Genomic DNA, 71,868 nt, shown 5'->3' on the forward strand with positions numbered 1-71,868 from the left:
TGCGTGTGTAACTAGGGGCGGAGGAAAGTGCTCCGCGGAAAGGTTGGGTGTGGGTCGCCTGCCAGGTCTGGCGCCCGGCCACCTCCGCCCCTCCCCCGGCGTCCCCGGGCTCGGCTCCCCCCCGGCGCGCTAGCCCCGCTCGCCGGACCGCGCGGGCCGCGGCGCTCACACCCGCGGGCTGCGCCGAGCCCAGTCCGCCCGCGGCGCGCTCCCCTCCCCCCGCCTCCCGCCGTCCCCTCCCCACCTCTGGTTTCTCCTCCCCTCGCCGCCGCCTCCTCCTCCTCCTTCTCTTCACCTCCAGCGCCCAGCTGCTCGCAGAGCGCAGTTCCGACCCGCAGCCTGGCACCCTTCGGCGAGCGCTGTTTGTTTAGGGCTCGGTGAGTCCAATCAGGAGCGCAGGCTGCAGTTTTCCGGCGGAGCAGTAAGAGGCGCCTCCTCTCTCCTTTTTATTCTCCGGCGGCGCCGCGCAGACCCGGGACTCGCGCTCGCCTGCCCGCGCCCTCGGCGTCTCTCCGCGCTCCGCAGCACCCTGCGCCCGGCCGTTCTCCATGCGCAGCTCCCACCCGAGGTTCGGCTGCTCCCTCTCTCGCTCGCGCTCCGCTCTTTCCTTCCCTCCACCCCCTGCTGGTCGCGGGCCCCACCTTCGGCTCCGCGGGCCCCGGCTCTCCGGGCCGCGGGCCGCCCCGAGGGTGTCTCCCTTCTCCACTCCCGACTGGCCGTAGCGGCTCCCGGGTCCGCGGGACACCGCGTACCAACTTCTGGTGTCTTTTCCTTTTCCCGAAGCGCTTATCTGCGCGCAGCCTTATCTCTGAGTTATCTCCGCGCCAAGGGGCGGGAGCGCAGTCCGGCGGGCTGACTTCTTGCTCGCTCTCCAGCCCGGGTCTGCGTGAGCGCTCAGTTTCGTACGGTTACCGCCGAAGAGCCCAGGCCATTCGGACAGGCAGCCCGGAGGAGGCCTGCCGGGCTGCTTTTGCCTCCCCCCTCCACCCCCTCCGCGTCTCCCTGTCACTCTTCCTTTCTCCTTTGGGGTGGCTTTGTCTCCGGGGCGGTCTCACGTCCCCCCTCCTTTTCTCTGCGCTCCGCTCCACCCCGATACGTCCGACTCCGGAACGCTCTGGCCTCTCCGCTCTGGGGATGACCGCGGGATGGGCCGGCTGGCGCGGCCGGCGAGAGCGCGCGCGCCGGGGCCTCCGGTGGTTACACCGCGAGCCGCGTCGAAGGTGTGCGGTGCCCCCGGGGGCAGGCGGGCCGGGCGTGAGACTCAGCCCCGGGGACACCCCGCGCCGCCGGTGCCCGGAAGGCCCGAGGCTGCCATCCCCGCCCCAGGCCCCACCTTCCCGGGGCTGAGCTGCGTTGCTCTGGGGCTCGCGTTCGGTCTCGTCAGCGCAGTCCCGGGAGCTCTGGGCGAGCCGGTGTGAGAGAAAACGGCGGTTTCGTTTTCGGAACAGGTTGCCACCCTCGCGCGGAGGGTTTTCACCGGGGCAGCCTTCGTGCTGAGGCGTTCGGGGCGAGCGGCACCCGCGGGGAAGCGGGATAGGGCCGCGGCTTAGAAAGTTCTTTTGTGTGTGTGAGTGGCCGGGAGGGAGGCACCGAGAGGAGGCAGGAAAACCTCGCCGTCACCCCGGGGACGAGGCGCGCGCGGATGCAGGATGCTGCGCAGGGGTGCGCGGGGCGGGGGAGGGGCCCGAGAGGTGCGGGGCAGGGAAGGCGGCCGGCCCCGGTCCTCGGAGGATCCCGCGGCGGCTGCTCGGCCACAGCCCCTTTCACTCGCCCATTCCCACGCCCAGGGCAGAAACGGGATCTTCGAACCATCTCGTTAGTTAGGAAGGGGAGTGGGAGCGCGACGCCGTGCTGCCCGCGCTTTCGGCGACCCCTTTTCACTTTCCCTCCCGCCCCTGTCTCCCCGCCTCAGGAGCCAGAAGTGAGCTCGCCGCGGCGCAGGACCGTGGATGGCCTTGACTGACGGCGGCTGGTGCCTGTCGAAGCGCTTGGGGGCCGCGGCTGCGGACGCCGGCGACTCCGGAGCCTTTCCCGCGCGCGAGCCCTCCACGCCGCCTTCCCCCATCTCCTCCTCTTCCTCCTCCTGCTGCTCCCGGGGTGGGGATCGCGGCCCCGGCGGCGCCGGCAGCTGCAGGACGCCGCAGCTCGACACGGAGGCGGCGGCGGGACCCCCGGCGCGGTCGCTGCTGCTCAGCCCCTACGCCTCGCATCCCTTCGGGGCTCCCCACGGACCTTCGGCGCCCGGGGTCGCTGGCCCCGGGGGCGCCCTGTCGAGCTGGGAGGACCTGCTGCTCTTCACTGACCTCGACCAGGCCGCGACCGCCAGTAAACTGCTGTGGTCCAGCCGCGGCGCCAAGCTGAGTCCCTTCGCGCCCGAGCAGCCCGAGGAGATGTACCAGACCCTCGCCGCCCTCTCCAGCCAGGGGCCGGCCGCGTACGACGGCTCCCCCGGAGGCTTCGTGCACTCGGCGGCGGCCGCGGCGGCCGCGGCGGCGGCGGCCAGCTCCCCGGTCTACGTGCCCACCACCCGCGTGGGGTCCATGCTGCCGGGCCTGCCGTACCTGCAGGGGGCGGGCAGCGGGCCCGCCAGCCACGCGGGCGGCGGGGGCGCGCACCCCGGCTGGCCGCAGACCTCGGCCGACAGCCCCCCGTACGGCGGCGGCGGCGGGGCGGGCGGCGGCGCCGTCGGGCCGGGCAGCGCCGGCGCGGCCGCGGCGCACGTCTCCGCGCGCTTCCCCTACTCGTCCAGCCCGCCCATGGCCAACGGCGCGGCGCGGGACCCCGGGGGCTACGCGGCGGCCGGCGGCGGGGGCGCGGGCGGCGTGAGCGGCGGCGGCGGCGGCCTGGCGGCCATGGGCGGCCGGGAGCATCAGTACAGCTCGCTGACGGCCGCGCGGCCGCTGAACGGGACGTACCACCACCACCACCACCACCCGAGCCCCTACTCGCCCTACGTGGGCGCGCCGCTGACGCCCGCCTGGCCCGCGGGGCCGTTCGAGACGCCGGTGCTGCACAGCCTGCAGAGCCGCGCCGGAGCCCCGCTCCCCGTGCCGCGGGGCCCCAGCGCAGGTAAGGGTCGCGCCGCAGCGCGGTGGGCCCGGGAGCGGGGAGGAGCGGCTCTTCGACTCGGGCCCGGTTGCCAGGGCTTTCCCGTCCTGGCCCGGAGGTCGGCCCGGCCCCAGGCGGCATGTGCCGACCTGTACCTGGGCGACCCCGAGTCCGGCGCGGTTGATGCGGTGCTTCTGTTTCGCGGACTGTCTCAGCTCCTTTCCACGAAGGAGACGTCAGTGCCTAGGAGAGCTCCGAGGAGCTGATGAGTAGTGAGTGGGACGGGCAGGGGGAAGAAGTTAGCCCGGGAGGGAGCCCACAGGGCCTGAGCCCCGTCGAAGATGAGTTTTGCGTGAGTAGAACAGTGAGACCCCTTTGGGGGGTAAGTTTAGGGGCGTGTTGGAGACTTGATTCACCCTGTCCTTAAATACACACACGGTCTCGCCCAGTTCACCTCTCCAAAGGCGAGCTGTGTTTTCCTCAAGGAGAGTATTTAAAAGGGCGCCACAGTGGAAAAGCACCTAAGGACCTAGTTGGCATCCCCACGGCCCATCAGTGAGAGGACCCCGGGACTGGTCAGCCTGTGACTCTCCTGAGGGAAAGCTGCTGGGGAGACCCTTTGACTTGACATAAGTTGGGCGGGGGCCTGGGGCTCCCACATCTACTCTTTCTCTAGAGTTCAGCCCACCAGCTTTTCAGTTTCCAGCCCCACTCATACTATCGTTCCTGTGTCTGGGGCAATTTGCCGATGAACTGGGAAAACACGATTGTCAGAATACCTGGAAAGAGCCCGTTTTGAAGTGTTTTGTTCACTGAAACGGGAGGGTGTGAACCGTGTTGTCTGGCCTGACAGAGGCACTTTGGATGCTTAGCTTTCTGGTGCTTTCACGGGTCCCTCTTACTTTATATTTAACCTGTTTGGTAACCTGACAGACTCCTAACATAACTTGATTTTTTGGGGGGAGAGGGGCTGTCATTTGTTTGAGGGGGTCTGTGGGAGTCACAGAGTCAGCTTAAATCATGTTACCTGGTGCTTTCACACCCTGAGTCTGAGAGCCTCAGCTTTCCATTTAGGGGCAAGAAGTTTTTCAGGGGTCCTGATTAGTTAGGATAAAGTGAGGCATTGCCAACCTTGTGTTCAAAAGACATGCTGGAAACTCTAGTGGCCTGAAAACGAAGGATCTGATCCGAAAGTACTAGTAACAGTGGGAGAAGGCAACAAGCTCTTCCTCTCTTCCTCCACCCACTCTAAGATTTTGGTCTCAAAATTCTCACTTCTTCCGCCTGCGAAGCTGGCTCTGGAGACCGTCATCACTGTGTGGGGGTGGAGGGCCCTGCTGGTTTGCTCTTTTGAGTAGAGGCTTGAGAGAGCACAGCACTGTCACCCTTCCAGCTGCATAGGGACCCACGTCTGGCTCCCAGGAGGAGAGAGAAGCGGGATGAAGGTTCTTCAAAGGATGGGAAGGGGGTGGCTGTTAGGGTGTGAGGCGTTTGTCAGTCAGGAGTCTAGCAGGGAATCTGAAAGGGTGTATGAGATGGGTAAGGGTGGGGCAGCTGCAGTTGGACCGAGGTCCTGTAGCTCTGCCTTGTTCCATGACACACCTTAACGTGATCTCCTTGTTGCTTTCCCCTAGTCTTCCAGTGTTTCACAGGACCGAGAAAGAGAAGTAGTCCCAAAGACATAACTGGAGTCTTTTTGGCTGTTTAAAGTAATTGGTTCTGTGAGGAAAATCCTTTTAGAGGCAATAGGGTGCAATTGCAGGCAAGTGATGTTTCTTTTCATTTTAAACAGCCTATCCTGCCCTGGCTGGGTGGGTAGCTCAGTTGGTCAGAGCGTTGTCCCAGTATCCCAAGTTTTTGGGTTCAGTCTCCGATCAAGGCACATACAGGAAAGTGATCAGTGAGTGCATCAATAAGTAGAACAACAAATCCATGTCCCTCTGTCTCCCTCTCTCCCCCTCCCTCCCTTCTCTCTTAAAAAAAAGGTAAACGTAACCTATCCTTTTAGTAATATTTTCACTTCCTGGATAGGACACTGAAAAATTAGAAAAATTTTCTGTAGATCCAGAGTATATTTTAAAAAACAACCAACCAAAAATGGGAAGGGGGTTGGGAACACCCAGGCTTTTGCATAGTCTTATTAAGAAGGTGGGAAACTACTGAGTGAGAGTAAGCCAGACTGGGAGTGGTGGAGGCAAATAACCCTAACTTTGCTTGTCCTCACAGGTGTTCTCTTGCTAGACAGACTTTGACCCCCCAGCCCCTCTCCTCCCAGCTTCCTAGCTAGATTCCCTGCTTCTCCAATTTGATTTTTTTTTTTTTTTTAAACAAACCATTTCTGGAGGCACTCTTGAATTGATTTGGGCAAACAGCAGGGCTAAAACCTGAGTGCTGAGCTTTCTCAACCTGCCTAGTGTGGAGGCTTCTGGGAACCTGCTCCACACATTTCTCCCTGGTTCTGGTAGTGGGTGAGTGGGTTGTGGGGAGTCCTGGGGTGAGCTCTGGGTCCTCACAGCTCTTCAGTCCTTCAGCCCAGCCCTTCTCCCCTGAGCCTGCGTTCCCCAGGGCACGCACCCAAGGCAGCCATGTTAGGAGAGAGATGATGGGTAGGGGGAAACTGATGAAGGGGATTCCAGTGCCATCTGATTTTATAATTTTTATTTACAAACACTTTTCTTATTTTAATCAGTTATTGGATTGTACCTGCTGGGTGAGGGATGGGGGGTGGTCTGGAAGAAATGGGAGCTATAGATTTTATTTAACTAAAAGTAAGCAAATGTACTAATTTTATTTTTATCCACGGTGGACTTTTAAGTTTTGTCAGTGGATTTTCAGATGACTAAGGAGAATTTACCTGGAGAGCTCACACTGTTGTCTCCTTATTGTTCTCACCTCAGGGGAAGGAGGCCAGTCACGGGGCTGGGTTCTCCAGGGAATGCCCCACTCCTCTATTGAGAGAGGCTCTGATAGGTAACATTTTAAAATCAACAACAAAGACAAATACCTTGTTTAACTTCAGTGTCCTTGAAGTCCTGAGCGTTTTACTGATTACCGCAGTCAATAGTGGCTTTTAGGGCGGAGAAGAATAAATCTTTGTGATGTGTTGTAAGTTGCAGTATCCCCTCGACAACTTTGAACTCAAGTTATGTAGGATGCTAGTTTCTCTTAAACTTACCTCTTGAGGAAGGAGACTTGTTTTGTACGGTAAATAGTATTAATGGAATTAAAGAGTATTTATGCCAAAGACACATTTAACTGTCTTTACAACAAGCAGTTAATGGTAGAAACAAGCGGTGAAGTGCACAGGAATGAGAAGGAATAGAAAGGCCCATAATCTTCAAATAAAACTCTAAAGGGTGATGTTTATTTACTTTAAAAAAATTGCTTCAGAAATGTTCGTTAAGGAAAGCCAAATTGGAACATTTAAACCCTCTATAATGTTAATAACCCTAAATAGGAGGTACTTAGGTTTTTAAAGAGTCTGTTTAAAAAGTACATATGTAATTAATAAGTACCTATTTCATTTTACATAATATTTATTCATTCATATTTAACCGATATAGGGTAAGTAGTAAATGCCACAACCATTTATCCGTAAGATTGTTTCAAATAACAGGGCCAGGGTAGTTGCGAACTCTGAAAACTAACCAAGTAGAAATGACCTAAACACAATTTAGAAAGATGGCACAGGTTGAAATATTAGGGTAGGAAAATAGGAAACAGCTTTATTTAGCACTGGGCTGGTCTTAGTGTTTTTTCTGAATCAAAATATCAACCGTTTGTAGAAATCTTGCAGGTAGAAACAATCAGACCCACTTTAAAATCAGAACATCTTAATGTTTGGTCCTTGTGGCATGAAAATCAAACTTAACATTTATCTCTGCTTATTGTTAGTGCATTTTCCCCCTGAGGAGATCTCAGCCATTTTCTAACTAATTGTTATAAATGCTCAAGTATTTCTAATTTCGCTTGTCAGTTTTTTGTTTTTTTTTTTTTTTTTTAATTGGGGAAAAGGCAGGGTGGCAGGTACAGTAAATGCTGCTTAAAAGAAAAAGGGAGATAAAAGAAATCAGGCGGCCCCCCGTGTCTGGGATCTTTGTGGGCTGGAGCCGGGGTCAGGGATCAGTGTTAACGTCCTGCGCTTTGCTCGGGCGCGGCAAGTGGCATACTGTAATTATGATGGATTTCAGTTCTGCAAAGCCTGTGAACAGCCGGAAAGGAGGGGTCAGGGGACCCAAATCGATCTCCCCACAGCTCATCTCAACCCCGAGGCCCTCGGTGGTAGAAGGCAGATGGCTCAGGCTCGGCTTCCAGCGCCGTCTCCTACTTTCCTAGGTTTCTGCTGGGCGCGCCCAGGGGCGCCGAGGATGGTCCAGTGGGTCGATAGGGGCGTCCCGGGCGGTTTCCCCGCTTGGCCAGGGAGCGGAAAGGGTCGGTGGGGAAGGGCGCGCGCAGGGACGCGGGCAGCGCCCGCACCCTGCGGTGCTGGGGGCCTTGGGGAGGGTGGGGGAGCCTCGGCTGGGGCGGGCGCGGCCTCACGGGGCCTCTCGTCCCCCCTCTCCCCGCAGACCTGCTGGAGGACCTGCCGGAGAGCCGCGAGTGCGTGAACTGCGGCTCCATCCAGACGCCGCTCTGGCGGAGGGACGGCACCGGCCACTACTTGTGCAACGCCTGCGGCCTCTACAGCAAGATGAACGGCCTCAGCCGGCCCCTCATCAAGCCGCAGAAGCGCGTGGTGAGTGCGAGCGCCCCGCGCCCCCGCGCCCCGCACAGGTGCCGCGCCGCCCGGGGCCTGGGGAGCCGCCCGAGCGCGGGCGCCGAGCCCCCGCCGTCCCGGTGACTGGCGCGCGGCTGGAGGTTGTCCCGAAGTCAGTGTCCGGGCAACGAAAACAGCCTTGCCCCCACGATGAACGTAGGGAATGACATCTTATAGGAAAGGGGAAAAAAAGGTGTAGGGTACTACCATTATTATTGTTTTTTAGGACAAAAGTCTATATTTGCAGACCTCTCTATGTAGTGGTAACTGCGCCAGCGCAGTTCTGGAAGGAGACGCAGGAGATCTGTAAGGATGGTGGTAACCCCGAGGAGGACTGAGTGTCCCGACCCAGGTCAGGTAGAGGGAGGAGATGTGTTCTCTCCGCACTCTGTGGTCGGGTTGGGATTTTATCCCTGAAAAACCATGCTCGGTTACAGCGCCCCTCACCCCCCAGCGGGACGGGACGGCAGACCCACACTCCGGTCCCCCTACAGCTTCATTCCGGGGTTCTGACTCTGCCCTTTGGGCCTCTGGGTCCCTTCTGCCTCTTCTCGGAGGGAGACAGGTTTTAGCCACAGATTCCTCTGGTCATTTGGGTTGCCCTTGAGTCTGGTGAAAATGTATTTGCTCTCACCTTTGTTATTTTGAAATTTGGCTGTTCAGAGAACTACATAGAACTTGAGAGAAAAAACTGCAGTCTGTGAGTTCTCAGGTTGAGGATTTTCACCAATGTGAACACGTTTTACTATGTTTTAAAGTACAGGAATTCAGATCCTTTCTTCCGGGATCGATCTCTTATGGTCATCACTGTGTGTGTGTTTTTAGGGGAGGGTATTTACTACTGTAGTGATTAGAGAAAATAGAGCTTTCGCAAACCCCACTGTAAGGCTAACATTTGTTTAGCCAAGCACCCATACTCTAATACCTTTTAAAGTAAAATATTTTACAGTTAGACGCCAGACATCTTAAGTATCCAAGTAATTTATTTAATTGTTATACTCTAATTAGCAGGGACAAACGCTACACGTGTTGTTTGTGTTAAACAGATTAGAGTGAAATTGCATCACAATGTAAGTCTGACACCTTAAGGAGAAGCAATTAGTTTTATGGTTGTTTTGTTTTTAATGCATTTAAAATAAAGTGGCCAAGGTTAATTTAATGAGTGCATGAGCCTTAAACTTGTTACAACCTCCCACAGCTTAAAAGTTTCTTCAAAGGCCATCCTTAACTTCAGCGCCTGACTCCCTATGGTTTTCATTTTTCTTACATGCATGATGTTAAAAAAAGGAAAAGTAGTAGCTGAAAAATATCCCTAGGAAATTCTTTGTTTTCATGTATTAGCCTATGTATTAACCAGGAAACTGATGATGATTTTGTTTTTGGAAAGGCACGTTGATCTGAGAAATAGCTGAGCTGGGAAAGGTAACATTTTCTCGAGATTGAGCAAAAAACTAATAGAATAGTAGCCCTTTTGGTTCTAGTTGCATTATAAATTTAATCTAGTAATGTCCATATTTAGGTAGTACCATTGTTTTTTGCTTTTACAAGTATAAATAACAGAACAGTTTTTAACATCTCCGAGTCAATTAGTTTCCCTTCTGTGTGGCAACTGTGTTGGCTGTAACCAAGGTCAGCCAATACGCTTTGTAAATGGGTTATAAATGATACCGATTGAAGGGCGTGTCTATCAATTACTTCTCCTTGTGGGCTTCTTATTTATGGCTTTGATGGACCTACCTTGGTTATCAGAAGCAGAATGTTGAACCCAAGTTTGTTTAGCCAGCAGTACAGAGCCAATCACTGTGAATTTGAACTTGTAATACATTGCAAAATGAGAGATTTATGGTTAACTTGAATTCCTTGTCAATGATGAACATAACTGAGATCACTTGTTACAAGGAACTTTTATAACCCACTCACCTTCATTTCACATGTTTATGAGGACTGGCTTCACTTATGATCTGCAGTTGACAGTCATAAAGTTCTTTGTTATAATGGCAAATTCTGATAACACAAGTTTGCTTCACATTGGCTCCAAATTCCACTGGAAACTGTCATAAATGACCTGTTTATAAAATGAACCTTCCTGTCCCTGGTTTTCCGATTTCACATTTATTAAGAGAAAGGAGTGTTCTCCTAAGAAATTTTCTCTTAAACAAAAAGAAAAAAAAGAAACCCTAATGCATAAGGTTTTATACATTTTCATCATTTTAGCAAAGCAATTCCTCAAATAGTTCTGCCAGCCAAGTGTATTAATTACAACCAAAAGTCAAATTGATTTTTTTACATCTTAAAGTGTTGTAGTACTAAGAGGCTTACCAGTATCTCTTTTTATAAATTGCCTGTAAAGAGCACTGCTAAAGTAATACAACAGGATGCAAACTGTACATGAGAAATTTAATTGTATCTTTTAAATTTGCCACCAAAGATTTGGAAATCTCTGTCCTTTAATCTGTGAATTTTCAGTATATGCTCGATTTTTATTTCTGTTGTGCATTCTTCTTAACAACTTCTTTTCTTGAATTAATTAGTGTAGCTCCAGTCCCAAATTCTGTAACTTTCAATTTACTTTGGTTCCTGGATTTTCCCTATAGCTTCTTTTACTGAAGTCATGGCACCGTTTTTTTAGTTGCCTATCTAGGTAATTTGAAAACAAATTTAGGTTTTTACCATTCTAATGAGAACCTTATACTAGGTTCATTCCTCATTCTTTATAACATAGAATTTAGGGGCAATAAATTCCCTTTAAGGATATTATGGGCATAACGGGAACATGGAAATCAGAATGACAGTAACCCTTTGTTAATAATGAACTTTAATAACAAAAGTGCATTATTATACTTTCAGGGTAAATAAAACATATTAATATCATTGTGTATAAGACGATGCTAGCATTAAAACAGCCATAAAATTTGCTTGTTTTCTGCAAAAATGAAAAATACAAAACTCCAGGCAGCATTTGATCATGATAATTATGGAATGTATAAAAATATTTCTTTGCAAACATTTTGTACAATCCATTTCTATTACTGTCTAGGTTCTTCTGAAGTTTCTGGTTTGTTACTCTGCACATATCTGAGAACTAGTCCTGATTGTCTTCAGTTCAGGTGAAGTGGAGACTGCCCAACACCACTTACCGTGTTGGCAGGCAGTTATGATTGCATTTCAATGCTATTTTACATCAGACCTCTGACAACAGTAGGTGCAGTTACTGGCCAACATTGTGACTGCTTCCCTGTAGATTATTCTATAATCTACGCTAATATGCTGGAGCACATCAAATGTATGTTTGGGATCAAGCACAAAGTATGTAAAACTTAAGTTTCTTGAGCCAGGAAGGTCAGTCTAACTACACCTAATTTTTTTTTCTTTTCAAGGAACCCCTTATTTATAATAACCAGGTGCATGCTTATTGATGACAGGGACATGATGCAATAATGTATGTAGCATATACACAAAAACCACTTATAAACTACACTTTCTTGTGCTGCTTTCTAGCCTTCCTCCCGGCGGCTTGGATTGTCCTGTGCCAACTGTCACACCACAACCACCACTTTGTGGCGTAGAAACGCTGAGGGCGAACCTGTGTGCAATGCTTGTGGACTCTACATGAAACTCCATGGGGTGCGCCACATATTCTGCTTATGTGTATACACATTTAGTATAGTTTTTACATGGTTTTGGTTAAGAAAAAGTCAGCATGGATGCAGGGTGGAGGGGATCGAGGAGGGAAAAAGGAGGTATCTGTAATACTTTCAACAATAAAGATAAAATAAATTCATTGGTGTGAGGAATGTTAGTTCAGATCTTAGGTTCTGCCCTATTACTGTCTGATATGATTAAATACTACAAGAGAATCATCTGATACCTCCACCTTTATCACCGACAGGTATGAGCTGCATTCACAAAAGCAGCTGCTAAAAAAAAAAACCAAAAGAGGAAAAAAAAAGTCAGCAAAGGAGAAGGGGATGAGAGTGAAAATCCGATTTTCTATATGCATGTTATTGAATCTCAGATGCTATTATATTAAACTGTTATCTCAATATTGGGAATATTAAAATGAAAAATAGATATTTTAGAATTGACAAAATGGTAGTAACCCTTTAAAAAAACTGCACAAAGAAGGAAAAATGCATGGAACCAACTAGAAATGCACAATAACTAGTTTATATCTTAATTTTGGAATGCAATAAAATATATTTACACTTCATTTTAAGGCTAGCACAAAATATTATATACACATCTACCTTAAAAAGGAAAATAACCTTGTATATGTAGGAGGATGGGACTACATGAGCTCTTGGAAATAAAAATATGCATTCAGTGGTTTTACTCTATAATTGAAGTTGTTTAAAACAATAAACATTAATTGGAGGAATAATATCTCTCTGGCAAATCATGTCATTTTCCCTGAAGGAATCTGCATTTGATGGGGTAAATATAGTCTTTGTGCAGTTGGAATCTATTGACTGTATATAAAAATTGGTTTGAAATTTATGCCAAATTCTTCTAAATGAGAGCTTTCAGTATTGATGTTGGGCCTTTAGCTAATGTTTGGGTTTTCTTCAATATATTTATTAACTGTATGGCCTGTGTGAAAAATTTTTTTAGGTGCCTCGACCGCTTGCTATGAAAAAAGAGGGAATTCAAACCAGGAAACGAAAACCTAAGAACATAAATAAGTCAAAAGCTTGCTCTGGTAAATATAATAAAATGTTATTAGATTGTAAAGTATTTGCCAACCTTAACAGTAGAGTATATGTGTATTTATGAGGTTAATTTTGACTGTTGTAGGCAATAGCAATAATTCCGTTCCTATGACTCCAACTTCCACTTCTTCTAACTCAGATGACTGCAGCAAAAATACTTCCCCTACAACACAACCGACAGCCTCAGGGGTAAGTGTTAAACAGCATAGACGCTAAACTAGTGAGTAGCTCTCTAGTTTACTATCTCAAATTTTATCTTATCTGGTAGTACCATAGTCTAAACCAACAGTTCAGTTCAGTTAGCTGATACCTAAGAATAGTTTTTAGAGGAAATTACATTTAAATGTCAACAAAATGGCAAACTTAAGTACTTTACAAACCTCTTAATTAAGATCTATATCATATTTTTTATGGTTAAATTAACCCAAGTAAAAGCTAGAAGTTTTGGTTTAAGTGCTTTAAATTGTTTTATTTCCAGGTTTTTATTTGAGTTGCTATATATATGTATTTCTAATGTAGATTAAAAAAACCCAGCAGCTCAATGGTTTCATATACCCCAGAGCCCATGTAATTTAAATTGCTTTTGCTTATCATATCAACTTTTGCTTTCAATTTTCTTTTCCCTCTCCCTACCCTTCACTTCCCTCCCTCCCTCCCTCCCTCCCTCCCTCCCTCCCTCCCTCCCTCCCTCCCTCCCTCCCTCCCTCCCTCCCTCCCTTCCTTCCTTCCTTCCTTCCTTCCTTCCTTCCTTCCTTCCTTCCTTCCTTCCTTCCTTCCACCCAAAACACAGTTCATCATGATGTGTCAGTTGCTGCTGTCTTCACCCAACTGTCCTCTTGCTGGAAGGCCTTGCCTTCTTTAAATGCACCTTAGTTGCACCCAGGCTTCTTTCAGCCTTGCTACATACAAACCTGTGAACAATTTGGTTTGAAAGTGAGAGCCTTTGTGAAGATCACACACAGAGTTTGTTTCTGTAAAGCTGTGATTGGAACTCAGTGTTTGTTGAGTGAAGAGCATTTTCCCACTGTAATATTTCCTAAATTTATCTGGAATGCTCTTTAAAAATGACCGGGTCTCACCCTAGATCTCACTGAAACCCAGGTGGGCCTGGGCAGCACGTCCCAGGTGATGGTAGGATTATACTGAGACTAGCTTAGGGTGAAACACAGGCATTAAAATCTCAGTTGATTTAGTAATTGTTTTCTGCATTTAGTTTTGTCCTATTTGGGGCACTTTGAAAAAGGAGAGGTTCCTGGGCTCCACTCCGGACTTTCTGAGTCAAAGTCTCTGGGGTGGGGCTTGGAAATATAAGGTTTTGAACAAGTGCCCCAGGTGAAATTAAAACCCTCACCTCGAAGTGTCTTCCAATCAGGGCTTGGGAACCTCAGAGCTGGTTTCTTTCATCGTATTTTTACAGGCTTGACAAATGAAAATTAAACATTTAAAACAATTTTAAACTGTGCTTAAAACTATATTTATTCCTCTTTGTCCTCTGACCCAAATTCTTTCGGGCTTTTTCTTTAATGAAACAAGAAGTTCGATTCAAGTTTCACAAGGGAAAAAGCCTTTCATTCATGTAGGCTGTGTGTGTTGCTGACGGGTTAAAGGATGTTTCTAGCCTTTATAAAAGTGGATGCTGCTGTATGATGCTTTTACAGGAAGGTTACATGTAATTTTAAAGATCTAAAGTGGTAAATAGAACAGTTCCTTGTAGGGAAATGAAAAGATCAAAATTATTTATAAGTATTTTTTATTATGCCCTAAGTCCTCAGAAGCAATTATGTGGCTAAATGAGGCAAAACAATGTTCTGGTTTTCCAAAGCGTTTAGGGAGCAGCCAGGTTTTTGGCCTCAGTGTCTGTCTTTTTTAGCAGAAATGAGGACTGCTGCCAGCTCCAAGTCACTTTTGTTGGTGATACAGTCCAGCTTAAGCATGGCAAAAGCCAAATTTGAATGATAAATGGCAAAGAAATAGATATTTGCCCAACAATGGGCTTTGGGGACTTGGAACCCTTGTGGGTGGAGTCCATTTTGCTCTTGTGATATAAAATTTCAAATTTGGCTATGTGCAAGTCCAATCAGTTGCCCTCCCAGGGGAGGAACAGTGAAAAGGCAGTGACTGGCCCCGGCCTGTCTGGAAGAGGAATCTTGGGAGTTCTACTTTGGTGTCCCAGCATCTCTCACCTGGGACCCAGCTCACCAGAAGTGGCTTGCCAGACAGTGCCCTTTGGAGAATGCTCAGTTCCCTCCTAGAGGCCAGGAAGCAAAGCAGTAGGATTTTAGAAATTGGGGGATTTGAGAGCTGTAAGCTCCCATCCTTTTTGTAGTCTGGTCAGCCTTGAGGAATGGGCTGTGTGAGCTGCATTACAGATGGCCTGAGAAATGCTTTCTGACAGCTTTTCTGGTGTGTGGGGTGGATTGCCCGCGCTCCTCCCCTCACCCCAGGGACCCGCTCCTGGCCTGGCTCCACAGGCACTCCACTGGCACCTGGGTTGTGGGTTTTCATCAGATGGTGAGCCCATCACGAATGCCCCCATCAGCTCCTACCTGCTGTGCCTGTTGTGAGGAACTAGGCCTGCTTAGCAGAGTCCAATCTACTGGCTGTCTTTGGAAACTGTGCCCCTCCAAGAATAATTGTAGACTCCAGGGGCCTCCCCAGGTCACTACCAAGGAGTGCCAGTGTGTGCCTGTTGGTTCCCTGGCACTTTTGGAGCCTTCTCTGGGTGTGTATGGCCAGTGTGGTGGCTGAGGAGCTGTAAAGAGCATGCTAGTGGAGTTATCTGTGAGCCACTGGCAAAAGTATTTGTGAAAGGGGGCTGCGTTGACAAAGATGTGTTATTTTCCCATTTGGTCATGGTTATGATGTTGGAGGGCAGTTGGTATTGGTACTGTTGGTGTGAAGGTCTGTAAGGGGTGGGGAATGTTATAGCCACATAGCAAGGTCGTATCTGGCACATAGTACATGGCACCTTCATTGGCTCAGTGTTTAAGCCTCCTGTGGTGATGGGTACATCCCATTGATCTCCAGTCGCCCCTTTGGTGGAAATTAGGGTTATCCTCGCTTAATAGGGACAACTGAACTACAAAACAAAGGGCGATCTCAGGCATACTCCCAGTGGAACACAGGAACTGGGGCCACACGTTCTTCCTTTGAGAGATGTAAATGGCAACGTAACTGCTCCGGCTTTCCTTAATGATTGTGAGGTACAGCAACGATGTCAGACCACTGTAGTGGTCTTAATCAAAATTGCTGATTATTTTCATTCCCCCTGAGAAATCAGACCACCAGTAGGTATTCCCTGCAGGTTTCTGTTCAGTCCTGATGTTCCTGCCCTGCCCTGCATGTGGGCATGTTCAGGTGGTGGCTCGAGGTCAGCAGCGTGGCCTGGTTCCTGAGCTCACCTGGCAGGGGCTGAGTGTTCTGGAGGGAGGCACTCCTAGTTGTCTGCTGCTATGAGAGGGAGCTCTAGGGCTCCCTCCCCGGCAGGATGACAGTGTGGGCAGGATTCCTAGCACACAGCATTCGGCATTCTTCCAGGACAAGTGCCATGAAAATAATTTTTGTGCTGCTCTGAAGCCTCATTTCTTTGACTTAATTGTGTGTCTTAGCTTTATGTACTTGTTTTAGTACTTTGTGTTTTCATTAGACCTTTGCTTGGGAAAAAGGAGACAATGACCTGGCTACCTTATGACTCAGTTTCTCTTTGTAGGCCGTGTGTGTGTGTGTGTGTGTGTGTGTGTGTGTGTGTGTGTGTGGTGGAGGTAGAGAGGATAGTTTGTTTTCTGTGTGAGATTGGGGGGACCCACTGCCACGCAGCCCATGGTTAAAATAGCCCCTGTATTGTTGCTTTCGAATCTTTATGTTTGTTAAGAAATGTGTTAAACTTAATTTTTGATAGTTGATTGATTTTTGTGACTTTTGAACTTAAAGATAAATTTCCCCAAAATAGTTTTTCATCGTGTCTAAAATTTTCTTACACAATAGTTTTACTGAAGAATGTATATTTAGTTGACCTAAATGGACAGCAGATTTTCTTTGGCATTTATATTCTCTGTGGATTGTAATAATATTTAAATTTTTCATTGATTTCCATTTACTGACTGAGTTATATTTTATAGGTTTTTTGTTATTGTTATTTAGGAGGGAGACATAGTAACATGTTCTATTTCAGCAGTTCCAAATAAGATTTAACAATGTATAAATATCACTATCCTTCCTATGACTTGTAACTAAAAATTTTTAAAATTAGAAGATACTTTATTTATGCATATATGACTAGCCCTTGCTTTACAGTTGTCCCATTTACAAAGCATTGTGCTATGAGAGGCCCTGTTTATAATTGAGTAAAATTAGGTCTCTGACCTCAAATTGTTCATGAGATGGTGGTAGTGGTGGGGGCAGGTCTAGACAGATTTTACTGCTAGTTAGATTTAGAAGTGCTTTAAATGAATGACAAAGTGACAACGTACAGTAGGAGGCGAAAGAGGGGAGTAGTGAATTCTGACTGCAGAGTTGGAAATGGCTCTGCAGAGTAGAGGAAATTCAAATTAGTTGGGTAGGATTTCTGGGGGGGAGACAATGGGATAAGAGTGTCTGGGAAGAAGAGGAGAATGGGTATCTATGGACTTGAGGTACATAGTTTTAGGAATTCAGTGTGGCCGGAATGCAGGGTGTAAGAAGCCAAAGGCAGGAGATGAAGCTGATAAAATAGGTGGAAGGTAGGTCTCTGAAATGATTTCAAATTAATATCAAGTCAGCCTTAAGAGGGGCCCAAACCACATTCATTTCTAAATGATGGACTTTCTCTAACCCCCACTGCAGTCACAAATGTATTTCTGTCAATGCGAGAGCCCCAAAATGAACACATTCTTAGCCAGGAGTATTTTGATAACTGATGTAAACAAACGCTGGCATGCTCCTACTTGTACATTTTATAAGCAGGGTTTCCCCCTCACACATAGTAAGAAAAAAAATCCTTCCTTGGATCTGGTGACATGCCCTGACCTCACAGCTTATAATGTTTAGTTTCTCGGTCCCCAGGGCTCCTCGGGGCAAGACGACTTAGGGTGGCTGCAGCGTGACTCTTCCGAATGGAAGCGCATTGGGCATGGTGTGGTAGCGACAGGAAAAATTCCTTCCCCTTGCGGTTCGTCGTTGGTGATAAACTTCCGCAGAGAGAGGCAGATGTCCTTAGACTGAGACAAGGACCTCATCTCGTGTTCCTCACTGGCTGATTCTGTGCCTTTTTGCGGACCTTACCGCTCTGGTCAGTTTCTCCTGATAAATAGGTGTCTTCATTCCTGCCTTACTTACTCTTCTGGGATGCTGTGTTCTTAGCTAGACCTGCTTTCTTATTGCAGTCACCCCTTGATAATAACATTATTCAGTGAACTTGTCAGGAGACGCACTTCTCCTGGGCCGCGTGGTGCTAAATCTTGTGCTAGAAGTGGTTTGAAAGAGTTAACGCACACCCGTAAGTGCTTGTAGCCGACAGGCGGTGATTTAGGGACTGACACTGTTAGGATATCTGGATGTCTTTACAAGGCCTTCTAAAGGAAGGCTAGGGATGTTGCAGGTTAATATTTAAAATTCTTTATGTAGATTTTATTTCATGTAGTAAATATTTGCATCCTATGGTAAAAATTGGGAAGCAATACTTTAGTCATGTAGCTTCTTTATTAGCAAATTTATATTCCACTGTCTTTTTCTCCAAGTAATGACTGTGGCGTTATCGTTGACCACAAAATAATAGTTCCTAGTATTATTAACTATCCCTATAATAATTAAATAGCTGAAAGGTCATTCATATAGTGTGAGTTGCTTTCACTTAGAGGAACTTGGTTCTGAAGAGAGGATCTGATTCAAGAGACTGTCAAAATGGGGACAAAATTACTGCTGAGCGCCTAACCTGACTATCCCATAAGGGCCTTTAGAGGACTCAAAAGCCAGACATTAGGGGATTAGCCTTTCTTTTTATCAGTCCTACTCTTGCTTTTGGAAAGTTTTCTCCCTTTCCCATACTTTCTCATTTATAAGATAGTGGATGTAGGAAGGCAGGAAATGTGCTTCTATCAATACCGTTTATTGCTAATTATTACTCTACTAAGGTGGTGCTTTTATTACCATTTTTTATTTTCAGGGGTGAGATGGAAGGTAAGTAACCGGCCCAAGGTTATGTATTAAGGTCTTGGATTTGGATCCAGGTTGTTATCACTATGGCATACTAGATTAGTCTGTGATAGAACAGTGTGTGTGTGATATTAACATTTTTAAAGAGGAGGAATAATATTTTCTTAATGAAATCTAACTAATTTGATTAGTAGTTTTCAGCATTAAATGTTGCCCCACTGAAGCAGGTGGGAAAATAGTGCCAGAGAAATGATTTGCTCGTGACCAAACATGAGGCACATTGTACAAATTTTCTTGTTACTATTATACTTATTAATAAAATGTATTATAGTACTAAAACTAAGTTAGTTGGGTAATTGGAAAAATAGTGAAATTTACCATTGTTATCTCTACCTAATGTGATTGGGAAAAGATTCTCTTAAAATATTAAGTATAACATTGTAGTATTAAAATTCTTCTAATAATGGGATTTAAATTCAGACACAGTGAATGCTAAGCTAACTGGAACTTTTTAGAATGTTTAAATTGCTTTCAGTTAATTTTTAAAAAATCATTAAAAATGCATTTTTAATAGGCCAGTGCCCATTTTTTTCTCCCAGAGTTTATTATAGTCCAAGATACTCTCTTCTAAATGAATAAAAAAAGTTACAAAGTCCTTAATCTCTTACAAGGGTCTGAGAGAGAGTTGCAGTTAGGTCTTATTATTGCCTCATTTATAAACCAGGGCCCAGAGTGACTCCATAAGGTCACAGACCAAGCCCGTGTTGAAGCCGGGAGTGGAACCGACGTCTCCTGCCTCCCAGTCCAGGGCTGTTACCACTCCCAGGAGTTGACCAATCATCATAGTTATTAATATCCCACTTGCCACTTGCTACAAGCCATGAACATAAATATTTTGTTGGCATTTTATCTTCACGCTCCCTGTGTGCCAGGCTCCCTTTCTTTCTTCTTTCACAGCCCCTTCTAATAACTCACGTTCCTGTCTGACCACACTGGCCTTCACAGAGAAAGTCCCACGTCACCCTGGCGAGGAACCTTGAAGTATGTGGAGTTTGCATACTTTCTTTTTGATCTCAAGGCCTTTTGTGGACTTCCCTCTTTTTAGTGTGTGAGTGCAGGGGCATGTCACAGGGAGGGTGATAAAAGAGTCGTTAGAAATACGCTGTCCTACATTACTATCTGATGGCTTTGTGTGCATATTAGGAAACAGTAAAACTATTGCTCTTTAAATAGTTTATAATATATATGTTCACTCAATTTATCACGGGACTGCGATTTATTTAATAAGTAGCTCATCACAATCTGAAAACTAGAATACTAGGTAAAGAATAAGTGTGGGCAGAATGTCATTTGCCTTTTTATATGGCCTCAGGTTAGAAGGCTTTATCTTGGAAGACAACTTTTCTTTGTTGATTACAGATTCTTTGCAGCCCCCTCTGCCCCCCATCTTATAAGAATATACAAAATTGTCACAAAACTGGAAATAATGTTACGGGAAAATTTAAGAAACTTGGCTTAGAATGCTCTGAAATGTTATTGGTAAATGAATCTTAGAAGAAAAGGGATTCCTTTACTGGAACAAAAGTAATTTATTATGCATTTCATGGGTTTCTGCCAAAAGTTACTAGCAATATGAAGGCCTAATGAATATGAATTAAATACACTGTGGTAGCTCTGTTCATGTTTAGACCTACCTGTTACTTTTTTAAAAATCATTAAAATTTCAGAGAAAATTATCTCCAAAGGCAGGTGTTGGCATAGGTGATAATTCATAATGCTGTGGCTTATCACATCAGGCCCAGCACTTGGAATTTGTGAGACTGGGCACAAAGAGATTATTTTAAACAAATAAACAACAGGTATTGATTTCGACGTCCTGCTGGAGCCCTGTCAGTGAACGACTTCAAGTCAAGATACGCCGGTGTTTAAATGCTGATTTACTTGCTGTGCTGCCCCTTTGGTTGCTGGTAGTGAGATGTGGTTTCATCAGAGCTGGGGCAGGCACTCCAGTGTCATTTTTATCTTATTAAGCACAAATAGTCTTAACGTAAAGTTCTCATTAAGTTTAGTTGCTTGATTGACCGTGAAGTCGGGATCTGGGCTGAAGTTTATTCTGGGGGTTCGCAGGTGAGCAGCTGGAAGGAAACAGTTTCAGGCAGCCAGGCGCTTAGCTGCAGCTCTGTGTGTGACTATTGTAAGCTGCCAAGGTTTTGTAAAGCCTCTGTTTTCCTCTACTAACGGGGAAAAGTAATTCCTACCATCTGGTTCTTGGGAGTATTGTGTAGCATAAGTGGGAGATGCCTGTGGACCTCTTTGAAGCTCAAGAAGAGTAGCACTATTTAAATTTAATCCTGGAAGTTAACAGTGATGTGCTTTATTTGCATGGCAGTGTTTATCATCCCAAGACATGAGAAATAAATCCTTACTTTCCTAATGGGGGGAATTTAGAGATGGAGAGCTATTGTGTTAACAAAGGAACTATTTTTAAATACTGCTTTTATTTCTCTGCTAACAACAGTTTTTCGTTCCTTATGGTAGTTATATATTCATACTGCTTTCTTGTAAATGCTGCTTGGTTCTTGGACTATGATATGCTTTCTCTAATTGAGATGGTAAGATAAAGACCCTCATCCAGCCTCCTGAGAAGCCAGTTTTTTTATAAAAGATCATAATTCACCAGGTTTTAAATCTTGCCTCAGGATTCTTTGCCAGTTAATCTGAGGACTAGAATAGAGACGTCTGTTTTGTTTTGATTCATTTCAGAACAAAACCTTTTTCTTTAGTATGCTAATGACTTTGAGTTGTAGAACAAACCCTCCTCCTTTTCAATTTATATTTGTACATCAGCATTTTACTGACAACCCCAGAATACTTATACATTTGGGGCCATGCCTTTCTTCTCCACAACCATGCTCTCTGTTTAAGTGTGTACAGATGCATGAAACAATTTGCTTCTGCCCAGAGTAGATCATAAGTATAGAATTGTTCTTCTGTTCTTGAAAAGGCAGCGTCCAGGGTATAGATAAACCTAGTTTACTCAGGCCCAGAAGGAGCAAGAGGGTCAAGGGGGCAGCCAGAAAGCTCTCCAGTAAGGAATTTGTTAAATTACAAAAGTAACAATTCTGCTAAAAACTGAGTTAGGTCATCAGTTGAAGGGACCATGACTCCCTCTTCTTGCGAGAAAAGGTGCTCGTGTTCTCTGAGCCATTATGGGAGATTTAGGGGATTTTGTTATGATTGACGATTTTCACATGTCCTGGAGGAGAAAGAACCTCTGTGTGTTTGTGAATCTTTCTGTCTTGCCTCCTAAATTATTGAACCACTTTTTTGTCTGGTCCTATTACCTCTGTTTCAGCTGAAATGAGCATTGTTAGGGTGGAAGTTTAGATTTATCTGAAAGTGTTTCTTTGTTGGAATTTACGTGTAGTTTTTACTTTTTCTTTTGAGGAAGGCCGCTATAAAGCACTGCGAGAGTCTAACCTAGAGGTTATAAAAGCAGAGAAGAGAGCTTTGGCAGCGAGGGACGGCTGGCTTCCCCTCACACAAGAAAAAGCCGTAACCACAAACTTACTTAGATGTGTAGGAAGGACAGATCAGAGGCCACGGAAACCGACAGTCTGAATTCGAGCTAAGGAGGCCGTTGTGATCACCATCAAAGTCTTTTGCTCTGGAAATGATCACACGCTCACCCTCCACCTGCCTAGGGCGCAGTGTTTTGTTTCTTCAGGTCGAGGCTGCACTAAGAGAGATTACACACAGAGGACTGAGCACATCCTTGTCGACTCCTTATTGGTTTTCTTTCTAAAAAATGAAATGTGTGTTTATAATTTACAAGCCAGACAACCTGTGCTATTCCTTTAGAAGGGCTGTGTCCTTTAAGGGTTTCCTTGGCTCAGGGGTGTTGTGTTTCCAGAGCTGCCTCCCTGGGCATCCCCGCTGGAGGCTGTCGCTGGGCCTATTATGGGATATGTGGCAGAAAGGAAAAGAAAGAGAACTGACCGTGTTGGTGAGCCCACTCTGAGCAGACACTGCTGGGCATTGGCTATATGAGTTTATCAAATCAGAAATCCCTGACTTTTCAGATACAAAGGGGTTGGCAAAAGTAGGTTTGCAGTTGTGAGTACACAAAACAGAGTTTATTCTTGTATTATTTATTAATTTTGTGCTTATTTGTATTACAACTGTAAATCTACTTTTGCCCACCCTTGCAATGTCTGAAAACAAACAAAGGCTACTTCTCGCTGGGGAAAAATCTGGTGATCTGAAGATGAACTCTGCCTATTCGCAGGCCAGTGGATGTTTTCCATGTCCCGGCCTGCAGCCGCCGTGGCGTCCCTGAAGTCATTTATTCCTTTAGGAGGGAGTTTTCCAGCCCAGCTGCTCTGCCATCAGTCGTCTCCCACCTCACTTGGCCTGGGCTCCGTGCTAAGCCCAGGCTGGGTCTGGTGCTGATAACACATTTTTTTCAACAGGAAGTGCCTCCATTTTCAGTGTCTGTGGGAGGGTGGAGGGCAGATAAGCTGTGAATGGAAACACAGAACAGATTTCTGCTCCACCCTCATTGCACTTTGATCAGAGAAAGAGCGAGGACCTCTGCTGCCCAAGAGAGGAGGAAGGATGATTCAGCCTCGGGCATCCCGGGGCCCTCGTCCCTGCCGTTTGGAAACACTCAGTGGGGTGGGTTGGTTTACGTTTGTGAAGTCTCTGCTTTGCTATGTTGAGATTTCTGCGATCTGAACTAAAGTCCTCTCATGGGTTTAACTAGATGTGAGAAGACGTAGTAGCCAATTGAAATTTATACTTGTATTTTTGTATGTATGTACTGGGTCCAGGGTCACGATAAGTTTTCTCTGATTTTAAAGGCACTTAAATGGATAATGATACGACAGACCAGGTTTCTTAAGGAGAGTTGTGCCAATTCTAGACTTCCGCAGTTAAAATACCAGTTTCAAAAGCTCAGGTTCCATGTTTCACGTGGGCACGGATGGTGTCGGGTGTCATAGTGGTGACTCCAGGCGTGCAGGAGGCCGCTTCCGATCCCCCTTCTCTCTGTTTGTGCCTCCACTCTGATTCCTCCCTATTTTTTCATGCTACTTGGTGACTCCATCCAGGCCGGTTCATCCAAGTGCTTGTGCCCCATGTTCCAGGTGCTGCTCCCCCAAAGTTAGGCTGTACTATGCCATTCAGTTAAAATATTCAAAGAAAGGTGTAGATGGCTAATAGGTTGGGCCCTCTCAAATGGTCTTCTGTCCCCCATGTTCTCCTGGGTTCCCTTGAAATACTCTTGCATGGGTATGGACAAGTTGTCATTACGACATAGAATTTTTATATCCTGCTGTTTTTCACCCAACATTGCATTACAGGATTTTCCCCCCCCATTTTGCTACATGATCTTTTAATTTTTAATAATTGCATAATAGTTCATTGAGCGGATGTACTTTGCTTTTCCAACCGTTCGCATATTATTAGACATTAGATTATTTCCATGGTTTCCACTATTATAAGTAGACCTGCCATGGGTGTCTTCCTGTGTGGAACCTTTCCCTTCTTTTGAATTCTTTCCTTACAATACATTTTCAGAAGTGAAATTACAGAGCTAAGTAGGGTATAAAATTTTGATGTCTCTGCTAACTGCCTTCTAAGGCGTGTACCAGAATATGGCCCAACTGGCCAAGGATGAGGGTGTACTGGGGTTATCACAGTTTCATCAGATCTCATCATTATGATCTCATTATGTATTGTAATTTATTTTTATCAAGGTATGATTAACATACATAAAAGTTTTACAGTGTAGTATTTCATGTTTAAATAGTGTATCCCCATTTAAAAATATGGTTCTCAAGCTTTGGGCACAAATACTTGCTCCAGTTTTTTCTGAGAGACTCAAATGTTGCTTTTGATTTAAATGAGCTGATATTTTTAAAAATTTTTATTGAATTTACTGGGTGTGACATTGGTTAATAAAATTATAGGTTTTAGGTGTACAATTCTATAGTACATCTCTGTTTATTGTATTGTGTGTTCACCACCCCAAGTCAAGTCTCCTTCCATCACCATTTATCCCGCCTTTCCCCTCTTTTACCTCTCCCCCCACCCCCCCTTCTCTCTAGTTATCACCATATTGTTGCCTGTGTCTGTGAGTTTTGTTTGCTTGTTTTTGCTTAATCCCTTTACTTTTTTTGTTAATACTCACCTGGGGATATTTTTCCATTTCCTTTTTTTTTTTAGAGAGAGTGGAAGGAAGTGGGGGGGGGAGAGAGAGAGAGATTGGTTGCCTCCTGTACGCACCCAACCAGGGCCGGGGATGGAATCTGAGACCCTTCTGCGGACTGATGCTCTAACCACTGAGCAACACCAGCAGGGCAGTCCCTTCACTTTTTTCACCCAGCCCCCTCCCCCTCTGACAGCTGTCGGTGTGTTCTCTGTATCTATTTTGTTAGTTAGTTTATATTGTTCATTATAGTCCACGTATAAGTGAAATCATACTTGTCTTTGACTGGCTTATTTCACTTAGCATAATGCTCTCCAGGTCCATCTGTGCTGTCGCAAAGGGTAAGATTTTCTTCTTTTTTATGGCCATGTAGTATTCCATTATATAAATATACCACAGCTTTTTTATCCACTCATATATTGATGGGCACTTGGATTGTTTCCAAATCTTGGCTATTGTAAATAATGCAGCGAACATAGGGGTGCACATATTCTTTTGAATTAGTGTTTTGGGTTTCTTTCGACATATTCCCAGAAGTGGGATTGCTAGGTCGTAAGACAGTTCCATTTTTAATTTTTTGAGGTAACTGTACCGCTTTCCACAGTGGCTGCACCAGTCTGCATTCCCACCAACAGGGCACAAGGGGTCCCTTCCTCCACATCCTCACCAACACTGGCCTCACACCGGCCATTCTGACAGGTGTGAGGTGATACCTCATTGTGGTTTCAGTTTGCACTTACCTGATGCTTGGTGACGTTTAGCATCTTTTCTTATGTCTATTGGCCATCTGTATGTCATCTTTGGAAAAGTGCCTATTCAGGTCCTTTGTCCATTTTTAATTGGATTGTTTGTTTTTTTTGGTGTTTTATAAGTTTTGGATATTAACCTCTTAGAGCTGACTTTATGTATATGTATATATAAAAATATAAATATATATATATGTATGTGTGTGTGCTTAAAAGTAATTTTTAAGGTTTGCCTGCCCTTTGACAGTAGGACTCTTGGCCTGCCATATAGCTTAACATTTTTTGTCTGAACTAAGAAGACAATAGGTATTTCAACTGGTAGTTTGGGGATTATTGCTCAGGTGTAAGAATAATAATCCAGGTATTAGGATTTCTTTAATGTGGCTTATTTGAAAAAGGGCCATTGAGCTTTTTGAAGGCTGCGGAAGCACCTTCTTTTCTCTCGAAAAGAGTTGTCAGTAACAGAATAAGGTCATCTTTGTGGTGGGCTTCCCGTAGCTCTGAATGAGTTCCCGCTGCTCCCACCCAGTGATGGTGGTAACTCGTGAGATGAAGGATGGAACTGAAAGATTAAATTAGGTCTACACTCCTTACCCATAAGAGTAATGATACAATCCTAACAGCAGCGTATGCTTATGTAGTCTTTACCATTCTCAGACACTGCTCTAAAGGCTTTACATATATTAACTAATGTAATTCTTGCAATAACCTTACACATAACATGGATGCTTCTTTTCATTTCCGTTTTCTAGTGAGGAAACTGAGGCACAGAAAATGCTAAGTCAGGTCTGCTAGTTTACCTCTCCTGCATTGTCTTTTGACTCCTTTGCTTAACACTTCTGTTTTTACTGGTTTTCCTGTGAGCAGGTCTCCCCCGTCCTGCATGCCTCCCATTCTGAACACCCTTTCCTCACCAATAACAATAGCTTCTTTTAATGGCATGTTTAACATGGCAGGGTGTCATGCTGATGTTGTTACAAACACCTCAATTAATGGTCACAGCCATACTTGAGGTAGGTAAGACAAGGACCGGTTATGGAGGAGGCGGCTCATGGAAGTGACCACACTCAGTGGGTGGCAAAACCAGGACAGTACTTGAAAGCCCACGCTTGTCCCCATCATACAGGCTGCCTGTGGCTCTTCTCCAGGAATCTCTCCCCCTCTTTGATTCCTTTTATGACCTCTTCTCCACCTCCCTGTCTCAGCCACTCATTTATCATTTATGATAGGCAGTGGAGCAGCCTTACTGTTGAGTGTGTATGTGTCCTGGCTCCTCGTGTGGCCTGGGAGCTCATCCATGGAGTGACTATCTTTCTGGGGCTCACAGCCCGGGTGCCTGGCTCTCATGGGCCCCTTGCTGCTGTTCCTTGTTAGTCACTTGTGGTGACGACAAACCACTCTGCTATCTCAGCACTTCTGGCCATTTGAGGTGGGCTGCTCCCTGGGTCAATCCAGGCGCCCTCTTCATTTCAGAGAATAGCACTTGCCATTGCCTAAGTCAGATTTGGGTCAGATAAATGCACATGTGCTTTTTGGGGGAATGAATAAATCACTACAAAGTTGAGTGTGGCATAAATCACTTACAAAGGAGCTTACTCTTCCTACTAGTTGAATGATAACTGATGAAGACTCTAAAACAAAGAGTCCTTTTGTAATTTAATATCACCCTTTTGTTTATTTCTTTGGGGGTTAAGTCTGGATCCACGTTGGCTTTGCTCCTTGTAGAGGGTTTGGGTTTAAGGGCTGATGCTAATCACCATATTTATAGCTTTAGTGTGTTGGACAGGAATTGTTTGAAAATGTTCACAAGAATCTATTTTTAAGTTTTAGGCGTATCAATGACTTATTGAAATTTGCTTTTTATGCACCAAAAGCCCTCAGTTTTTGTTACTTAAAAAGAAGTTTGGGTGTGGGGTACTGTTGTTGCTCGATTTTTACAAACACTCAGTTTTGCTACGAAAAGGACAGATTGGATACCTGTGGAGGGGGCTGGCTTTGGTGTGTCCAGGTGGTAGGAAGTTGGGGTGGTCAGACCTCTTGAAGCCCTACCTCCCAGCATCATACAGTTATTGTGAGGATTAGAGAGAAAACCAGATTTTATCCAGGGAAGAGTAGGACCACATTTACTTCCATGCCCCAGGAACCAAGGGGGCTCTGTGCACCTTCCATTCAGTTCAGCCTGTGTCTCATGCCCTGTTTCTCTGAAGTGAATGTAACATCAATTCAGCCAGACAAATGTTTTAACGACTTAATGGGATTGTGTATGTAAAAAAGGAATGCTTTGAGAAGTACAAAATATTCTACCTGTGTCAAAAGGCAAGTATCCAGTAATTTATGGGGTAGAGCCCTGAAAGCACAGAAGAAATAATGGGTGTATGTGATTATGGCTAGATTTTTAGAAAAAAACAAATGCAGCTGCTTTCTCAAGTTATAGTCTAAACATGATTTTAGTTTGATTCTACTAACTTATATAAATTAGATGTTTTCTGTATGGCCTTTCTCATTTGGATGGAAGGAAGGAATGAAACAATACAAAGCTGACCTTTTGCTTTGAGAAATAATTGCTACAATCATGACAGATACAGGATATTAGCATTTTCATTGTAATGTGGTGTGCTTCAAACATAGCCCATTCTTCTTGGAAAGAATTAAGGTAAATGGGGTAGATATTAAAACCTGTATATGCACGGGTTAATTTTCCATGAAGTCAGTGCTCAAAAATTTTATTTATCAGGCCTTGCTGAACTGTGTAGCTTTCTCTTTTAGACTTTGACGTAACTGCTGCGCCTTGTGGCTCTGCTGTGTGTGTGTGTGTGTGTGTGTGTGTGTGTGTGTGTGTGTGTGTATACAATGCTCTGCATTTTCTCTTGAAATGATTAGATTGTGTGGGCATCTTTAGGGTCTGTTTACCTATGTGGTGTGGCTTGTTTCACTGTCAGCGATCTTAGGGTTTGGCACTTTTTACAAATAGGCTTCCTCCAGTTCCTTTTCTACTTTTGTCCAGCTGCACATGTTGCTGTGTGGTTACTGCCATGAGTTCTCAAGATAACAGGAGAATGTTTGTGGGAGCTTAAGTCTCCAGGGTTAGGTCCATGGCACTGTGCAGCACAGTGAACGGCCCTCGCCCGGCTGCACGGACATCTCACTTGTCCCCACATGTTTACCTAGCAGGAGCATGACACCTGACAAATTCATCGATAACTCTCTCCCCTTCTGTTTCTCCTCCCCTCTGTCCCCAACTTCTGCCAGGCGGGTGCCCCGGTGATGTCTGGCGCGGGAGAAAGCACTAACCCCGAGAACAGCGAGCTCAAGTACTCAGGTCAAGATGGGCTGTACATAGGCGTCAGCCTGGCCTCGCCGGCCGAAGTCACGTCCTCCTCGGTGAGACAGGATTCGTGGTGTGCGCTAGCCCTGGCCTGAGCCTGCTGCTGCAGCCGGCGGGAAGGGCCCTGGGGACCTGCGGTGATTATGCCACGCTGTGCAAACGGGGGCGAGTATGCTGACAGAACATTCCTCTGACGCGTGATTTCCGTGCCTTTATATTGAAAGAGATGCATTTCCCAAGAGGCTTGCTCTGCCTTACCAGCCAGCCCCTGTCAGTGAAGAGCCAGGGAGAAGATGGAGCGCTTCCTGGGAAGGCCAGTGCGGCCGCTGTGCTCGCCTCCTCCCTGGCCGCGGCCCCTTCCAGCCAGCCTGCCCTGGGTCTGCCCGGGCACCCGCCGGCGCTGCCACTTCCAGAAACCTGGACTAGGCCTGGGGGCCTTGCCTGCTAAGGAGTATTGAGATTTAAAAAAAAAAGAGGTTTTATGTGTATTGCCCCAAATCTTCTGATCGGTTTTGGTTATTCCAGAATTTCTTAATGCCTTTCCACACCCAGATTTCACATGTGTTCACGGAGAAGACCATTTGAGGCCATTTGGTACACACCTCTGGAGGCTGAGTCGGTTCATGAGGTCACTTGTCAAAAATATCACTCAGTTTGCAGGACTGCATTATAACCGTAACCTACACTGTGACTGACGTTTCTCAAAGTTCATATTGTGTGACTGATCTGAAGTCAGTCAGAATTTGTAAACAGGGTAGCAAACAAGATATTTTTCTTCCATGTATACAATAATTTTTTTTAAAAAGTGCAATTTGCGTTGCAGCAATCAGTGTTAAATCATTTGCATAAGATTTAACAACATTTTTTATAATGAATGTAAACATTTTAACTTAATGGTACTTAAATAATTTAAAAGAAAAATGTTAACTTAGACATTCTTATGCCTCTTTTACAACTACATCCCATTTCTAGATTTCCAATTGTTAAAAGAAAAATACTTCAAGAACAAATCTTCTCTCAGGAAAATTGCCTTTACTCATTTGTTAAGAATTCTTATACAAGAACACCAGTATCCCCCCTTTATTTTACTGTGGAATATGTGCTGGAAAAATTGCAACAAAACTCTACTACCTAACAGACAACATTTGTAAATACTCTAGGCACCTGTACACACTAAGATGAAGTCTCTATAGTGTGACTAACCCACAGGCAGGTTGGTTTACATTAATTTTTTTAAAATGGGATGTCATGTGGAAACCTATTTCACCAGAGTTTTAAAAATAAAAAGGGTATTGTTTTCTCTTCTGTACAGTGAATTCCTTCCCTTTTAGTTTCATTTTTGATACTGTATGTGGCTATAGATATTCATATAAAACAAGCGCATGTGATGTTTGCAAATTGCCTTACAGCCTTCCTTTCAATGAGTTGTCCTCTTGGAGCTGTTTTATAACTTTGTTTATATGAAGTTGGCACATGGAGTTACCACTTTCAATTTGCATTGGGGACGATTTTTATAAGTGAAAGGGACCCGGTATTATTATATCACATTATCTGAGATGATAAACATTCTCTTTAGGGTCAGTCCCTAAAAACATTGAAAAAGTCCGGAGCTTCTTTCCCTCTGAGTGAAATATACTTTATAGTTCAGAAACGGTCTCCTTTCTGGAACCTCCCTTTTGCAAAGTGCAACCAAGTCTCAGAGCTCCTCTGAGGTTGAAGCCCTTACACTCACCAGAAGATATAAAACGGTCTGAACAGTCTCTGCTTTTTCTTCACTGTCGGGTGGATTTCAGGAAGCCAAGAATCTGCTTCACAACACAAAATGGTATAATTTCACTTTGGCTCAGAAGTGGGGGGCATTTTTTACTTTTCACGTACTGATACAGCTGTTCTACGGGGCCCACTTTGATTCTTTTAAGAGAAGGGACGTTTTCCTTTGTGGAGGGTGGTGTTGGAAGTCAGACTCAGGGCTGGGGTATGTGTGTGAACTAGAACCATGGTTAAGACTGCTGGGTCAGGTCTGACCACTAGACTTCACGTCCTGCTCTGCGTGCATGAGCTTGGAGGCCTTGGGCAAGTTATCCAACTCATTTTCCTCACCTGTAAAATGCTAGTAACATACAGCTCATAACATAGAGTCCATCTAAAGTGCTAGGGCAGGGCTCGACACATAGTCAGCATTGAGTGTGAACTTGACTTTGGAGGAGGGTGGCAGGACCTCTTACCACATGGATGTTTGGAATGGCGTAGTCCCTGTGCAGAATCGGAAGTTTATGTCTGAGAGAGTCTGTTCCTTGGCTCACCTGCAGTTCTTCAACAATGCTGGGGAGAGTGATACGAGGGATTCCCCCTGCCCAGGGGGTGGCAGAGATGGATGGGGAGGATGCTTGAGAGATACCAGTGCAAGTTGAGCTGATTGTTTAATAGAACAGGGCTGGTCTGACAGCAAAAGAAAATGATCATCCCCTCATTCCTCTTACGGTTTTCATTACTTTGAGTGCTTTCTGGTGCATTGGCAGTTGTTAGAGTTAATATGCTTTGATTGGAAAATGAGTTTTTCTCATTCGGGCTTCCAAGTGATCTTTTTTTTTCTTTTTTTCTGGGGATGGCCTCAAAATGTTGCTACTTCCAATCCTAAAGTGCCATTAGGTTGCTAAAGCTCCTCTCCTTTTCCTTCAAAGGGGAAAGAATTCTAGCTTTCATGAAGTAAGTGACAAGGGCAGAAGGAGAAGGAGGGAGCTTCTCGTAGCCTGTCCTAGAAGTGAAGTCCATTGATCTGGGCTTTTTCAGTGGTCGCTTTCTCATCTGTGATTGTATAAAGTGGAAGTTTGATCATTTCTTCCAAACATTCAGTCTTAGCACCCCTTCCCAGAGTGTGATAACAAAAACAAGTGATTTCTTGCCTGGCCGGTGTGGCTCAGTTGGTTGGAGTGTCGTCCCTGTGCACCCAAGTGTCATGGGTTTGATTCCCAGTTAGGGCACATGTCTGGGTTGAGGGTTTGATCCCCCGTTTGGGGTGCGTATGAGAGGCAACCAATAGATATTTCTCACATCTATATTTCTCTATCCCTTCTTTTCTCTCTAAAATCAATGAAAACATATCCTTGGGTGAGCATTTAAAAATAAAGTCCATTTCCATAGATGCACCTCAGCTTTGAGTGCTCAGACTCATTACTGCGGTTTGCAGAATTTATGTCTTCTGTCACTCTTGGCTGATTTTAGGCCATCTTACATAACTGAAGGCTCTGTCTGGGGTTTCTCTTCAGGGTCACTTTGTGTTGTTTCCTGGTGCCTATGGGAGGGTCAGGAAAGCAAAGGGAGCCATTCATTTCCCCCTGCAAATAAATTAACTTCTTGCTCATGGGAAATGTTTTCCCCAGTCCTTGGAAAATTGATGTAATTTCAGATTATAGATAGGTTAGCTGCTGGAAGGGCAAGACAGCAACTCCTTGGTGACTGCCAGATTCCAGGCTGCTTTCATTTTGGGGCAGTGTGGTGGCCTCGGTGCGTTAAGTTCTCTCTGTGCCCTGGCATTGTCCATGGGGCCTTTAAATCCCTGTGACTCTGAAAAGGAAATACTAGGTGTGTGTGTGGGAGGCTGGGAGTGGGGGAGCAGGGACCAAATATTCATTCAGAACAAGGCAGATCTAGCTAATTGAAATGTATTTTGTTTCTGGGTTGCAACAGCAAGTCAGTTTGACAACTTCTTGTTTGGAAGCTCTAAAGGGCAGGCAGATAGGAGTTGGTTATTTTAAATGAGAATGATTAATTTGCTAGATCAAATCTTTGAAAACAGGGTCTGTGAGTAAAAATGCTGTACAGCTCTGGCCACTTGAGGTCTCGAGATGATTCTGTGTGGCTAGACCATCAGCTGCAGCTAAAGCAGGCCCACCTGCTGTGATTCTTGGGGGGTGGGGACAAGGTTTAGGGACAAAGTGCTAGGCCTCTGTTGGATCTGCAGAGGAGAGGAATCATATGGCGTCTTCAGTTGTTGCAACTATAAGATATTAGTAGGCTGAAAGCCTGAGTAAGTTCATAGGAACTTTGGGCAAATAAATTCTGGTTGATAGTTCCAAATAGCTTCTAAAGGAGAGTCAAGATGTTGCAAGTGCACATCGAACCTCCGAGACTCATGGCAGAGTGAGCGGTCACACCCCCACCACATCCACTGTGGCATGTCCCAAATCTGCGAACAGGACAGTCGGTCCTCACTGTTCTCCCTGCTCTGCAGCTGTCATGGAGACGTGACCCTTCCACAGTTGATATCACTATTTTAAAGATACCTATTTTCTTTGTGGCATTTAAAAAGAATGAACTCTTTAAAAATGGCTAAAATTCAGCAATTAAAGATGAAATAATGTGTAATTGGTAGAAGGGCTTATATTTCAGTCATAAGTGGTCCCCTGTGGTACGATAATTATCTAGATTTCCCCTTAGCTTTTGAGCAAGTCACTTCCTCTCTCTGGACCTCTGTCTCCCCGGCGAGTGTACGTGGAGAAATCAGGCGGTGTGGTCTAAAGGTCCCTTCCATCTGCGCTTGCTGCCCAAGGCCCCTGTGCATGTTATAGGCAATGAGGCGATGGTGGGTCTGTGGTCTGGCCTGAGACTCCCGAGTCTGAGGGGCCTCCGTAGGCCGCTCCGTGACTGGGGAAACTGGTGGGATTGGAATCTCCTGGCTTTCTCCTGGTTCCCTACCGCCGCAGGTTTTGATCTCTGGAGGCCAAGCCCTCCTGTTGCCTTAGGCCACAGAGGGTGAGAATCCTGATGATATTTATGAACACAGGGACTTGGTAAGAGAGGCCGCCACCCCTTAACCCCAAACCCCTGATAGAAAACTTATACAGTGATACGGACCCAGACCGGAAAATGGAAACGTCTGGCAGCTGAGCAGTCCGCAGAGCAAGGAAAAAACAGCTTTGCTTTGCTTGGCCCATTGCTTCAATATCTTGTAGTGGGTTTTTTATTTCTTGGAAACAACCAGGTTTTCATTGTTGTTTGACTTCTGTGTCTTCTCTTTAGCCATTAGAATTTTCCTCCCTGTCTCTCCACCCTGTCCCTAGCTTTTACCCTTATTTTTGTAGATTTTATTCCTTTAACACTCCAACACTGGTCTGAAATAATGACAAGTAATAGTTACCATGTGTCAGTTTCTATACAAAGTGCTGCACATATATCAATTTATCAATCTTCATGCCAAGTGAATGAGGTGTTGCTATCCCATTTCACAGATGTCTCTACAGGGGCACAGAGAAGTTAAGTAACTTGTCCAAGGTTACACAGTGACAGCCTGGTTCCAGAGCACATGCCTCTTAACCATTTAACCATACTGTCTTTTTATCTTGATTTACAAGGGAAAAAAAATTGAAATGCTCAGAGGGAGAGGCAAAACTTTCTGAGACTTGAGGTTATGTCCTTTCTCGCTCTCCTAGAATCTCAGAAACACACAATTAAAAAAAAAGTCTTTATTGATTTCAGAGAGAGGAAGGGAGAGGGAGAGAGAAATATCAATGATGAGTCATTGATTGGCTGCCTCCTGCACGCCCCTACTGGGCATGTGCCCTGACTGGGACTCGAACCTGGATCTCAGGTTGATGCTCAACCGCTGAGCCATGCTGGCTGGGCAGAAACACACAATTTTGATTTGCAACACAGGTATGTCGAGATTGAAGAAACCTCATAAAAGCATACATTTCTTCGAGTTACAAGTTTCTTAAGAATACATAAGGTGGTGTGTAGTTGTTAGCTGGGAAGTACTGAGTTTGGAGGTATTATTTTGTCTTTGAGGAAGTCACTTCTCTCTTTTTCATGTAACTTCAAGTATGGTTTATTATGCTCTTACTTAGCTGAAAAGCATTTTGCAACATTTAAAAAGCTGGTGAAACTATTAACAATGACTAAAGCTGAACACCAGAGAGAACAAGGAATACTTCGTTGTGCAAAATCTTTCAGTTGCGTTGTGGTTGTGCCAAAGAATTGTTTTTAGGAACACTTGTGCAAGATTTTGGCAACAGTGTCTTAGGCTTTATCTTTTTAAATAGTGTTCATTGCTGCTTACATCATTGTTGCTATTATTATTTGGGTAAGTTTGCATTACTAATGATGCTCTCTGTCTGGGTTTCTCAAGCTTCTACGTGAACAAGAATCATACACCGTGCTAGTTAAAATTGCAGAGCCCCTGCCTCCTTCCCCAGGGAATCTGATTTTGCAGGTCCTGTGCAGGGCTGAAGAATCTGTGGTTTTTTGGCCTTTGCATTAGTTAAAATTTCTGGAGTAGTTCAAAATTGGAAAAGTTATAAATTGGAATGCAGTGAAAAACAATTGTCCTTTTTATACTCTGTTCCTCAGCCACTCAGTTTCTCTCCCAGATGCAACTTTCCTTCCTTCCTTCCTTCCTTCCTTCCTTCCTTCCTTCCTTCCTTCCTTCCTTCCTTCCTTCCTTCCTTCCTTCCTTCCTTCCTTCCTTCCTCCCTCCCTCCCTCCCTCCCTCCCTCCCTTCCTTCCTTCCTTCCTTCCTTTTTTTTTTAGAATATTTTCACTGATTTCAGAGAGAGGAAGGGTGAGGGAGAGAGAGAGAGAAACATCAATGATGAGAGAGAGTCATTGATCAGCTGCCTCGTGCACACTCACTGCTGGGGATCGAGCCCACAACCCAGGCATGTGCCCTGACCAGGAATTGAACCAAGATCTTCTGGATGCTCAACCACTGAGCCATGCCGGCTGGGCTATTTCTTGTACTGAGTATATGCATTGACTCTCAATGCCTACATAAGCATGTACAAGTATATCTATTCAGTGTTGTTTTACATATGTGGTAGTATCCTATACACATTGCTTTGCATTTTGCTTTTTTCACTTAGTATATTTGGGTAGTTCATTATTTAATTGGTGTCCTACTGGAGAATATTTGTTTTCAACCTTTTTCTATTTAAGCAATACTGCAATTATTATTCTATATCTGTGTCATTTTCCTTGTATGCAAATATATCTATGGGATGAGTTTCTAGAAGTGGCATTACTGAATCAAGGAGTATTTCTGCTTTTAATTTCAGTAGATAATGCCAAATTGCTCTCTCAGAGGTGGTTCCAATTTGCACTCCCCCAGCCAATGTACAAGAGTGCTTATCTTCCCTTAGCCTAATGTCTGTTATCAAATACTCTGATCTTTGTCATTTTGGCATCTGAGTTTTGTTTTGCATTTATCTTATTGTGAATGAGGTTGAACACCTTTCCCTATGATTAAGAGCCGTGTGTAGTTCCATTTATGTGAACTCTTCATATTCTTATTTTTTTTCTATTGAGTTATTGGTTTCATTATTTTGAGAAGTTGTTTGCATATGAAGGAAATTAGCTTTTGTCTGAAATATGCTTTAAAGATATTTATTTCTGGTTTTTCATTTGACTTTGTTTATACAAAAACAATCATGATCTTTTCTTTTTTTAAAGGTAATTCAGTTTATCTTTTCTTTTATGGCTTTGGAGTTTTGTATAATATTTAGGAAAGCCTTGTCCACTGTTAAGATTGTTTTTTTAAAATACCATGTTTTCCTCTAGTACTTTTATGGTTTTTGCTTTTGAGGTTTACATTTTGTTTCCATTTAGAAGTTTTGTTTTGGTTGTTGTAACATGTAGAGTATATATATTCACCCTTATGTTTTTCCAAATGACATCCTACTTGTCCCAGCATCATTTTCTAAATAATTAATTTACCTCCCACTGATTCAAATGAGAATTCAAAAAATATGTAGATTCTTATATGTGCATTCTTGTATAAATTCTTATGCGGATATATACTTAATATAAATTTTTGTATATATTTGGATCTATTTCTGGATTTTTCTGTTCTGTACCAATGGTCTGTTTGTTCATGCTTTGATACCAAATTGCTCTGGCTGTTATGCTTTGCACTATATTTAGAGGGTTTGCTCCTTCTCTTTAATGTCTAAAAAAAGAATATGATCATTATTTTCACTTATTTATTTTTCCATACAAACTTCAGAGTCAGCTTGTTCAGTTTTTTTAAAGAAATGCTGTTGATATTTTTATTGGAATAATATTAAAATTTTAAATTTACTTAGGGAGAATTAATATCTTCACTTGTTAAGTCTTCCTGTCCAAATTGAAGTATGTTTTTTCATTTGTTTAAGTATTTTTCTGTGTCCCTTATTAGCATTTTAAACTTTCCTTCACATAGGTCTTGTGCATGTTTCTAGTTAAGTTTATTCCTAGATATTTCACACTTTTTAAAGTTAGTATATCCCTACTAAGAGTATGTATTAAGTTTGTTTCCCAGAATCATTCTGAATTTTCATATCTTTTTTTCAGTTAATTCTCTTGCATTTTTGGGGGGAATATGCAGTTTCCATTTGCACTGGCAGTTTGGGTGTTGGTAGGAAACCCTGCACTTGGTGTTGTCTGATTAAGAAAATACATACCTCCTGATGCACTTATTCACTTAAATCATGGGTTCATATAACTTTAGAGATGGAAGAGACCTACCTTGCTGAGGTCCAGCTTAGGAAACTAAGTTTTAGAGGTTAAGCCTTGCTGGTCAGTATGGAACCCTGGTTTCCAGATGCCTGGCTCAATGGCCTTGGCTCTGGGCTAGGCTGAGGTCACTGCATGAAACTTAAGAACCAAACTGTGAGCAAAAGCTTGGCCTTTGGCAGAGGCTGGTAACTTCTTACTACTCTGAGCGTTGCTTTGTTAATCAGCTTAGGAATTAACAAGCTACTGAGACTTTCGCCAATATGGTTTTTCAAAGATTGCATATGTCCCCAAACACCAGCCCTGAGTTAACTACCTCCAGGGAGTAGCACAAATGACTATTGCTCTCCAGTGAATCATCAGGCTGCATTTGCTGGAATAAATGAAAGCACTGTGAGAGCAGGAAATCAGGACAAACACCTACACTTGCGAACCCAAACAGCTTCCCTTTCTGAGCCCCTGGAGATCAGTTATCACCAAATGGACAGATATACGCTGCAAAGTTTTTGCAGGCTTCACAGCTTGTAAATAAGAGTCTGCATTCTTCATGCTCCCCTCCTGTTGAATCTGGCAGAGGGAGGATCTCTGGCTCCAATCAACTGGGCAATGACCAGTAGTAGCTGGGCTGGCTGGGACAGGGATGACTCCAGTTGAATGAACTTTATAAACCTACTATACTTAATTCAGAGCACCCTTTAATTTGATAACATAAGGCATCTTGTTCATGGGACATCCGTTGGGAGCACCTGTTGTGTATTACCTACCATTTATAAAGCCACGCCAAATACCGACTTATCTGTGTGGAACATGCTGGCATAGATCACACAATATCTAACATTTCTGTAACTCCTATCATCCCCTTTACTCTTTCTTACACTCTTATCGTTCTTCAGACTTTTACCAGGACTTCCTTTTTCTTTATTCTGTTCTTCCATTTACATTTTGTTGAGGACTTGAGTCTACAACAAACATTTCCGACTCTTTGATACGCATTAGATTTACTGGCAGAATTTTCAGTTGGGTCCTTCCAGGAGAAATTCCTGAAGGTGCCTCCTCTGCTTTACAAATGGGAGAGATATTCTTTTATTTTGGAACTGACCACAAGAAGCCTTTGGTTGGTGGTTATATCTTGGACCAGGGCAGTGGAGGGAGCTGCTTCCAGTTTAACCTTTCCTTGACCTCTTTGAAGCATTTCACATTGTGCTCCACTCCACTTTCCCCAAAACCTCCTCTTTTAACATTCATGATGTTGTAGATAAATCAGGGGTGTGATGAAGTGGAAAGACTCTGGGCTTTGAAATCATGCAGATGCAGGTTTGAATCCTGGCTCCACACACCAGTTCTGCGGCTTGACTGAGTCACTGAACCTCTCCAGGCTGCGGCGTTCGGTGTTCAGAAAGGAGAACAGCATCACCACCTCATAACCTTGTCATCAGCCTCGAAACCTTACTCAGCTTCAGCTCCGTGAGGGGTGGAGCGGCATTTGCAACCCTTGGCAGGGTGCTAGCACAGTGCCTTCATGAGATAGACACTAATTTAGTTGCTTTTTAATTTTCATGTGCAGCCTAGAACAACATCATTCGTTCATTCTTTATTAGAGATCTCCCAAGAAACAAAACCATGTATATGTATATATATATCTCAGTGTGTATATCTTTATATCTCTATATCTATCATCTATCATCTATCTACCTACCTACCTACCTATCCATCTGTCTACAGAGAGATATTTATTTTAAGAATTGGCTTACATGATGATCAGGGGGCCTGGCAAGTCTGAAAATCCATTCATTGGGCTCATGAAGAGCTGATATGGGAGTCTTGAGTTGGATGCTGTAGGGCAATAGTCTGGAAATTCAGGCAGGATTTCTCTGTTGCGTTCTTGAGGAGGATTTTTTTCTTTGGGAAACCTCAGTCTTTGCTCTTAAGGCCTTCCACTGATTGGATGAGACCTGCCCACATTATGGAGGTAAATCTGCTTTACTCATTCTGCTACTTAAATGTTAAGCACATCTAAAAAATACCTTTGAAGCAACATCTAGACTGGTATTTGAGCAAACAACTGGGTGACATCGCCTGGCCAATTTCACATTCAATTAACCATCCATTCCACTAGATTGGCCATTGATCCTTAGCAACTGGGCTAAGGTTAAAGGGCTTAATTGAAGTAATGAGGGGGCCTTAGGGATCTGTTGGAACTGACTCAGGATTAGTGTTCTGTGTTGGTTGTTTTTGGGGGACCCTCTTAGGGTTCTTACGGCAGGGGTGGGGGTGGTAGTGGAGGTAGTTTTGTAGAAGGGGGCTATCCTGAAGTGTAGGAGCTGCCCACTTCCACCTGCTCAGCATGGTCTAGCTGTGTGACTCTGGGCATGTCGCTGGGCTCTTCTGGGCCTCAGCTTCCTTGTCTAGAAAGGGCAACATTTAGACTTGATGCACTTCAGGTTCCTTTCTCACTTTTTAACATTGGGTTTCTCCGCTTCTCTGGTTTTGGTCCGTGATTCAGAGAGACTGTTAGGAATTTACAGCTTGTGATTGCTTCACTTTTTTGGAAATGGCTCCATGTTTTCAGACAGCATTAGAAATTGACATCACATGTTTGTTGACCAGAAAAGTGATGCCTTTTTATCACTGTGATGTGATGATGTTATTCATCTAGTGAGTGCTCGGTAAGTAATTTTTGTATTAAAAACTATTCTAAAAAAGTTTGTCTCATTATAAAAACATGCGCAGCAGAAGCTCCAGGGTAATGATAGATAGCTTCGCCCTTGGCATTAGCCTTCTTGAAGTTTAGGGAGCTATAGAATATATTGGAAAGGACGGAGGCTTGGGAATAAGACAGATCTCAACCTAAATCCTGGCTTTTCCACTTACCAGCTAGCTGAGCCTCATCTGTAAAATGGAAATACTGGGATTTCTCATAGGGTTGTTGTGAAATTAAAAGAAATGCTGTATGTGAACTGCCAAGGGACAGAGTAAACCTGAAGTAAAATGGAGTTTCCTTTTCTCCCCTTGGATTGTTTCTGAAGTCTAGAGTCCTGCAGGGTCACTAGTAAGTTTGAGGCAAGAGGCTTACTTTCAGAGAGATCAAGGAAGCTATCTGCCTTTAAAGAATAAAAAAACAGCCTGGCTGGCATGGCTCAGCAGTGGAGCATTGACCTATGATTCAGGAGATCACAGTTCGATTCGCGGTCAGGGCACATGCCCGGGTTTCGGGCTCGATCCCCAGTAGGCGGCATGCAGGAGGCAGCCGATCGATGACTCATCATTGATGTTTCTCTCTCTCCCTCTCCCTTCCTCTCTCTGAAATCAATAAAGATACAGTATATTTAAAAAAATAAAAATAAAAAAACCACATTAAAGTGTGGTCACCTTCTGAGCTTTTCACATGTGAAATGTGAGGATTAGGCCATGTAGTACTTCCCTTTACTTTTAAAACGGACAGTCTGTACTCTAGGAACTGGCATTTCTTCCATTCTAGGAAGAAGTGATGAATCATTAACAGGAAATATTATTTTTTTCTTAAGTACCAATGAAAATAATTTAAAAAAACCTTCAGTTGAGAACAATTTTGGGAGGAGTCAGAGTGAAAATGGACATCCCAGGGTTGGAGTCAACATCTTTGAATTAGTTAATCCTGGGTTTTAATCCCTATTACTATCTCTCTAAGGCCTCAAAAGTCTTGCATATTGAAAAAAAAAAAATTAAAGCACAACTTTATAATGAAAGACAATGCCATCAGTGATAGAAACAATGGTAAATAATGTTCTAAATAACTAACTGAAAATAGGCCTCTATGGGTGGCTGGAGAAAAGGTCTTCGCCAGCTGCAGAAGACAGCTTGGAAGGTGGGAGCTGCCGGGAGCCCCCCACCCCAACCAGGGGTGAGTACAAGGCTCCAACCATGTTTCCCAACATCATTTGTGTTGGATCAGGATTTACTTAGCTTCTCTCTCCACCTGGTTTCATTCAAGCCCTAAATTACTGTTAATTATCAGTAACCAATTTCTTTCAACTGTTCTGCTCTTCAAAGAAGATAGGTTTTAAATTATTCTTTCCTTATTTGTTGTTGGGGTCACTTTACTACACTCTAAATGTGATTTTAATTGAAACTCCCGAAATAGCTGCAGTTGGGACTTGGTGTCACCCATGCCCTTTGACTCCTGTCTTCTTGGGTTGGTTACTACAAACCAGCCAGGTCAACACAGATACTTGTCTCAACTCCACGCTCACATAGAGTAAACAGCTGTTTCGATTAGGGTTGATTTTAATCTGGGGCCAAAGGTTTGCGGCTTCTTGCTCTTCTTTTCCAAAGTGGAGGGGCAGGCTCCTTTGTCACCCCACTGTGGGCCTTTCCCTGCAGTGGATGCTTCCCTACGTCTCAAGCCTGAGTAGCACTCTCAGACTGATCTCTGAGCTAACGTTTACGTGGTGAGAGGAAGAGAGCCAGAAAAGAGAAAAGAGTGCTAAGGAGACCTTGAGTGAGCACTTTCTGTGGAGCCTGAGCCCTGTGGAACCCCGTTTCAGTGCTGGCCTGCGCTGCAGGAGGCTGTAGCTTACTGCTTGTCCAACAGTGTCTGTCTCTCGCTTGGGGTTGAGGCCACAGTAGGTGGCCTCCAGGAGGGAGTCCTCTGCTCTACTCATGTGATCTCTCTCTCCCTTTGGGCAGTGGAGGGCAGGGGGTCCCTGTGACTGAGACTCACTCCTGAACACACACACACACACACACACACACCCGGGCTGAAATGGCCTGGGTCCTGTTCACACATTCTCTTCTTGAAGGTTTGCTGCTCACATTCCAGCAGGGTCAGGAAACAGGAAGCCAAACAAAGGAAAGAAGTACAGAGGAAGAGACCTAAAGGACAGAGGCAAGAAAAGATACACTCAGAGCTGATCTAACAACTGGCTGATTCTGCGAACTTCAGGGAGAACAGGCAATGGGAACAGAAAGACTTTTAAAATTAAGTATTTTTACTTAAATGAAATCTACAAACAAAGGAGCATATATATTGCCTTTATTCAGTTTAACGAATAATAGTAATGTAAATACCCGGACACCTACCACCCAATTTAAATAGAGCATTACCAGTAGTATCTTTGAACCCCTTGTGAGGACCAGGGGCAGTTTTTAGTTACCTGTGGCTACTTAATCCACAGCCAAATGTCTGAATCCACCATATATTTACATTTAAATATGTCAAATTATCACCTCTTTTGGCATCCTCCAGATAAGAATTGGTTTTAATTATTTAAAGGATTCCCTGCTTTCCCAAAACCTCATTAGCCTCTCCCCAACCCAGCCTCTATTAAGACTTTCTCCCAACTTTTGTCTAAAAACTGGTTGATAATCCTTATAGGGAGGCCTATTTCTGTGAATAACATTCATTTAGCTACCTGATTTTTCCTAAATCCTGCAGATATTAGAGCCAGGAATCCTTACAGACTGAAGTAAGCAGCAAACGGTTCCCTTTGCAGCACAAATTAGGTACTCAGTATTTTCAGGCCCTTCAGGTTGCAAATACAATTTTTCTCTTTTTAATACACAGGCTCTGAGGCTTGCAGCAGATTTCTTCTTCCTTTTATGGCCTTTTCCGGAGGATATAGTAGAATGGTTTTGTGTGTTCTGTATGGGCAACCTTGGGAACTACAAACTAGGCGGACAGATGGTGCGGGCAGGTTTGATTACCTTAAGACAGGCCCAGGTGAGAAGCCGCTCTGAGCAGCACAGAGTGCCTGCCCGCGCTGAAGGTCAGGAGGCACGCCACCACTGCTCGCTGATCAAAAGTAGGCTGTGTCCTGGCCCGGTGGCTCAGTGGGACGGAGCATCGTCGCATACACCAAACAGGCCGCAGGTTTGATTCCCAGTCGGGGCACATACCTAGGTTGCGGGTTCCGGTCAGAGCATGGTGTATGGGATGCAACCGATTGATGCTTCTCTCTCACATCAATGTCTCTCTCTTTCTCCCTCGCTCCATTCCTCTCCCTCTAAGATCACATAGACATATCCTTGGGGAGGATTTAAAAGAAAGGCTGTGATGGTTCTGCCCCCCTCCCATACATTATGATATGTGTGTAGCTGCCAACCCATCATTTTCCGGGTGTCCCCAGACACTATTTCTAGGATTTTTAGGTTCTCTCCACCTCATTCCTACACCATCGCCCATTGGGCTGAACATGGACCAACTATCAGCCCCCCTACCTTTTGCTGCCTCCTCCATGGGGCCTTGGGAATGATCTGGATGCGAGGCCCAGGTGGACCCGCACTGTATTCCTGGGCCTTGTTTCAGAGTAGCCTGTGCTCTTCTCAGTCTATTTCCCAGAATTCCCGTGACCTTACACCACCAGGTGGAGCTTTTTGATCCTGGACCCAGATGAACTGAGCTTAGGGCTTCTGGGGGGATCTTTTTGGATTTGGCAGTATCACTGATGGGCAGGGTCCAGGTAAAAGGAGAAACTCCTCATTTCTCTCATGAAAGTTCATGCTACTTTGCAGGATAGTCCTGAGAGCCTCAGCGCCTGAGTGTGGAACCTCGTCCTGAATCTCCTACAGCTTATAGAGGAGCTCAGAGCCATTAATGATGACCAGAGGATGAAATCACTAGTGAGTCAGGTAGAGGCTAAATGGTCATCTAAGAGCAGGTGATCTTGACCTGATCAGGCCCAGATCAGGCCCCACCCCAGACCTAGTCTGGAAAAATCTGTATATAACCAGACTCTCAAGGGATGCATATTCATTTGAGAAGCACAGTTTCAAATTACTGTTGTTTTTTTAAAAACTTGTCCGACATGTCAATACACATCAAGTGTTCCTTGGCTTCATGGTTGAAGGAGAAAAGCCTGGCACTAAGGATGAAAGAGAGGGACATTCAGGTTGTAGAGAGTGGAGTCCTCGCTTAATGATTGGTTTGTGAATTTCTGAACCCCTCTTGCCTGTTTCCTCCCTTAAAGACTAAATATATCATGGAATGCACAACCCCAACAGTGAGCCCTAATGTTGACTATGGACTATTAGTGATGAGAAGGTTCATCGATTGTAACAAATGCACCACTCTGGTGGGAATGGCCATAGTGAGGGAGGCTGTGCATGTGTGGAGACAGGGGCTATATGGGAACTTCCTGCACTTTCCACTCAATTTTGCTGTGAACCTAAAACTGCTCTAAAAATATATATTAAAACAACAGCAATAATTGAGTATGTGAGCCATGGGCTTTGCCAAAGATGGCACGGCCAGTAAGATAAAGCCTGTTCAATTCTTTTTTTATCCACTTGGATAAAAGGTGCTTTTGAAAGAGAGGGTTTTGTCAAGTGCCATGATCTCATCATCTGGCAACACTGTTGGGAGAGGATCCAAGGGAAACCCAGGGCGTTGACGTGTGGGTGACTCAGGGGCCCGCATGGCTGACAGTGAGCAGCCCGGGGTTTGGAGTTGGAGGGAGGGGCAGGAACCTGTTGGGCTCTTTTGGGCAGTGCTGCTGGGTAATGAGAACCTGGAGCCTCTGGCTCTGGGCTCCTGCCCGCCAACAAGTGCTGGGCTCTGGCTTTTGCTTCTCTCTGGTTTTCTGAGCTGCGCTTCCCCCTTTGTTCTTCAATAGACGCTTGTGACCTGTAGTGGATATTTTTCTTTTTCTTTTTTTAAATTTATTTTTATTGTTGAGAGTATTATAGATGTCCCCCATTTTCCCCCTTCCCCCCCACCCGGCACCCACCCCACCTCAGGCCTTCACCTCACTATTGTCTGTGCCCATTGGTTATGCATATATGCATATAGGTTCTTTGGTTGATCTCTTCCCACCCTCCCTCCCCCCTTTCCTCTGAAATATGTCAGTCTGTTCCATATATCCATGTGTCTGGTCCTATTTTGTTTGTCAGTTTATTTTGTTCATTAGATTTCACATATAAGTGAGATCATGTGATATTTGTCTTTCTTTAAGTGGCTTATTTTGCTTAGCATAATAAACTCCAGGTCCATCCGTGCTGTGTGAAAGGGTAAGAGGTCCTTGTTTTTTACAGCTGCATAGTATTCCATTGTAGGCAGCTTTTTAAATCCACTCATCTATTGATGGGCACTTGGGCTGTTTGCAGATCTTGGCTATTGTAAATAATGCTGCTATGAACATAGGGGTGCATATATTCTTTCTGATTGGTGTTTCGGGATTCTTAGGATATATTCCGAGAAGTGGGATTGCTGTGGTAGGTCTTTAAAGGTCTCTGCTAACACTGAGCTGCCCTGGAGCTGGGTTAATATACATTCCAGGCCAGTTCCCATGCTGTACCCTTGATGGCAGTTCCTGAGGGCAGTTAGCGTGCCTGAAATGCATCATCTAATGTGTTTTGCTTGTTTTTTGGGGGTTTATTTAATAATATTACTAACATATGTATAAAGCTTTTAAAAACTTTTTATTCCTGTATCTCATTGGATTTTCATGACAGTGTCTGGTAAATGGATGAGTGAATGATAGTATTAGGGAGTCCAGATGGGTGTTACTCACCCTCTGGATAGTAAAACAGAAGTTCAGAGAGTGGAATGACTTGCCTCAGCCCTGGCGGGTGACGTAGGTGATGTGGGCTACGGTTCCCAGGACTCTCCCTCATGGATCCCAAGGTTTCTGGCTTGAGATGCTTAAAGACTAACTAGATCAGCAAACTAGGTGATGCTTACTTGTTAGCTTTGAGGAAGACAATTAACCCTGTGAGTATTTGTTTGCATTCATGGGATTCCCAAAGTAAGCACTTTCACAGAATAGTTGGGATCAGGTGGAGAGCAATATGACAAAGCTATTCTTTAAGAGCGCCCCCCCCCCCCCCCCCCCCAGTTTGGCTGTGCTATTGTGGCCGAGCACTTAAATAGTCTTTCTTACTTTTATTCATGGTGCTACATTTTAAGAAACAAACTACTGAAGAAAACAAAGCTGTGAGAAATGGTCAGGCTTGGCTTAGGGATGCCCAGCTCATGTCTCATCTGAACAGTGAACAGAGAACTTCAAGGAAACCAGGGAGTTGCTGACAAGACAGGTTATCAGAATTTCAGGCAAATGGTCCAAGTGGCTGTTTAGCATCTTGGGCTTTCACAGCTTTGATTTTAAGCAAATAACTCACTTTGTGGGGTAGGTGGCCCAAGCAACCTGTATTCCACACCTTGAGCATTTTTCCTGGAGGTGGCCTATTCATTAGCAAATGTGAGAAATTACTAATTAGCACCCCACTACCTTGCTCAAGCAGTGTAAGTTATAGGTGGGTGTGAGGAGAACCCCTCCCCTCCTTCCACCCTCTTTCCTTCTGAGGTACTTGGATTAACACTGGAAGGACGTCTCTGTTAACGAAACAGCCATAGCAGTCAAGATTTTTAAAACTGAAAAGATGGATGTCAAAAGGATGCTAAAAAACATGGAAAAAAATGAAAAAACCCTTAACACTACCTTTCTAATGTGACTGAAGTATTTTTATATTTGCTTTTTTTTCTGGTGTTTGTCCACATACACATTTTTTATTTGGCATTGTGGTAAGCTCATTGTGACATACCCATTTAGCGTTGTGCTTTTTTTTCTTCTTATTATTATATCATACACACTGCTCCAATTTATACATTGTCTTCAGAATGGTCATTTCAGTGTCTGCACAATATCCATCACATGGATACCCGCAATGTATTAACCAATCCCTCTGGTGGGCATTTTGCTTGCTTTTAGTTTTCTTATTATTGAGGTGGCCAGGAACATTTTGGTGTGTAGATACTTTGTTTTCTTTGAAATTGTTTTCTTTAAATTTTAAAAAAATTATTGATTTTAGAGAGAGAGAGAGGAAGGGGGGAGAGATAGAAATATATTTGTTGTTCCTCTTATTTATGCATTCATTGGTTGCTTGTTGTATGTGCCCTGACCAGGGATCAAACCCACAATTTTGGCATATCAGGATGTTGCTCTAACCAACTGAGCTACCTGGCCAAGGTGAAATTGTTTGAAGAAATACCAGCAGTGACAACTGAAAAAAGGGATATGGGGAGGTGGTGCCACTCTTCTGCTTCTATGGGGTTGGAAGGAGACCCTCAGTGCTTTCAAGCCATCTGATGGGTCTGCTCTTTGAAATGCTTTCTCAGACCCTTTAAAATATCCCCTTCAGTTCCTACTTAAGCTTCTGCCTGCATTTTCTCCCATTCCCTCTCTCACTATCTTTTCTCCGCCCAAATCTGCTCCTTAGACTCCTCCAGAACACCTATCTCCCCAGCCCTGGAAGGGTCTCATTTGAATGACACACCTTTGGCTCCTTTCTGAAGCTCATCTGCCCTCTGAGGGATGGAGAGGGGAGAGAACAACACACTTTTGGATCTTAGCCTCTGGATCTGATGTCTTATCTAAATATTATTTCTTGTCCTCCTTACATCACAAGCCCTCAAGGCAAGGGCCCTGCCTGTACATGCGCCATAGAGAACAGAGAGTGCTGCTGGCACTTGGCAAATGTGGGACGTTGTGTTGTAAGGGCTAGTAACTGGAAGATGTGAGTGGATGTTCTGGGGAGTTGAGACCCATGCTAGAAATGAGTGGGGCTTCCTGGGAAAGAGTCTTCACAAGAAGAGGGTGTTCACTCGTGTTTTCAGGAGTGTCTGGGGCTTCTACTGAGAGATATTGGCATTTGAGTAGGTGCTTGAATGGGGTGCTGTCCACTTGGACAACACTTCAAGGAGCATCTCGAGTCCTGCCCAGTTGAATTCAGGGCTAGAGACAAGGGAATGACATGCAAACACCTCTGGAATAATCCTTCAATGACATTGGGCAATGGAATGGGAACTTCTTGACAATGTCAACATTTTAATATTTGAAGTTTCTGAATGGAGCGTAAACTTTAGAGAGGATTTTTCAAGTATAAAAATCTCTTGTTGGATCAAGCAGTTTGGATTATCCATTTTCCGTTGATATCAACAAAGGGAAAACATTTGTTTTTTAAATTTTATCCTAAGATATTAATGGTATATGCCTAACCTCCCTTGATAATTTTAGGTAAGGGTCTTCATTAGTTAAATAGAAATTACATCAATTAGGATAGAAATCAAAATCCTATCTGGTAAGGGCCTTTCCCATCAGGTTTTAGATGAATAGGCTGTTTCTACAAATGGGTTCTTTTTCATGCACAGTGTGTTTTTGTTTTGGAAATGTGTTGATGCTTATTAATTTGCTATTATTTTTATATAAATTGCATAGGAGGAATATCTATAACTATTAACCTATTGTTCTATCGTTCAACAAGTGCTTTAATGTACATTTTCTCTTTACTCTTATAACAACTTGTGAAGTAGATATAGGTCTGCTTCCATTTTACAGAGTGAACACTAAGGCAGACGAGGGCGAGGGATTCTGGCTGTAAGTTATTGAGTCAGAATTTAAACTCAGAATTATGTATTGTCTATTGTTGTGATGTCTGTCTGATATGGAAATGATGATAATTTCTGGTGTAATCTCATCTTTGTGTGTGTGTGTGTTTCTTTATGAGTATTCTGTGATTTGCTCTCATCTCTTCTCATAGGCTTTCTGTCTGTCTCTTGGGTATTATTTATTGTGTTGTTAAAATTCCAGAGAACTCATTGGACTTTGTATTGGTGAAATAGTCAGTACATGTGGCCTCGAAACGGCAGCCTCAGGTCTCTTCAGGAAACAGAACTGGAAGACAGACAGGGGAGAAGAAAGCCCGGCTAGCTGAAAGCACCATTAGATACCACGTGAAGCCCACATGAGGCATTAAACAGAAACGTTCCGACATGTGGGGTGAAGAGGAAAGAGTTGCCACTTCCAAGTCATTGTGGGACTGTTATAACTGCTTCAGAAATGCTACAAAGCTGCTGCAATGATGCCGATTTGAACGTCCCATGGATTTAGGCTCTCCTTCATTTGGTGCCCGACCAGGAGTGAACATTTCTGTCAGTTTCTAACAGATAAACATACTGTTTAAATTGCATTTTAATTCAGTTACATATATTGCCTACCTACGTCTTTAGGGTCTCTTGGTATATTTACTATTACTGCTGTGTGACTCTGGGCAAGTGACTCATCTCTCTGCCTTAGTTTCCTCATTTATGAAATAGCGATAATATTAGCCTCTACCGCATGGAGTTATTATATAGACTGACTGTTTAAACGAGAGTCCTAAGGAGGGTTCAATAAATGTTACCTTGTTTCTAATGCATTATAGGGTTAGGTTTGCTCTTCAACTGTAATGAACACATTTCTTTTTTCATTTTTAAAAATTGTGGTAAAATATATCTAACATAAAATGTGCCATCTTAACCATTTTTAAGTGTACAGATAGGTGTGTGGCATTACGTATATTTACACTGTTGTGCAGAATACATATTTTAAAGTGGGGAGTGGACCCAGGAAGGGGTGGGTATGGGTGCTGTGGGTGTAGGGAAGGGATGGGTATGGGTGCTGTGTGTGCAGGGAAGAGATAGGTGTGAGTGCTGTGGGTGTAGGGAAGGGGTGGGTATGGGTGCTGTGGGTGTAGGGAAGGGATGGGTGTGAGTGCTGTGTGTGCAGGGAAGGGGTGGGTATGGGTGCTGTGTGTGCAGGGAAGGGGTGGGTATGGGTGCTGTGGGTGCAGGGAAGGGGTGGGTATGGGTGCTGTGTGTGCAGTGTTCTCAGTGAGAGTCCGGCTCCACGTCTGGCTGTCTGCCCTGGCGTGGAGCAGAGCAGGAGCAAGCAGGGCGACCGGGCCATGCCGAGCAGAACCGGCAACCATTGCCCAACTGTTCTGTGAGCAACTGAGAGACTGGGACTCAAAGATTTTTGTCCTGTCATCTCTCCAATTTGTTTTTATTCACTTCCTGGGCTTCTTTTGCTCAATCAGTTCTTTGACCCAGGGAAGTAAAGGCCTGGGTTCAGATCCATTATGTAGACATCATTTGTTTGAAATGTCAGCAAATCAGTGGCTGAGAGAACCATTCAGAAGTCCTATGTACCACGATTGGAAGTTCATGACTCAGGTCTTCTAGGACTTACAGATTAAGAGTGGAACTTAACTCTATGGTTTTACTGCATTCTTTGACCTGAACAAGGCAAGAAGTTTAGAAGGTCAATTTCTGAAAGTCATAAAGATATGGAAATAGACTTTAATAAAAATGGCAAGTCTATATCCCTCTCTCTCTGAGATTATTTCTTCAAGTTGGTGATACCATGAATCTGGTAAGCATGGGACTAGTTGGAAAAGTAACTGACCTGAAAGCTTGGCACATGTGTCTGCAAATTCAATGGAGAGAGAGAATTTGAAATTCATTTATTGTCCTTCAACAGACATGTATTGAGTATGTGCTAGAAATTGTAGTGGTTATTGTAATTTTACTTAAAAAGATCTCATTCTCCCCCAGAGAAAGTTTATTATAAGAAGTTTCTAATGTGTAGTTTTTTAGGCAAATGCCTGTTATACCTAATGTTGAATTTGTTATTTAACTCTTCTGGGCTTTTAGTTTGCATGTGTCAAACAGACCAAAGCTTTTAAATATATGTGAGAGATTTTAGGTTGACAGACTATTAAACATCAAAGAGCATCAGCTGTCTCCAAGGTGGCTGCTCCAGTAGTTACTTTGAGCTCACAAAGTGAACTCTTCCCAACTGAAGGGTTCGAGGTGGGCACACCTAGGGGCTAGCTTTACTGAGATATAATTGACATATAACATTGTGTAAATTCAAGATGTACAATGTAGTGGTTTGATATATGTATATATTACAAAATGATTACCACAATAATGTTAGTCTACACACCCATCACCTCACATGCTTATACTTTTTTGCCTTCAGAACTTTTAAAATCTACTATCTTAGCAATTTTCAAGTGTACAACTCAGTATTGTTAATTATAGTCACCACACTGCACATTACATACCCAGGATTTATTCATCTTCCAACTGGAAGTTGCCCTTTGACCACCTTCACCCATTTCCCCCCCTATCTGTTGATGGACACTTGGGTTGCTTCCATGTCTTGGCTATTGTAAACCATGCTGGAATGAATATAGGGGTGCCTATATCTCCTTGAGATAGTGATTTCATTTCCTTCAGATAAATACCCAGAAGGGGAATCATAGTTCTATTTTAAATTTCTTGAACCTCCATATTGTTTTCTGTAGCGGCTGCACCAATTCACGTTGCCACCAACAGTGTGCAAGGGTGCCCTTTCTCTACATCCCCACCAGCACTTGTTCTTTCTTGTCTTTTTGATATAGAGATTTCACTTTAGCCACCCATTCATCTGAAAAGCATTGAATATGCTCATAGGCATTGGGAATTTTCCTGAGGGGAAAACACATTCAGCATTTCTCAATCTGGTCTGACTATAGAACCCCATGTATTCTGTGGAGCGAAGTTTTGGAAACACTAAGAAGTAAACCGTGCAAGCCCTGGCTGGTGTGGCTCAGTTGGTTGAGTATAGCCCTGTGCACTAAAAAAACCAATCGATGTTTCTCTCTCTCCCTCTCCCATCCTCTCCCTCTAAAAAAAAAAAAAAAAAAATCAATAAAAACATGTTTAAAAAAAAGTAAACTGTGCAATACTCTTGAATTCCCATTAGTATCCCTCCTATAAAACCTAACCTGACTAGCCTTTATATTTCCAGGAATATTTTGTGAGGAGTAAGATTTTGGTAAGCAGTGAGTAGAAATTGTTATATCCACAAGATGTTGTGAAATCCCTCTCCCTCCAGTGATTTGAGCAGTTGAACTTGTAGTCTGGATGAAAAGAATAGAGAAACAGGTATCTTGACTATGCAAGTCCTTCCCTCCTGCATTTTCTAGATAAACAAAAACTGCCACCTTCCTTTCATGCAGAGCCACCTGGCCTCTGGCCTCACACCTGGGATGTTTCATCTCTAAGTATCTGATTGACCTGCCTTTCCACTCTCTGCCTCCTACTCCCAGTCGGAATCCAGGGAGAAGGCAGGAATTGCACTACCACCTGGAGGTTCGGCGGGCACACCCCTGTCATGTTTGTGTTTGTGTGAAGGTGTAGAGGTCCTGGCTGGAAACTCAGCTCTTGGGTTGGGTCTAATGTGCTGGCTGGCGATGCCCGGTGGAATCAATCCCCAATTTCCTGGGTCCCTGAAAGGAGCTTCACCCTCTCCCTGAAGCCACTTCTCTCATCCCACCCTAAATGGGGGAATGGGGTTGTGGGGGAGGGGATGAGGAAGGATATTCCCTTTATGTAGCCCTTGAGGGTCAAAGAGTCATAAGCGCTTCCTCTGCGGAAGAGCACTACTTCCTGACATGTTGCTTGCCTTGCTATCAGGTTTCTTAGCAGGAAGAAATAGCTTCTCCTTCCCTCCCACAGACATTCCAAGGTGTGGAGATGGCCATGTCATAGAAAATAAGACGAGAATAGCTTCACGTCCCTTCCTTCTAGAGGAAGCAGAAGAGTGAGCTTACAGATAAAATAGTAGTTTCCCTAAATTTGCAATAATTGCCTTAAAAAATAACAAATGGCTTTGTTGTCCTGTATGGCGACACGCTGGTTGGCATGCTTACGGAGCCACTTGGAGTGTAAGGGTTTATTTTTATGCACGTGTGTGCACCATCATTATCAAAATAAAATAATACATGTCAAAGTGCTTTGTAAGCAGTAAAAGAAGTACGGATAGGAAAGTGATTCTCACTGTTATTGCCCTGTTACTGGCACCGGCTAGTAAAGCTCTGCTTTTTGTGGGGTGTCATGGAGGCCCCGTTTCTGAGGCTGGCTTTAACACTTAACAGTGTAAATAGATACCCACCTGGCAGAACTCTGCTGGCTCCCAGAGCCAAAAGATCTCCTTGTCATGTTCTTCCAACTCCCATCATTTATCCTGCTTTCATGCCAACTGGATGGGATAACATAGTAACACATGCTCATTATAATGGAGCTGATTTGAAAATCTAGCAGAGAGCAGAAGTTTGAGGTGCTGGGGCAGAGGACAGATCCAGTCTGAAATGGGGCAGGAGGCCGAGAAAGCAGACGCCCAGAGGACGGTAGTGTTCTACAGTGCTGGGCGCTTGAGGGGCAGCACGCCAAGCGAAGCACTGGGGCGACGGGAGCCCCGCTTGCTTTAAGTCTTCCCTGACAAGATCCTTGTCGTTTAGAAGCTCATGATCAGTGTCACAGTGGAGATACAAACACGCTGAAAGCATCAACAAATACCTGTGTTAAATAAAGCATTTCTATTATGGTAAACGCAGTCTGTGGGGCGAGTGAAGTTTATTTTCAGATAAGGTGCCTGAAATGGGGACATCGGGGCCTTCCAAGGGGCAGCATGGAGGTTCTAGATGAGCGGCAGGGGATTCTGGGCATAGGATGAAGCTCAAGAGAGGACTCAGAGCTTGGAATAAAAATTTGCAGGTTGATTGCTGAAATATGCAGGAGCTCTTATGTAAATTACCAAGACACTGTCCTGGGTCAACATAGGAGAATTTTAATGTGTTGTAAGAAATCCTAATACATACATCTTCCTTTCCCTAAACTGGGCACAAATGCTAGGTCTTTTAGTACATGCAGAGTCTTACTGAAGGGGATGTGTTGGCTCCTGAGCAGTCTTTCTGTGCCAGTGAAAATGTATCTGCTACAGATGTATACCAAAGAGCCTGCTTGGAACTAGTGCTTGGACTACAGACTGTACAGTGCTGCTGTGTGCTGTGACTGTCAGCCTCTGGGTGCTTCTGAGTAGTTTGTTTGCTGTATGGTACCTGAAACAATACAGTCTGCATTCCATGGGATAGCAGGTGCCACTCACTGACCTGTTGCTTGAGCTAGTTTTTATTTCTGTCTTGGACTTTAGAGAATTTTCAGGCTGAATTTACCTTGAAAGTGTTATTTCTTGGAAGTTCATCACTATGTTCATTAAAATCTATGTTTCCAAATTCATCAGCACATTTATTGAAAACCACCAGCATTCTGAAACCCAGGGGGTTTGGGCAGGGCCTGCCTGTGGATGGTGATTCTCAGGAATATAGAGAGTAGGGTAGGAGAGAGTGTTCAGATTCCCTGAAGCTCAGGATGGTGATTTATAATCGTGACTCCCAAACAGTTAAAATTCCAGAATATCCAAAGCCACTATTTTAAATATCTAATAATTATTTATTGATGGGTGTCTGAGCTCAAACTGATACTTCAGGGCAAATGCACAAAAGCCAAGGACCCTTATTTCAAGGGTCTTATAAGAACGAACCCGCCCTCTGTTGAATACTGGAACTCCTGCCACTCGCCCAGGGGTCCCGCCTTTGGAAATGTGTCAGGTTTGGAATACAAGGTAGTAGGGGCTGACCAGATCTGCACAGTGGAGGCAAGAAGAATTTGCAGTTGGGGGTTTGGAAGAGGAAAATAATCCAACAAAGAAAGAGAGGAGCCAGCAGGCATTTCCTGGAGCAGGGCAGAGACAGAAGTGCCCGGGGAGAGGGAGCAGCAGATGAGAAGGTTGCAGAGAAACGTCTAGTAAAGATTTTTAAAGCTGCTGCGGGCAAGTGGGATGGAAGCTCTTCCTCTTATGAAACCCTATGAACCCTTCTCTGAAATGCTATGTAAAGTTAATAATTATTCAACAATCCTTTTGCTTTAGTGTTGGAGTTTAGGGCTCTCCTGCAATTATGCTCTTACTCTCCAATTTGCCTTTCTGTCGCTTTTTGGGGTTGCTTTTCCCTCCCAGACAGCCTTCTACAGCAGGGAGGCCCGCAGAGGCCGAGACGCTGCATGTCCTCCCCAAACCTCAGCCTCTTGTTTCGTGTCCTCAGAGGGAAAAGTAGTGGCTGGGGGTTGCCCAGCAGAGGGGTCCCTTCTATCAGCAGAAATTGGCTCTGATGTCACTCAGTGGCTTCTGATGGTTATGATTTTTTCGCAGTGGACAGGGACACAAAAGTCCCCTGGGCCAGCTTATAGCGCAGTACAACATATCTTTATGCAGAGAATCGTCTTTCCCTTCTTGGTTTCACAGGGGCAGTGGGGATACAAGCCTTCCCTCATTTACTGCTGCAATGTGGTAGGTACTACTATGTTCCCCTTTTATAGATAAGAAACTGAGGCTCAGAGATATTCAGGCCACATTCCGTCAGAGTGAATCCCAAATTTACCCAGAGCCCAGAGTCCTAATCAGAATTGCATCGCCTCCTACATTTCTGGACGGGTTTACAGATGACCCTTTAGATAAACGGTGGAGACGGGAGGCCTGGAGTCTGTTTCCAGACTCATAGTGCAGTGCTCATGCTGTAGTCACTATAGCGAGCTTGGGCCTTAGATGCCTCATCTGTAAGATAAGGGAACTGTAGTAAGTAAGGCCTTGCAGCTGTAACATCTGATGAATCTGTGATGGGGGTGAGCTTGGGGCCTTGTGTTCCTAAATCGAGTTTCCAAGACTCAGGTGAAATTTAACTTTTTTAATAGACTTGGTTTATTTATATATTAAGTCTATTCTGTCAATATTCAACAAAATTTGAACATTTCCTAGGAGCCATGTACTTTTCTTTGGGCAGATAAAACCCCTCAGTCCATTCGGGGTAACATGTTTTACTAAAAGAAATACACAGGAATGTCTTTTGGGGAAAGAAAGTGTGAGAGTTTTCCATTGTTAGCATTCCTTCACTGCCTGCCCTAACAGGCCGATTCCTTTTCTTCTTGTAGGAGTCAGGACCTTGTTTGCCCTGGTCCTACTTATCTTCCCCTTTCATGTCAGAGAATTTGAGCTGAGAGCAGGAGATTTCACTTACCACACTGCTTTCCTAAAACAAAGTCCATGGCAACGAATTCTCATTCACAAGACCAGCAAGAGAAAGATGGCTGGACGGACTAGCCAGCCCGCCTCACTCAACAGGCACCTTGCACAGCCTAGCACATGGTTTATTAGGCACGAACGAACAAATGTGCTCATAACTAAACGATGGGGCATTGCAGAAATTAGGGCGAACGCATCCTGAACCTGGTAGACTGAAAACATTTCAGAGGTCATTTCTATCTTCTCAAGTTTGCTTGGAAATTTCAACTCTTGGAATTTGGGTGTGCTGTAGATCGAAGATTAAAACGAGTGCTTGACTATTATCTCCTTAATGTTTTGGAATTACATGATGCGAGCTGAACCTGCAAGGAACCAGTTCCCTCTGAACCTTATACGATCTAATCCAATTTATTTCACGTCACACATATTAGCAGATTCAAAGAAGCCTTAAAGAGACTAGAACATACAGGGATTTAAATTGTTTCCTACTCTGTTTCTCCCTGCTTGACACCAGGGCAGCTTTATGGTGGCAAAAAAATCTGCCTCTTTTCAGAAATAGGGAATATCTCAGTAACCAATAGAACGCATGTGTTCCTGTATCTTTCTTTTGTTTAATCCAAATATTGACACATTCTCTCTTACATATTTAAGATGCCTGATACAAGCCAAACAGTATTACTCAAATTCCTTCAATCAATGATTAAAGATATTTAATCTTGTCTTTCAAACAGCACACTGCAACCGAGCCTAGGAGAACGGCCGCCAAACCCAGTGCAGATATGGATAGTAAAGTGACTAAGAAGGTCTTTTCTATAAAACCTAAGTTAATTCTTGCTTGATGTTGATCCACAGTAGATCTCAGTTTAATCCCTTTTGTGACTTAACATATGGTTTATAATAAAAAACCACCCTGAAGTCAACTATTTGTTATTTTTGAATTTATCTATTTATTACCTAATAGAGCATTGTAGGAATTTAGTACTGGAAAAGACTTAGGAAACTTTTGTTTTTTGCCAGACCTAAAAGTTGGAGATCCAAGAGGATCAAAAAACTTCTGAGATTTCTGAGATAGTAAGTGACTGAGCCAGAAATGGAAGCCAGTTTTCCTGACCTCGTCTCATTGATTTTCCTCTACTAACATGGCAGAGCCCACTTCCAGCCATGACCTCAACACTCGCTCTGAAGACAGCATCTCAGGCTGCCCTGGAGTTAGGGTGAGGCTGACCCAAGGAAGCTGCTGCTGTCCTCCTGGGTGCCTCAGCTGGGAACCTACTAAGAAAAGGGTAACATTTCTCTTTCTAAAATCCATTCATTCTAGAGTAGGGGCTGAGAGTTTACTTTAAAAGTATTTATCATAGTCATTATCACCATTATCAGTGATAAAATATTTTATATTTTATGGGGTTAATGTTTCATAGCACTTTCACATGTAGTATTTTATTCTCATTGTAACTTTGAGAGGCAGGTACTAGTCCCACATGACTGGTGAGGAACTTGAGGTTGGGTGTGTTATTTGCTGGAGGTCATACAACCAGTAGGTATGAGTAGGCAGTAGGTGTGAGCTCTCACTAGGACCCAGGTCTTTAAATTCCTCTTCTTGATCCACTCATTTATATAAAAAATTCTGTTACTGAGATGACAAATAGTTCTAGAACTCAGAGGGAGGAATTTAAATCTGTGATTTATTTCTTTTTAATTTTAATTTAGTTTGTAAATGATTTGAGAGAGAGAGGAAGAGAGAGAGAGAAACATCAATTTGTTGTTCCACTTTGGCATTTATGCATTCATTGGTTGATTCTTGCATGTTCCCTGACTGGGGATTGAACGAACGATGCCCCAACCAACTGAGCTACTTGGCCAGGGCTAAATCTTCTGTGATTTATGTTGAAAAACTAATTCTTGGATTATTTGATTCCTAAGCTACTCTGTTTGTCCTCTGACTTTCAGAAGTCCTCACCAAAAGGACAGTTTATGACTGGGTTCCTGTTTGGAAGGTTCTCATTCCAGGTGCCAACTGTGTGACCAGGACAGTCCCGGGGTCCAGTGTGGCCCTGGACCCATCTGCACTTCAGTTCCCCTCAGGGAAGATCCCATGTCATGATGGCAATTGTCCTTTAGTTCCCAGAAGGCTGGCAGCGCTCCAAACTGCCACAGAGGTATCTGCCTTAGATAGTTTTGTGTGCATTTTCCAAATCCTGAAATTTGCCAATTTCTTGAAATTTCTCTTAAGATCTCAGTGGCTTATTCTAATGGTTACCCAGAACTGGTTGGGCCAATTTCCTTAGGGCATGACCTCTTCTTGGGAGAATTCTGTGCACACAAATCATGGATGGAACAAGGAAGTATTTTTATGCACGTGTCCCGCGTTCCCTTTTTTCTTTTGAGTAGTCTACTAAAGGCTTCAGGATTACCCCTCTTGCCTGCTCCTCGCCTCAAATGTAAACAGGTCATAAATTCTGCAGTAAAGCAGTGCAAAGGTTTTAAAGACCGTGTTTACAACCAGGCTTGATCTCTAGAAACCGAACTTTACTCAAGATAGAGAGAAATCCAAGGAAGAAAGAAAAGAGAGAGATAGCTTGTATTGCATAAATCTCTCTTTTTACCTTACTGTCCCCTGTTGGAGAGAAATGCATTCCTGGTATTTAGAACCTAGTGTTTTTACCTATGGACATCTGCAATACAAGTTAATGTATTGTACAAAACCGTTCCTCGTGATTAACGATCAGTTAGGTGTTTCAGATCTATGAGATGGCTACTGTGTATAGGAGAGAATATTCTCAGCTTCAAATATTTTTGTTCTTTCATGAGCTCTATCCATGGACTCAAAGTCCCTCTGAGGCCAACTGTGGCTTCGGAGAGGCTGTACTCTGAGGGCTGTGATTCCTACAGAGTTTTGGGTCCTGCAACCAGTCACCAGAAACACTTATGCAGAGTGGCCATCAGAGGTGGCTCTGCCATCCTGTCAACTTGCCAGAACCTCCCAAAGCCTACTTTTTCTGCTTCCATTTTTGGTGGAAAGATCTTTCAAGAGACAGGCAAGTTGAGGCTATTCGCAGTCCCTGGAAAGAATGAAGGGCTGAACCTGGAAATCTGGGGGTGGCTCAGCCATTTAGACTCCTTGGGGAGGTGTCATCAGTTAAAAAATTTGAGAGGGTTCCTCATGACCACTTCAATCATCTATCTTGGCAAGAGGATCTGAAATAACATTTACCTTTCCCTTTGTTTTCAATTAGCAGCATGCAACAATGAATGCTGGTTCTGCTGTCCTTCCTCCCACCCCAGACTACTTCCACATGAATCCCAGCGGGCCCCATCCCCGCAATCACTCCCGCACACCTCTCCACCCAGGACTACACAGCTGTGGCCAGTTATACATTTTCTTTGGGTTATATCTACCTTTATTTTTCACTTGTGTTTGCCTTGTCTCCTGCTTTTGGGTGTAAGCGTCTCAGGATCAACAGAGTAGCACCTAATAGCACAGTGAAGGCACAATGACTGACTCTGCCTTGTCACTGATGGAGAGCTGAGTCTAGAAGACTCTAAAATTCAGCTGGAAATACAGGGGTAGGCTGGCATGAGAGTTTGCTCTGTGCCAGGTACTGGGTTGAGGACAGTAGCCAAGCCAAAAGGTGGATTTATCCTTTGTCGTTGCTTCTATCAGCAATGCTACTAAACAAGCTTAAGCTACTCAGCAAGCATGATAATACATATTAATCTCAAGATTACAATAGTTAATTTTCAATTCTGTGTGAAGTTCTAAAGGAACTTCGCTATTTTTATTAAACTTGTCTCAAAGGTATGCTTGCTATAAAAACATTCCTTCAAGGCAAGTTCCCTGATTCTCCCCTTTTAACCTGAGCCTCTCCTGCGCAGCATTCTGGACCCACCACTGCCTACCTCTGTGGGTTACAACGATGGGATTTGAGGGGCTTGAAGTCAAGAAAACTGATAAGTCAATATTGATCAATACCAAAACCATCTCACAAGGCCAGCAAATGTCAGAAACAGACATTTTATTTCAAATGTCATAAATTTCAGGGTGTAATAGAGGGACTGTGACTGATGAATAGTTGTGTCAGAAATGGATGGAAGTCATTTTGCTGTGCATACTCTGCCAAGTAGGAGGTAAATAAGTAACACCCAGTGAGTTACAAATTTGTTTAAACAGCGGGTGTCTCACTGGGTATCGGAATCATAAACACACCTGAGGTCTCTTTTATACCATCCTCTGTGTATAACAATCTCCATCCCTCATTGCAACAGTTTTTGGACTGCTTTACATTCTTTAAACACAAACTGTTAAGTGACAAAAATCAGTAGTGAAAGTTAAGCTTACAGCATTAAAAAACTCATTGATGTACAATGTAGACCTAAAATAATAGTGAATTCTTGTTGAGAACTTTGCTTCAACAACTGGCCCCTTGCAGTCCTCTCCTGGATGATCTACATGTTATGTATAAATGATCTCCCCCAATCTTCACAGCAACCTGTGAGATATGTGTGGTCATCTCCATTTTACAGATGAGAAAGCCGAGGCTCAAAAGGTAAATAACATGCCCAAGAACAGAGCTCTAAGTGCCGCAGCAGCGTCTGCATACAGGTCCATTAGACAGCAAAGCCCTTGCTGGTTCTGCTATACGATATTAACCCATACAGTCGAGTTTGGCCTGCGAGGGAACCAGTTGGAGTACTATTTCAGATATTTTCCAATCCATTTATTTTAAAGGGACAAGAAGGAAAAGGTCATAAATTGCTTCATTGCTTTTTTTCACCTCCCATTTTGTTGGCTCCCCCTCCCCCAATTCCTCTCTTGGTCACCTCAAGTCCTGCCTAGATCCTATTTTATTTTGTAAAAATAATTTATTTTAAAAACAATTTGTAACTTGCAGAAGTGTTAAGAACCATACAAAGAGACCTTTCTCTCTTTCTCCCATATTCCCCAATTATTAATATTTTATATTTGCAGGTTTCTTCTCTTGCCTGCTCACTCTCCATATATGTAGTTTGATTACCCATATTATATATACATAAGTAATTAATATATAGTTTTCCCGAACCACTTGAGACCAAGTTGCAGACATGCTGCTCCATCACCCCTAATTATTCTGATATGTATTTCCCCAAAGCAAGGACACTCTCCTGCAAAACCATCAGATAGCCTCCAAGTCATTTTCATATATTATCATTTCACCCACAGACTCCATTGACCTTTGCCAGCTGTCCCAACAATGTCACCTCTTTCTTTCTTGTCCAGAATACAATTCAGTGTCATATGTGGCATTTAGCTGTCAAGTCTCTAAAGACTGTTTTGATCTGTACTGATTCTTTAAGTCTTGCCCTATCTTTCAGGACTTTGAGTGGAGAGAGTTCTGGCCTTTTGTTCTGTAGGGTGGCCCACCCCTGGGCCTGTCTGATATCTCCTGATGCCTAGACTCAGGCTATGATCTTGGCAGGAATCCTACAGAAATGATGCCATGTACTTAGAAGTTGTCAGCTGTCTCACCACTGAAGATGTTAGCCTCCATCACCTGGTTTCTCTACCATAAAGCTTCCACTTTCCCTTCATAACTGATAAAGATTTTGTGAGGTGACCGCATTAATATCCTGTTCCCACCAGCCTAACTCTTCGCTGATGACTCCAGTATGAGTCACCCACCAAGATGACAGTTGTAAAATAATGGTTTTCTATTGTCATTCCTTCTGTCTTCTACTGATATTCTACTGTAAGCAGAACTTTCCCTTCTCCATTTATTTTTTTTCCTGTATGAATGGACGCACGGAGCCCTTGTGTTTAATCTGTTACTGTCATTATTTACTTTTGATGCTCAAAGTGACACGTATTTGGCCAGCTGGAACCTCTTCAGACCGGCTCCAGTCATGATGTCATCATTCTGTTAGCTTTTCCTTACTTTGCTGCACAACAAGATGTCCCAGATTCATTGCTCCAGCCTAGCAATTAGCCAGAGGGCCCTCTGGTTTCTTTTAGTGGAGGGTGGCATTTACAAACCAAAGATCTGGTTTACACACACACACACACACACACACACACACACACACACACACACACACACACACTATTTCTGTACTTGTGTTATAAAGTGACTGTACACTGATGCATCTAATTTGAGTCCAACACCTTGATATTACTTTTGGCTTTCTCCCTTTCAGTATTTGTAGATTCCTTCTCTAATAATGAGAAATAAGCTCTCATGATCCTTAATACTGTGTGTACTTATTTGCTCAACCCTCTGCATGTCAACATCTCTCTACTACTCCAACTGCCTGTTTGGTCAACTACCTCTTTGGGCCCCCATTTTTCCCATCCGGCCTCTGTCTTGGCCACCGGCCATGCCACCAGCTCTGTAGTTGCCCTTCCCTTTCACCGCCGCTCCCCAGGCCACCACTGCCTCCCTGTCTCCACCCTTGCACCCACCCCCTGCCTCCCATGCTTCCCTGGGCTCCCTGCTGCTCCCGCACGGGAAGAGCAGCACCTCAGTCCCATTTGGTACACATACAAATTGAGCCCCAAACGAAGATATGTAAGAGGGGCAGCAAGCTTGATAAATAAAATAGAGCTTTTTTTTTCTTTTTAATTTTGCATGAGCAGTGCTCAGTAATTTTGATAATGGTGCTGTGCTAGTATTTAAAATATATTAGTAACCACCTAATAAGCTAGTGCATAGAACTATTCTCCAATTAATGTAGCAAACAAAGGGACTAATCTTAATTCATTTTAAGAAGAATTTTATATGCACCTGTGAGATACTGTTTCTTAATATGACCAATAATGTTTTGAGTTTGATTTTATAAATACCATTTTATAGATACCATTTCCTGACAGCCAGAAAAGCTCAGTGTTCACTTTTTTTCTTACTTTTTATAAGCGTACAAAGAATGTTTCTATAAAAATTCTCATCTGGCCTACTAGGGAGGGAAGAGGGACAGAAGAAGGTAAAACTCATATATAACTAGGGAAAAAGTGGAAGTTATAAAGTTATAAAGTTGAAATCAGATCAACCATAGAGGCCTCAGGCCTATATTCTATCCATGCCTTTTTAGGAGGTTGTGGGAGGGATGATGGACATCTATGATCCTAGAACAAACTGGTTTAACTTCCCCTCTCCCAACTAGATTGCTTTAGATTTTAGTCAGATCAGGACTTTGCAACCTGCTTATTTTGAGAGTTATTCTTATTATTTTGAGGATTCTCCTATTCAGAGCAATTAGTAAAGAGTTTTGAGCAAGTATGATATTCAAGGGCCTGCTGGCATATGAGGGATGGAGAACGTTAATCATGGTTGAATATGTACGTAGAAGGAGAAGGCAAGCCTAGTCCCTCTTGTCACTTTGGGCCAATTATTTCATTTCTCAGAGTCTTAGTTTCCTAATCTATAAAATGTGAGTACTATTATGCAGGGTTGTTCTGAGGAATTAAAAAACACACACACAAAAAAACAGAGGGAGAGAGAGAATGGGCCTAACCTTCTTAGCACAGTGCTTGGTGCATATTGAGGGTCCAGTAAGTGGAGGTTATAATAAACTCTAACACTTGGCCCTTGACCTTGGTTGCTGCAGTCTAGTTCAGTCATTGAGATATAAATACACGAGAAGTCAAAGCACAGCCCTGGTAGCTTGCATCAACTGGTGTTGCCACTACTCCCAAAGCACAAAAGAACTGGATATTTTAGGAAATTAAAAAAAAACAAATGAAACCCTGTTCTTCCCTTCCCCATATTCCAAGGGTGTTTTCCCCAGCCCTGACCTTGCCTGTCTTAGGACAAGCTCCCCAGGGCAGGCCCCAGAGAAGGTCCCCTGTGCATGTGTTTACCAAGGACGTGCTCCCTGGGGAGACAAATAAGGGAGCAGAAGAAGCAAGATGGGGAACCAGAAGTCCCCAAGCAAGGGTGCAGTTTCAGGAGAAGTCCCAGCAGGTAGAATCCAAGAATGTAAGCTATGTCTCAGAACTATCCCAGCACCTGTGGGTTGTTGGGCTGGGCTGCCCTAGGGAAGAAATTCCTGGCCCTCTGCTCTTTGGGTAAAGTGGCTCCAGTAGCCCGAGGGTAGTCCTCCAGGGAAGAGCCCAGGAGATCCGCTGTGAGATTGAAGGCACATTGAAGCTGGGGTGGGGGGCAGGGAAGTGAGGCTCATGGGTGGAGCACCAACATTTCTGTCTCCAGACCCCACTCTAGTGCTCAGGTCGTGGAGTGCTGACCAGGCCTGAGGGGATCCAAGGAGTCAAAGGCTGCCCTGCAAAGGCTGCCTTTTCAAAGGTGATGAAAAGGCCGTGGCGCATCTGACCTGGGCCCCTCCTCTTTGCCAGGCTGTACCGTCACAACGAGACTTCTGTCCTGCTAGTCCACATCTCTTTCCGCCTCCTAAGCCCTAGATCCTTCTCACTGTAATTATTACCAGCAAACGTGAGTCATGAATTCACAGTGAGAGAAGAGTCATCTGCCCCAGGATGGTGCACAATGAATTGCCAATGAAGTAGCCAATATAATGGAAGGACTGATAGTGTGGAGGAGGAGCGCTGTCTAGGGTGGAAGCCTAGAGAAAGAAGAAAGTGCCAGGCTTAGTCTGGTCTGGATGGCAGATCTGGTCTGGATGGCAGGTAGATGAGACTGGAAGACCTTCCAGTAGTTGGACTGATAAGGGGCAGATGTTCGAGGTAGTGGGGCGAACCATGAATCACCCTGTTTGTCAGTGGTGCCCAATGAGGAGAGGAAGGAATTATTGGCAGGGGCAAGGAGACCAGTGAAGAGGTTGAGCAGCAGTGACCCCCCCTACCCCAGAACTCAGTGGGCTTTGTGGAAGCAGAAGGGACTTTCTTCTGGAACTCCTGAAAATTTGGGCCAATTTTAGAGCAATTATTGTGGACTGATATATAAAATCGTGATTTTGTTCAGAGGAGGGGAGTTTTGACAGAAAGGACCCTCTACCTCACTCTCCAGTGGTTTGAAGAAGGTAGAGTTAAAAATAAACATTTCATCAAATATATTAATCTAACTTTTAAAAAATGAGCCTCAATGTGACCCCGACACATTTAAGAGACAAATGGGGGTGTGAATTGCCGGTCCCTGCACATAGTAAGCACTTGACAAACAATTCTTGAATGATTAGAAGAATTTGCTTAGAGCAAATATTACCATAGTTCAACTTCAGTCTTATATTGTTTTATGCAGGGGAGGGCCTCTAGGCTGGGCAGGAGGGGAGTTGTGTGTTTGTCTTTTGATGTCTTTTGTGTGGGTGCCTAGAAGCACCATCTCCCAAGAAAACACAGGTTCTAGAATGGAAATTGAGAGTATATGTGTTGAAGGAAATAAACCACTTGATTTTCTAAGTAATTTTAAACTTTTAATCTTATTTTTGACAATTTAGTCTGATAAGAATGTTCTATATTTTAAAAATTAAAATATCTAAAAAATTTGACTAGAATACTAAGTAGTGTGCAGATATGGCACAAATTACAAGATATGCACCTAATACACACATCATGTAAAGAAACTTTCCCTAATCATCCATTCGTTAGCCACCCATTTTCCCATCCCAGAGGATCCATTGGTGCCAAAGCCACATACCCCTTTCAAAGAATTGCTGTGCATCCATGAGCAAGTTTCCCACACAAGTGGCTACATAATATATACACTATTTTGTTTCTTTTTTACCTAACACTGGATCTTAGAGATGACTATCAGTACATATGGAGCTGTCTCATTTTTTAAATTTATATTTTTAATTACTAAACAATCATGTTATAAAGCTTTTAAATAATACAGAAATATACATAATAAACAGTAGAAGTCCTTTCACTGTTCCCCTCCCCAAACATTTTAAAGCTGCTCTTTCTAAGGAGGGAGGCTGCACGGCTCCCCACCCCTCCCCCAGGCTTGTTTTCCTTGCCTCTCTCTCTTAAGCTCCAAGAGCCCTTCTTTTGCCTCTGTAATGAGTTTTCTGAACCCATTTCATCTACAGCTCACTTCTACTACCTCTGTGACTTTCTAAATGAACTTTATCGTATAGTTTGAAAAAAAAACTTAAAAAAATGCCTAAACATACACACGTATGTATGTACACACACACAGAGTATTTTTTAAAACATAAATGGTATACTGTACATGTTTTGTGTGACTTTTTTCATTTTAAATATATGATTGATATATTTATTTCTATAGATACACACCTTATTCTTTTAATTTTATTCTTATTAATAGAAAAAATTGCTGATTTTTTGAATAGATAATATACATACAGGGTATAAAGCTCAAAAGATATAAAATGGTGCCCAGTGGGAAGAAAGTCTCCATCTACCTTTGGTCTCTAGCCATCTATTTCTTCTTTTAGACACAACCACTAATTCTATTTATGCTGTATCTTTTCATAGATACTTTATGCCTTTACAAACATATATATAATTTTTTTTTTTATCCACACAAATAGTAGCATGCTCTCCATGCTGTTCTGTCTCTAGTTTTTGTTTTTTCATACAAAGTAGATCTAGGGTACTTTTTGTATCCATATGTATATAGATGTTTCATTTTTTAACAGCCACATGGTATTGTAGTCCACAACACGGATGTACCGTAACTTATTTAATCTGTTTATTAGTCATTTTACATGTATGGAGGATATCTGTTGGGTAAATTCCTAGAATACAGAGACTGTTTGCCTCTCCTGTTCTTCCACGTTTCCTTATCAGTCCATTCATTCCTTTACTCACTCACTCATTTGTTTACTTATTAATTCTTTCAACCCCAAGCCTGTCATGCTCTGCCTATCACTCTAAGTTCTTGACTAATTTAAACATAGCTTTCTTTTTCTAAACATAGTATTATTTTGCAAATAGACAAATAATTGTTCAATTAGAGAAGTTAAAGGCCTTCATATCTATTCCCTACTATTTGCTAGGACCACCCATAAATTATTCCAATGAGCTGACAGGGCGTAAACCCTCAAGAGAAGAACATGCCCCAATGTCTATGAGACCCAGGGGCCTCTCGGGGCCCTGCTATTCAGTCCCACCGAAACCCAGCCTCTCTGCCTTGCCTCTGAGTGAGTTTGCCAGTGTCTGGGAAGCACATCTATTGTGTTACAAGTGCCAGATGAGTAGGAGAGGAGTCTCATGCCAGCCAGCCAGTAGGTAAGTATTAGTCACACAGGAGTACAAACAAGTCTCTAAAACCACATTTAGCCAGCTGTGGCCAGCGGTGTCCCATGGTTGCCTGCCTACAGACACCTCTGTGCCACATTAAGAAAGACTTCCCACTTATTGCGGTAACAAAGCCAGCTGCTGGGAATTAGGTGGTAAAGCTCCGAGGAGGAGGGGGTGGCTGCAGGGACTGAAAGGGAAGGCCCAGCCACTCCCTACACAAACAATTCCTTTAACTCTCCTCCAAATGGGAGTTGGCACCAGAAAAGGAGGTGGGTCAGAGCAAAGGAGGCAGCTCTCCAAACCTTCGACACTTCTTCAATTAAAAGAGGGAACCATTGATGAGGAATGGTCCCCATAAGGGAAACAAGGGCCCCAATGGAGAAGATGGGATGAAGTAGGAGGGCCACGGAAAATATCAAAATGCCCCAAATTCTTTTCTCTTGCACATGAGATGAAGGAGTATTTTCTAAGCTCCAGCCCTCACTTCAAAAACACTAGATCAGAAATGTTGTGTCCTATCTCTCACCAAGACCTTGGGCTTTAGGGGTGAAAACACTCATTTCTACCAATACTTGAGGAATAAATTGCAAGTATTCCTTTTTCTTGTTTTGGGTGTGATTTTTAAATTTAAATCTCAGAGTACAATTTTTATATTTTGATTTTCAGTCTTTAGGAAGTGAATTACTATATTCCTTCAAAGAGGTTATTTCTTTAGGACATACTCCCAGAAGTGGATAAATATTTCCAAAGCATTTTAGAATAAAGGCTGTGCTTTCACCTTGAAAGACTTGTTCACCATTCTCACATCTTTCATCTGTTCACTGATTTATTGATTTAATAAGCCATTAAGTGAATATTAATTCAGTGCTTATCCTGTGCCAGGCAAAGCTCTCTCTGTAGAGGTAGGATGATTATTTTGACTGGGGAATCCAGGCAGGGCCTTCAGGAGGATGTGGCATTTGGATCTGGGCCTTGAGGGATGGACTTCCACATTCAATCTCAGGGGTTCATTGCTGGCAAAATAAGGTTGGATCAAGCCCTGATTTAGTGGGGAGAAGTGCAGCCCCGTTTCGGATTGCCTTATTTGTGTTCAGACTTCTTTAGTGTAAATTCCTACCTGAGAATACTCAGTCCTGACTGTGTACGGTATCCTGCCTCTGAGGGTGGATAAAAAGCCTGTTGTCAATGCCCCCTTCCTGAAAAGTATTTCTAAGTTTCTCTTCATGAGTCCTAAGTCATGAGGTTGTCTCTCCTTTTCAGAAGGCACTATTTGGATGAAGTTATTCCGCTTGGCTCATGCCTATAAAAAGCGCCATTCCTCACTAATGGTGAAGAACTGCCCCGACAGCGTCCTCTGCCCCCACCCCAGCCAGCCCCATCCTTCATAACTGGAAGGGGAGAGTGAATATTCTTTGCGTTTTTATCAAGACATGTCTCCTGCCAGGAGCAAGGAAGGATGTGTAGGAGGGAATGTCTCCGATAATAACAATAACAAGAGTAATGAGTAAAAGCTCCGCAACAGGATCTTGGGCAACTACGTTACCCAGACCATTTATCCATGTTTACAGTGTGAGCATTTTTTTCTGCAGCTAACAATGGTTCCCAAATGCCTTCCTTCCCTGGGTCCCCTCCCAGCCACGGTGAATGGTCCGGCCTGAACCAGGAGCCGCTTTCCCCTCAGCCCCACGCCCTGCTTGCTCACGGCAGTGCATGGAGCTAAGTGGGGCACCAGTAGCCTTTGGCTGTGGGAGGGCAGGCCTGAGCCCTGGCTTCTGGACTTCAGGGCTGGGAGTGTCGTGTGACCTCTGTGGGCTAATGCAGCCCCTTCTCCAAGTGTCTTAGGAGACCTTTCCTTCAATCCCCTCCTCTCTCTCAGCTCGAAGGTTTTCTGAGGGGCGATCTTCATGTTCAAGAAACAGACTGTGACTTCAGCAACAATGAACTGACTTCCTACAAGGCCCTCTCTACCACCTCGCGGGTGATTTAAGAGGAAACAAGGTTTCCTCCTCCAGCCTGGGTCAGCCCAGCCTTCGCTGTGCAGCGGCAGGAAGCTTCTCTCATCCCCGCACCCCTCACATCCTGGTAACAAGGGGATGAGCAGGAAGTGGACAGTGTCAGGGCAAAGTCTTTCAAGCTCACAGTGGGCTCCAGGCCGCATGTGGGCCTTTAGGAAAACAATACAAAACTTTCCAAATGGTTCTGCTAATGACTCTCTGCAAATACTGGATACAGTTGTGTCAGAAATCATTAGTCACTAACACACTGTGCCATTTATTTATTTATTTATTTACTTACTCATTTATTTGTTTATTTATTTATTATTTATTTTCATTTTGCTAAAAATAGTAAGGCAAAGTTGAGTGTTTCTCTCAGTATCTTTCTGGTTGTTTGGGAGACTTTTTAAAAAATATGTTTTTATTCACTTTTAGAGAGAAAGGGAAACATTTAATGAGAGAGCAGCATTAATCAGCTGTTTCCCGCACAACCCCTACTGGGGATCAAGCTCAAAAACCAAGCAAGTGCCCTGACGGGGAATCGAACCGGTGACCTCTTGGTGCAAGGGAGGAGACTGAACCAACTGAGCTACACCAGCCAGGGCTGTTTGGGATAATTTTAATGGTAGATGGGACAGGACTCTTGTATGAGGGAATAGCCCATGGCAGCCCCTTTGCTCAGGATCAGAAATATTGGTTAATCCAAATCAATGCTTTAAATTTGGGGAAATGCCCCCCTCTGCCCCCCACGCACACCAGGTGCCAGCTGCCAGGTTGTCCTGAACCTTTGGACATGGCGTATGACTTTTTCAGGCCTCAGTGTCCTCATTTGTAAAATAAAAGGGCTAATGTTCTCTGAGTCAGTGAGCCTCTGACAAGACCTACACAGAGGCCCTCTGGTTTCTCCAAGGGCAATAAATCTCAGGCACACCTCAAGCCCCTTCTCTAGAGCTACTTCTCCACATCTCCTGTCCTTCTTTCCTCTTCCTGTGGGAGGCTGACCTCTGAGCTGCTCTTCAGACAATCTCCACTGACTTGGGTAAGGCATCTTCTGGTAACAGAACTTTCACACGGTGGCCTCCCAGAGTCCTTATTAGGGTGATTATTTTTATTTTAGGTCTAGAATCACAGACTGGACTCAAAGATGACACCTGCTTCTAAAGACTTTGCCTTTTCATCAGCTTCTCTTATTTAAGTATCCTTGTCCTTACTACTATGATTCCACTTACTGCACACAGTTGCCTCTCCCTGCCTTCTCCCCACCTTCCATTTCCTTTCTTCTTTAGCTATTGAGGGAAGTAACAGGAAAAAGGAGTTCTGTTTTGTTAGGAGGTTGGCATTTATAAAAAAAACATTTTCCCTGATTAATTTCCAGATACTGCCCATAAATTACCTTGGAATGTAAATACAGTATATTTGAAAAGCAGATCTGTACTAGGGCACACCCCAACTCCCCAACTCCTACAACTGAAGATCTCAGGGCAACGCCTCTTTGACTTGGTGTGAGGTTGGCATTCAAAAGTTCCCTGAGAGGTACAAAACCCCCAACCTCTTCTGATTCTAGGCTAAAGGCAATGGTACCTGGCTGGGTTACTTCTACATGGGGCCTCCCTAAATTTAGAAAATATGGACCATAAGAAAGAGAAAGTATCAAAATGGAACTGGGGAGTTATCTTTCTCACTTGTTAGGGAAACCTTTATTCCTGTTCCAAGTAAGATAGTCTATGAGAAGTGTCTGGCACAAAATAGGTATTCCATTAACATGAGCATCCTTCCTTATTCCCACTCTTTGCATGTCACACAGTGAGTGGAGGCACCTACTCAGAGGTGGCATCCTAAAGGGCTGGGAGTATGGGAGTGGGAGGAGACAAGGAGACCCTATCTGCTGGTTGAGAGTACTCCTCTCCAGAATATAATTATACAAACAAAATAGTCAGGTCTCAATGAATGCCTAGGGCAGCCTTTGAGAAGAAGGGCCAGCCCGAGACATGTGTTGGGGAAGCAGACTTGACCTGCTTGATTTGCCCTGGTAGCCTGAAAGACTTTATACTTGCATATGAATCCCAGGTCCTTTTTAAAGCATCAGTAGACGAATTGTCCTCTTTTTCCTCAATAGCTACCTTCCTGAATCACATTTACTTTAGGACTTTCCTAAGTACAACCATGCTAAGTCACTGAGCCTATGTGAGGTCAGATGAAGCCTAGATTTCTAGAATTCCATAAGTTAGAGGCCTGTTGGGCAACCTGTGTCTGTGAGATTGGAGGCTTGGAAGATTAAATTATGGGCAGTCAGAGTACAGGCATTAAAATCAGACTAAGATGAGTAAATCCACATTAGTTTGAATGATTCCACCTTTCACAGTACTTAGATGAGAGCCTGTCACTCAGAAGTTTGGTAAACTGAACTGAGAAGTAATCTCCCAAATTGGGGGAATTTGAAGAGGCCACAGAGGAGTTAGTTGTATCTACATCACCTGGAATGGGAGAGACTAGCCAACTCTTGTCATCCTGGTTCTCCTGTATGTCATTCCCTCCTTGGCTTATCCATGTGTCCTTGCTGATCTGGGCCTTCTTCTGTTGTCCCACATATAGACTTAGGCCAGCTGCAGGGGCCTGTCATTT

The 71,868-nt window shown here is 44.0% G+C and overlaps 1 protein-coding gene across 1 annotated transcript; it reads left to right on the plus strand.

Annotated features, from left to right (window-relative positions):
* Positions 1 to 1,926: 1,926 nt before the first annotated feature.
* GATA6 (GATA binding protein 6) lies at positions 1,927 to 30,885 on the plus strand. Its single transcript, XM_087818612.1, has 7 exons — positions 1,927 to 3,069; positions 7,617 to 7,783; positions 11,303 to 11,428; positions 12,416 to 12,503; positions 12,599 to 12,702; positions 28,849 to 28,980; positions 29,149 to 30,885. The coding sequence occupies exons 1-7, from the start codon at positions 1,950 to 1,952 to the stop codon at positions 29,200 to 29,202; spliced, it is 1,791 nt and encodes a 596-aa protein (XP_087674738.1). The 5' UTR covers positions 1,927 to 1,949; the 3' UTR covers positions 29,203 to 30,885.
* The last annotated feature ends 40,983 nt before the right edge of the window (positions 30,886 to 71,868 follow it).

The sequence above is a fragment of the Miniopterus natalensis genome, chromosome 7, assembly GCF_054644295.1.
Source record: "Miniopterus natalensis isolate mMinNat1 chromosome 7, mMinNat1.hap1, whole genome shotgun sequence".
Lineage (NCBI taxonomy): Eukaryota > Metazoa > Chordata > Mammalia > Chiroptera > Miniopteridae > Miniopterus > Miniopterus natalensis.

Coding starts and splice junctions, on each gene's coding strand:
- GATA6 (XM_087818612.1), top strand. CDS start 1,950: ATGGCCTTGACTGACGGCGGCTGGTGCCTGTCGAAGCGCTTGGGGGCC. Junction 3,070..7,616: donor GCCGCGGGGCCCCAGCGCAG/GTAAGGGTCGCG, acceptor CTCTCCCCGCAG/ACCTGCTGGAGGACCTGCCG. Junction 12,504..12,598: donor TAAGTCAAAAGCTTGCTCTG/GTAAATATAATA, acceptor TGACTGTTGTAG/GCAATAGCAATAATTCCGTT.